Source organism: Malurus melanocephalus, unplaced genomic scaffold (genome assembly GCF_030028575.1).
Source record: "Malurus melanocephalus ecotype Western Australia unplaced genomic scaffold, MMel_1.1 scaffold_851, whole genome shotgun sequence".
NCBI lineage: Eukaryota > Metazoa > Chordata > Aves > Passeriformes > Maluridae > Malurus > Malurus melanocephalus.
The window spans coordinates 70,092-142,180 of NW_026624083.1; the positions used below are offsets into that span (position 1 = coordinate 70,092).

Below are 72,089 nucleotides of genomic sequence, written 5' to 3' on the forward strand. Positions count from 1 at the left end.
TGGCAGTGTTTAGAGGAAACTTCACTTTGTTTCAGATGAGTTAGCTCTGTAAACAAAATCAAAAGATGCTTTCCATTTTCTTGCCCTCACTGCTCTCCTAAAGCCATCCCCAAAAGCTAAACCACTCTCCTTATACCTTTGACTGCTGCATCAGTTTCCCCCACAGCTTGCCCAGTTATCTCTGTACCCCTTCTGTGGAGAYTGGGCTCAGACAATATTTACTTACCTTTCACTGAGCAAGAACTGTACATTTCATATATATTTACATGTATTTCATATATACATAAGTACATTTAATATATACATATACTCTGTATGTATCAGCTGTATTCTGAGGTGCTGTAGAGTGAGGTCCTTTGGAGACTTCTTAGCTAAAGCAGCAACTCTTTGGATTTGTAAATTACAGCATTTTAACTGTCTAAGAAAAGGGCAGAAGGAGACTGACCTGACAGGAAAAGTGCTGAGAGAGGGCTGTGGTGAAACAACTCCAGTTARTTCAGTCTGGACTTGGCTGATTTCTAAACCTATGAAGATACAGAGACTTGTAACTGTGCTCAATGGCTTAAAATAACAGCAAGGGTAAAACAAAGCCTAAATGAGGCTACAGGCTTGTCAGACTTTAAAACTTGAATGAATTTCACAGAGGTTTTTTCTCATAAAATATTATCTTGTCAAGTGGAAATATTTTGAGAAAACAGCTTGGTAGATGGCTTTTTCCTTGACTGTAAATAATAAGTACAAGGGATCTCTGTGTGTCCCTTGTTTTCCAAAAATGGAGCCAAATACTTAACAACAGCTCTACTTTCAAAGCCCCCGGTGAAATTCCAGGCATTGCCCTCTACCARTGCAGAGCATCTGTGTATATCCTGCCTTTTAACATGAAATTTTATTGGGAAGGACTCTTGGCCAAAACAGAAACTGTGTGCAGAGTTTGTTTCAGCCTTTTACTCCCTTTATTTAATTAAAATAAGATAAATTAAAAAGACAAAAAGCCATTCACTATGCCCTTCTCTCAATGACACTAGGAGCAAAGAGCTTCAGGGGACAAAACCCCTGGTGATCCAAGCCCTGTCAGGGCTCCTCTAGCAGCATCAGTGTTCCCCAGCACTGTGCACCTAGAGGGCAGCTTCTTCCTCATTTATGTCCAAGAAACCTCACTAGACTCAACAATTTATCAACTCACTAGAGATGATAAATGTGCTAAGTTGCAAGGAAGAAAAAGCTCCTGATTGCATAATCTTTACTACTATGATGAGTCACCTTGAAAATTTCTTTCAAGAGAGTAAATGAAACAGAACATAATACAGCAGAGAAATTACTGTAGCATAAAACAAACTCTCCCTGGTGGCTCTTTGAGAGGAGCAACATTTCTGAATAAAACTGTTTCTCTCCCTGATTATAAAACATATTTTCAAGTATTACTCATATTCAGAGAGGAAAACTTGCTCTCAAAATCTAGTGAATTATGATCTGCAGCTAATATTCCCTCAAGGATTACGTTTGATATTAATGCCAAAAGGTACCTCTGTGCCCCATCTCTGCTAATGTTGCTCAGTCTGAAGGAAAGCTCCTTCAGACTGGCTTGTCCCAGGGTGCTGCTTTTTCAGTTTCTATRGTGCCATTTGGACCCAGCACTGAAAAGGCAGCAACAACCCATCTCCAGTTCAGAACATTTTGGAAAACCTAGAATGGCAAAGAGTGGCTAGAAAGACCACTCACAGCTCTTGCTACTCAGACTCATCTTGCTCCAAGACATGGATATGCTTTCCCAATGAGACCAGCTCTTCCAGGATAAGCCATCATAGATGCACCTAATACACACAATTTAGGATGCAAAGAACCGTTGAATTACTTTGTCATTGAAAACTATTTGAAAATACAGACTTTAGAGCAAACCTATTATAATGAAATTCTTAATACACAATATATGAATATATGAAATTCTTAATACACAATAGCACTTCAGACACCATATAAATTAGTTCAGAAGGGACCATTAGTTATGCAATTTGACCAACAGCAATAAACAGTATTTTCACTAGCATCCCTCATCCTTTAGTTTAAGGCAACAACATATGTTTAGTCAGCTCCAGCAAAACTAGGGCAAGACAAACGCTGAGAGCAATCAGCAGCCCAGCACATAAGCTGGCACTTCTTCAGGGCCACCATTAGTGTTCCTCCTTGCATGTACCAGAGAGCTGCACTACCACATGCTTTTATCTACGCATTCCCTGTTTAAACATTTAAAGTCATTAAAATGTGTGAGAGCCAGTATCTCTAATCAAATTCTTCTGGCCTAACAAAGTTCGTGAAACCTCAGCTTATACTTTCATATTTTGGCATCTAGAAATKACTACCTGCTTCCTCTGCTGGAAAYCCCAMASGTCTGCAGAGAGCCTGAATCCCATCTTTAGCCTTAAGTCARCAAAACACTGCATTCAATACAATCATTTATACAATTATTAAAATAATGCATAATATAAATGATGGAAATGCATATGCTATGCTTTGAGTTTGGAAAATGCTCTGTAGYTCTGTAGGGCAGCAGAGGGAGAATAAATAATGGGAAAGAAATAGCTTTATAACCCTCTTAAGTTTGGTTTGGTTGCAATCAGGAAAACATAATCATTATTAAAGTTTAGGAAGGCTTAGGAAGAAGATCAATTCAGACACAACAGCTGTTTGCACTGCTGAAAAGTTTCAATTMTTTTAAATGATGTGTAACAGCAGTCATTGTGTTTCTCTGAGTGAGCTAAGAGGCAAATGGTGCATTAATCAATAACGATGTGGCTTGTACACCATTTATCTGTTTGCATGATCCACAGGAAATCCGGTTGCATAATGATATTACTCAATCCAACTGCAATTATGCCTGTGAGGGCAAAGAATAACCRGGTCTCATTAGTAGGTGCCTTTACCCCATCTTCAAAAGTCAGACACCCACCAAGGACAATCTGGTGGRCCATCAGCCTAAGCTTCCACTAATAATGGGATCACACTCCCCGAAATTACCAGGGTTGCACAACACGACTTAATTTTTTCTATCAGAGAACCAATTGCTATAAATATCTTCAATACATCTTTAGAAATCTTCAAAGATTTTCAGCTGCTACAGAGCTGCCRCAGTGAGTGCTACCAATATGTTTGCTGACTCCAGAAATGAGACATTGATTTAGGACACTCAGAAACAGGCACTTTAAACAATGATAAATCCCTTGTTTAGATGCCTGAGGAAGCTGCAGGTATAAAAGAAAGCTTGCAAACCAATTGCTAAAACAGCATTAACCAGTGCTCACAGGAATAACCTCCAGTGGATGAAGTGTCGTGCTGCAGCTCAATAAGCCTGTGGTTTCAGTGATTCCCTCCCCTCATCGCTGAAGCACACATGTGCTGTGTTGAGCAATTTCTGATGCAAAATTTCAGAATTTCCATTTAGGCCACTGGGAATGGGACAGCAGTGCCAACTCCAGTGACAAGCCCAGGTTGGCAATGCATGTATTTAAAAATGCACATATTTAAAAGTGCTTTTTCAACCCACAGCTATCTCCCAGACAGATGGGAGCCCAGGAAAGGCTGCTGGGTCCTGACCAAGCATGCAGCCCCTTCCTCTGCTGGCTGGCCAGATAACCTCCCCCCTCCAATCTAGTGCTGTCAAATATYCATCTCTTTCCAGTGTAATCTGTCTTGCTCTGTAAAATTTCTGTATGAAACCACAAGAACTAATCCTCCTGACCCGCTTAATTTAATCAACTGCAAATTTCTATATATCTTTTACTGATTAGAACATCAAACACTGGCAGACCTGTGGCTAACGCAAGAGAAGTCTGCATCTGCAATACAAATGTTGAGCTTCTTAAGTTCAAAAAATGGCTGTACTTCAGCTGTTTGCATTCCAAATATATAAAAGAGAGAGAAAAAAATGACACACCTAAATATAAATTATTCAGGAATAAAAATTATTTGGTGGCACAGTTTTACAGTTTGTTTTCTTAACAAATTGTCTGCTTCTTCACAATGTAATCCAAATGGAGCAGTTACTGACAGCAGTATCTGAAACTCAAGAGTTTTAGCCAGGGGGAACACAGAGAATTCTACCAGGCTGCCCTTCCACTCCCACAAAGAACTCTTCTCATCCTGCAGCAAGATTCTCAGAGGGCATCTGCAGTTCAAGCCTTTTTGCTGTGGTGCTGTGCTGCGTGCTCTTTCCTCCCTATGTCAGAATTAAATTAAAAGTAAGCATGAAACATKCATTGCTAATTATTTTTTGTAGATATGAGATGCTCCCAAAGAGACACACCCTTCGGGGAGGGGGTTGGCATTCCCGACCTCACTGGGAAGGTGCCAGATCAACCACAGGAAACCCCTCAGCCAGGGGAGACAGCAAAAGGTGTCTGGTTGCTGAGCAGGTAACTCAAAAATTGTTCTCCTTGGATGAACTTGGTTTATTAACACCTAATTATAATATTAATGCACATCTCCATTCCAAAGTTACCTGCCTCCAAGGTATGAACAAACCTCACTGGGCATACATTCTATATTTTATTGGTGATATCATTAAGAACAAAGYGAGAAAATTTTACACTAATCAGTAACAAAGCTATGTATGACTAKRGCCAYTCAMGCTCCACCTAAACATAAAGAAATAGGCTAAAATGTAAGTTAAGAAAGGGCAGAAATCAGAGAAGACTCCATCATAAATCTTAGGATCAGCCGAGGGGTTGAACCTGCCTTTTCCCTCATAGAAGCCCATTGGGTAAGAACTGCACTCTGTGTGCACTGAATGATTATCTCAAGTCACTTTTACTAGCGATTAGAACTCATATGTATATTACTTTTGTCAGGAGAATTAATCCACAAACACCAGAGGTTCATGTCCAAAAAGGAGACAGAGAAGTTCTGTAACTTCATTCATGAAYAAAGGGAGAGGTCATAGACATTCCCTATGGGGTCTCTCCAATTGCTAGAGGGCGCAGCCTCTTTTATCCCAGTTYCCCRGGATTTTTATCCCAATTTATTAACACAGTCTTGGGTAAGTCAATCAGTGGAATTCCTATGGAAATCCTTCCCATTGTTTCTTCTGTCTCGCAGTATCCATCTTATCTTACCCCCAGAGTCACTGTTTGTTTGTAAAGACACTGCTCCAGACTCAAGGCTTACCTTTTAGAACTCCAGCAAAAGTTTCTCACACCAGGTCTACTTTAAAAGCAGGATCCTAAATTTATGAGATGATCAGGTGTCTGTAAGGCCTACGATATATTATCCTACAAATGAAAACTCTCAGTCTTAATACATCAACATGACATAGATATTTAGTCTTCAGTGCTAGATTATACATGCAGAAGTGAGATAAAAAAACTAATTGTTCCTGTTCCTCCACAACATATTTGGCTCTTGGATCCTTTTCTGTTTTCTAAACTCATCAAATGAATTYATGAGTTTGGTTGAATTTATGAGTTTGGTTAAGCAAAAGCTAGCCATCAGTGAAATCAAGTGTGACTAGGTGTAGACATTACATTGCAAAGAAGTCTAGCAAAAGACAGATTGCTCAAAGTTTACAAAAATCTGCTGTGATAACATGGCTAAATGAAATGCACAAGGACGCATGAAGTACAGGGGTACAGGCTATTTTAAGAAATGAGTGAGATTTGGATGAGCCAAGTGACACACAGAAAAAATATGTTGGTTTTGTCAGGCAGTTTAGGGCCTTTCATTAAAGGCTCATCCATAGTGTCGTCTTGTTGGGGGTTAGGATTCTTCCTAATTTTTTATTCTATTTCTTAGGGAATTTTTCTCCCATTTGTTGCCTAAGAGATGATACAAAAATACTTAAGAGGCAAAAGTATGGCTGGGAGGGGGAAGAGAGGGAAAGGTGCAGTTTTCTACCATCTTTTAGCTGGGGTTTTCTGTTGGGAAGTACAGGGATACTGGGAGAATTGGCTGGGATGAGGGGCTGGGCTCAGCACTCTTGCTCACGCTCCCTCTTTCTCTCAGGATGGGAGTGAAGACTATCATGGTTTTGGTGCCAGACTGCTGCTGCCAGGGGGACTCACTGCCACTGCAGTTTTTGTCCTGCTTCTCCTTACCATGGATGAGCCTCTGCWCATGAGAGCAGCCTCTGCTGAACTGGCACCTTCCCAGTGAGGTCGGGGATGCCAACCCCCTCACCAGAGGGAGTGTCTCCCGGCTGCTTGCYCATCTGCCGCTCAGGCCCGCTGTTTCCTCGGGCTTTTTGCTGCACTTTAACTCGACACCCGATGTCCACCCAGATTCCCATGGCTCCCGTCACGGCCGCGGAGTTTCTGCTACACTGCATCTTTCAAGCAATTTCATCACCATAATGTGATATATTTTTCTGGTTTTGTTCCTGAAGTGTGATAAAGAACATTTCATTAAAGCACCTGGCTGACAGTAGTCTAGTGATGTTTAATAAAGGCAAGCACTTAACCAGAGCTTTTAGACTAGGGTACCTTTTTACAAATAAAAAATTCTTCGGTAGTGTTTGAATCACTTCTGAAACATTCACATTTGCATTTTAATGAGCAATTGTGACAAGGGTAGTATTTGCCTAGTTAAAATCCTAGATGAAACTTTTATACAGTAAGAACTAAATAGCCTATGCATGACCTAGGGAAATGTCAGAAAACATGTTCTTTTTGAAAGTTGGTGACTAAGGTAGTTATTCACCAAGGATAGCAAAGTAGGAGAAAGTACAGTTTTGAAGGACAGTGTATTTGYATGTGTTTATTCTTGAAAATATAGAACAAGGAAAGGGCATCATGTGCCAAGACAGCAGCAAATAAAACCTGTAAGGGCWGACAGAGACACTGGTAAAGCATTACTGACATCTAGTGCTACACCACAGCTCATCAGCGTTAAACATGCGCTGCAGAAGCACCTATTTCTTTCTAATCCAAAAAGAGAACTCAAAGTCAGTTTTGATGCAACACTAAAATAAAATTTTAATAGTTAAGATTTTTAAGAACAACAGGTCAGGACTTTTCCTACTTTGGCAAAGACCTGAAGCACCATTTCATAGTCATGCACTACAAAGGACCCACCAGGAYCCACCAGGACCCACCAGTATATGGAAATCTTTGCTTCTGCAAGGTGTTGAATCACCTGTTGACATTGTCTCAGCATAAAAGCTCATGAGGACAGCAGGCAGCAGCTTGCTTATAGCCTTGAACCAATTTTACCTGTGTTTGACTTTCCTCTGTCTACAAGAACACGATAGCCAGGAAGGAGGTAACAAAGCACAGGCAAGCCCTGCCAGGTCAGTGACAGGAACTGAGCTCTCAAGTTACCTAATTGAATTGCATCATTCCCGCTGGCAGCAGGGGGACAGGATTTCACTGTGGGACTTCAAAGCAGATCTGAGCTTAGATGAAGGCAGTGTCCAGCAGGATAAACTTCAACCCATGGTAATATCTGTAATCTAATGAGTTATTCTGGACTTCKTTTACATACTAAGGAGTGTCATGTGGTGCAGGAAGAGGGCTTTGATAACCAAAGCTGCTTGCCATCCAGAAATCACATGGCACTTCACAGGTGAAAAATGTGGCTTTGGAGTCATTTTCCCAGATGGGTTTTAAAAGGGGAAAAAAACCCAACTACGATGAAATAGTAAAGAACTTGGAATAAAACATGGAAAGAGGATAGGGAGTACCTGAGCTCAGTGTTTCATGGCATAGGAAGAAATGGAAGGAGGGAAATGCTCCACCTGGATGACCCAAGCAGTGTCCAGGGAAATGCAYCATCTGCAGGTGAGACCACAGTGAAGACAGGCAAGACCTATTGCAAGGTTGTATGATCCTGCATGAGGCCCCAGCCAGCTCCGCTTTCCTTAAGTATTTTGAAACTATACTTGAGTATTCAAGCTGGAATTTGACTATATTCAATGGAAGACCACTGCTTTAGCATATTTAAATTGCAGCACAATGGTTTTCTGCTTGAACAGAGACCCAAAACAAATTCCCAAGGGTTTTTGATTGGTACTAAACATGATGTATTTTGTGAATTAATCCCTCCTACCTATAAACTTACATGAAGAGGTATTGGGGAAGGTCAAGGATGTATCCTAAATGAGACACCACTATCTGAGTATCAGAGCATTTGAATACAAAAGGTTCATGTTGCCCAAGCCCAAATTGCCAGCATTTTCTTTGTAGCCRTTCCTTTTTCGTTTCTCACTTTTCTTCTGACAAGTAATTTTGCAAAATTAGTACTTGGGCATGGTACYTATTTGACAGCTTCCCATCTGCTAGCCCAATTTATATCCACAGAAACKGCTAAAAAATTCAAGTTTTTATTGCCAGCCACATTGCAGTCTATATAGCTGTGGGAAAATGGGCTGAAGTCAGTTTCTCCTTAYGCTTCATCAACCAAAAAGCGTACACTGACACTGATCCTTCATTGCCAGCAGCAGGGACACCAAGGGCAACACACAGGTGGATTAATTTGCTCTGTTCAAGGTCAAAGTAAGTGTAAAGATGGCCAGAGCAAATGTGCATGTGGCAGGTATTTTACAGTTCTTATTCTAGATTATCCTCAGATCTTATGCTGGCCTAAAACACAAACTACAGTTATGTTTAGAGGAAGTCTACATTTGGAGATGGCAAGAAGGTTGAAAAGTGCAAATAAAAACAGCAGAGCAGCACCAGGACATAAAGGAAATGTCTGACATTAAAGGTGAGCCTCTTCAACGGCTCTCTAGAAACCCCATTGTTAAGGATACTTCCTGTCCAAGCATCCAGGACCATTCTGACACTGTCACACCACCCAAGCTGGACCAAGGCCCCCTCACAGCTGCACTCCACACACACACACTCATGCTGTGATACATTATAGGCTTGGACTCAGGTTTCCTATGGCAGAATCTCAGATGTCTAAATCCTTAAAATAATTTAATCTTGGTGCAATAACTAAATAACTACTTGGTGCAATAACTAAATACAACTCCCACAGGTTCCTTCAAGGAGGGATCCTGAACAAAGGAACCCCTTGGTTTTTAATCCTCTCACAGTCTGAGCACTAAAATCTAGGCTCCTCCACTCCTGCCATGTCCCCGAGTGTCCAGTCCCCTAGCCAGGTCACAGGTGCCCAGGGACCTCATTATACAGAGGGTCAGCAGGTCACAGCCYCTGGCCCCGGGCTCCCCCAGAGCTCAACCTTGAAGCTCCACTGCAACTGCCCTTGGCCCATCTGCACTGAAAAGATTCATTAACACCCATTCCCATCCCATAGCCTTGGTATTTCTTCCACTTCACCCTGAAGAGGCACTTATCTCACTCAAAATGAGCCAAAYTGAGGAAGCCAGGACAGCAGAAAATTAGTAATTTATGTGTCASATAGGTTTACAATGAAACAGAAGGAAGAAAAGATTAATCAGTGTAGTTAATAGTCAAGTAAACTTTTTCTCAACAATCATCTTGTATTAAAAAGAAACYAATTATACTTGCAAGTCACTTGCAGAAAATTTTAATAATTTGCCAAATATACAACTATTAGAATGACCCTAAATATCACTAATAATTAAGTTACAAAAGTTGGTAGATAGCATAGTACAATGTTCTATAAAATAAACATGGGTAATATTAACAATAACCCCTGCGGTCCAAAAATGTCAGAAAATAGCAAATGAAATTACTAACACATACAGATCAGAGGAGACTGAGGGACAGCTTTAGACACTTGGATCAAAGAAACTGAGACCAGACTAGACACATTCATCCATCAAGCATAATGAATGTAGAACTTTAAACTTCAAAAACAATTAACACAGCATCAGGTATAATTTCACATGCTTTCATCTACTGTCCAGTACAGTTCCCAGAGGATTAAAGTGCCTTTGTGCACTRTAGTTTCATTTAGTCAGGTGCAACACACATCATATTTGGAAGTTATTTTCCTTTTTAAAAAGTGACCTATGAATCAAAATAACTACTCGCACCAATGTACACAATCCAAACGAAGGTGTTTTGAAGTACTTTTGTTCTGACTTTGCTACTGAATGTCACGTAACAAATTAAATTCCAAATCCACAGGGCCCATCTCCACAAAACATCAGAGTAAGATATATTTATTGAAACRTGTTTTCTGCTGTACAACACTTAGTTTGCTTATTTTCCCCTTTCAAACACATTTGCCCTTTGGATGACAATTTCCTACTACAGCTTCCACTAACAGATTACTGTGAACATGAGGAACAGGCATGATTTGGCCCATGGCTATGGAGATGAATGCACTCCCCAGAAAACATCCCATTTTAACCCAATGAATACAYATGGCACTTTCTCCCTGAGACACYGGAAGATATGCAGCCTTTGGATCTYACCTGTAGCCATTCTCTGCGCTACAGCATAGACCCAGTATGCTGCTCAGGGCTCCATAGGAACTCTCACTGCTCCCTGCTGCACTACCTCCTTCAACCCAAACCTCCACATGAAATGTAGTGAGGGAAGAAAATCTCTACACAGTTTGACTGCCACTCACCTTGCCCCAGAACATCCACTTCAACTCACAAGTAAAGAACTCTCAGAAAGCCTACAATCCAGTCTCCCATCGAAGTGTGCTCTCCACCAGCGTCCACTCCTGCTCTTTCAGGGAAGAGTGCATTTACATACCATTTGGTATTTTTTATGGTGGTTTTCAGTAGTGGCACTTCAAGAGGAGTTACAGGGCATAAACTTTTTARGAAATACAAATTCCCATCATGATGCCACCTGTGACAAGAGCCAAAATGCAGCACTGGGGAGGGAAGTGCATGTGGAAAAAAAAAAAAAAGTTAAAGTAATTAGGAGGATGAACAACTAATCCTAACTTTAAACAGCAGATGTGGATGAGAGTCTCCACCCTTCCAGTCAGTATGCTTCATATAATGAAGGAAGTAAGTMATTCCAATGATTTTAGGTTCATGATGTGAACACCCCTGTATACCTCACATGGTCAGCACAGGTGACACYATCCCTTCTCTGCTGCCGTTACACCCGAGAAGGCCCATTTTAAACTCTGCACAATCCAGGCTCGGATCAGGAGCTCTCTGGAGGTGAGGTTTTACTGGGGTTCTAGATTTGTAACATGTTAGCATTACTTACAATAYCACATGCACTGAAATATTTAAAGAACATATGCTCTCTGTTAATCAAATCAACGGAAATTAGTGATTTCCTTATTCACTGAGTACMTTTAAAAATTCTCCATGAAACTGTGAGATTATGGAAAAGAACACTCTGTTTAYGCATTACAGTAGAAGGAAACAAAACAGTGTAAGTTTCATCAGAATCACCAACCACAACTAAAGTCTCCAGTTCAGTTCATAAAACAAATTGATTAAAACATTTTAAATATTTCATAGAGGTATAGTAATTTTCAGTGTAATTTATGCAACAAATTTCACCCATATCCAAAAACACATTTGTAAATGCTTTTCTTAAAACGCTGCACAACTCAAGTTCTCCTTAGGTAAGCCTGTGCACAGTTYTCACATCCCCTAGGCACAAAGGTGCCTAGATTCTCAGAGTCCGCAAGTGACTTCCCTTTTGAGAGCCAGCTCTGCTAAACCAAACTCTTATTGCTTAAAATCATCAGTTTCCTCAGCAGCCCTAGCATCCAGCTACACACTAGTCTGGGGCGGACACCCAYGGTATTATGGGACATAAACACCTACAAGCCTTGTAAGCATTCCTGTAAAGATTTCCATGTAATGGTTATCTGTCCCTTAGACTTTGTCCAGAGAACAAAAGGGAYGTTCCTGGAAGGGAGAGAGGGAGATCAGTCACTGAGAGCACATCAGCTCAGTGACCCATTGCCTGCCTCTTAATCTTATAATTAATTTTACATTCTGTTTAATGATTTCTGTGAATACATCTCCAATTGTAACTGAAAACAATCAGCTCAGATACAAGACACTAGACACACCAAGTCTAAGATGTGCAAGAACAATGTAAATATAAGGCCTCCACAGGCTCAAACTCACAATTGGTACTATGCCCAAACACCCCCAAAGCAAGCTTTATTTATACAACTTCCAATGAAAAATACTGTTATTTTTCAAGCTACATTTTAATTTAACAGAAATACATTCATAATAACTACTGGTACAAAAACCATGATAAAATTACTTTTTTTATTCAAAAATATTCTGACAGGTTGACAATATTCCWGGCACATTACAAACACTGCCATAGCCAACAAAACAATCAACACTTAAAGAGCATTAAAGAGCACTGAGACATGTATCTTAAAGCAGAGACAGGAGAGTGTGTGGTACTAAGTGTATACTGTTCATTTTCCAATAACTGACTTGAGGCAAATGCCTGATTTCTCTGGCACAAAATGGATTAAAATCTCCAGAAAAGATGAATTAAAGAGGACAAAAATGATGATGTTAACATGTTTTTGCCCATATTTTCTAAATTCCTTGTAACTTTTATCATACGAGGCCACTAGCAATCTGGACTAGTCTAGTGTTGACTATTCATGGGATAGAACAACAAAATCATAATAGAGAAACCAGTGACAAAGCAAACAACCCCACAAACTCTTTTCACAATATGGCTTAAATTAATTCACAGAGAGTTGGGAATATATTAACTATATGGTGCAAGAGCAATACCAGGGGGAAAAAAAATCCCTCTCTTACTGGTACTTTTTCCCTCAGCCCTCGCTGTAATTCACACATTTTTAACACACTGGTATTACCTCTCCTGCAAGCCACTTTTCCCATACTTCTACAACAYCATGTTACTAAAAGTTTGGTTTCAGTCTTGAATGTGCTGGCCAATATGAGCTCTAAAGTTTAAAGCAAGTAATTCTACACATAGTAATACCCTGTTTCTCCCAATTAACCCCAGTTTTCAAACAGAGCTAAAAATTCAGCTTTATTTAAAACAGCRTATTTGCTTGAAAAAGTATTAATCTCTTTGTTAGGCAGAAAACAGATGTCCAATGAAGAACTTGTCAAGATGTGTACATAGCTGAGGTGCATAGTGCAAAACATTGTACAGAGAGAGCAGCAAGGCCACAGGGTCACAAAGTCCACATGAAAAAGACATATGTTTCCAATGACCAAATCCATTCTAAAACCAAATCCAAATCCATTCCTCCTSGAAATGCTTTAAGCATTAAAATCTTGTTCTAGAGATGGCAAGACTCCTCTGTTCCACTTTTCATACAGCTCACTGTAATATGCATGGCAGCACAGCCACRTACACAGCATACAGAAGAGACACACCAAAAACGCTTTGGATACATCATCCTGATCTCCAGTATTCCATACAAAAGTTGATTTTTTTATTGTGAAAAGGAAGGAAATGGGACAGCTTTCAAATTACACAACTTGCTTGTGTGTCATTAAAGAAACGTGTGGTGGTTGCAGCCCAGGGTGGGAGAGCCTAGCTCCACTGGCACAAGCGGTGGCACAGCTTGATGGCTCCAAGGCTGAATTTCACAGGAGGCTCCTCTGTCTGTATTGCTTGTGGCTCCAGTCAGTACTCCCAAGTAGTAGAAGCATCGAATGCTCGCTGCAAAAATGCAAGTGGCTGACTGTCARCAGAGATCTCAGTACGCTCACTGAAAACACTTGTTTTCCCATTCCATTAGTTTGCTTTTTAAAGCAATGTTGTTGGAGAAGGGCCATAAGAACAATGGAGTGAGGCATTTCCCTCAATCATAGCATCAGGCACTCCATTTACAGATTGACATGATCTCCCAAACTAAATTAGTTCCTGAAACATCTTGCATTTCCATTCTTTCACTCGTTCTTAGGAACGAACAGTTTCTCTAGAAGTTGTGCAGTTTAAGCCTGTTAAGGTATTGCACTCCAGCATTTTCCTAGCACCTCAACACAAATTACGTGGTAGCTCATCTGTGGTGAACATCAGCTACAGACATCCTCCAGGRGGGAAGGGCTGAAAGAACAGCAGTACTGTCCCATGACATGGAAAAGCACTTCRGGATGCACTGGCTTCAGGTGAGACTGCCGAATCAGCATGGGATTTCTCTCCAAGCAGGGTTACTCCAGTTATTCAAATRCAAGTAAACACAAGGGCAGTACTGAGGACATCAATCCTGCACCTTTCAACTTTCAGTCAATTTCCTAAACACCTGTTAATGGAAATRCGACTCAGTGTCAAGGCTAAGTGGGTGAAAAGGTCATCTATGCTAAAGTCATTAGAGGAACTAACATAACCTTTGCTTCTGGTAGTCCTTGGACTTAAGCCAAACACATACACTTCATTCTATTAATTTACCTATCCTGCTTTATCTCAAGTATCTTCATCCTTTCACACTTCCTAATYAACTATCAATATTTTTCCTGAGTGAAATTATAAAAAGTTAAACCCTTCTACCAAAAATACAAAGACAAATAAAATATAGAACAATACAAACCCAGTTATACAGCAATACAAGTGCAGAAATTCTTCATGTTGTTGCTCTTTATCAYTGGCCCCCAATAAAAAACATAGCAAAGAATTTAGTTATCCAAAATATTTTGAAGTACTGTGATTAGATTCTTCAGACCATAAATGTAGCCCTCATCCTTTGTCTTGCTAGGAAACACATGAGCAAAATCAATCATTCGAACTTCGACATTTGCACTTTCCTTGGTCTCTGCTGGCATGTGATAGAAAACTTTTTCCAGTTGGGGTAGAACATTTCCATTCAGGTGCTCCTGCGTAATGCACGAGCTGCTTTTCCATACATTGTCTTGCTCAGAGTTCTTGACTTCTAGCGAGAGCTGASTGTGGTGCCTCTTCGARCAYGCCTTTTTGTGAAGTGCATAAAATTTAGAGAAGCCTTTACTTATAGAGGCTTCAATTTTTCCATTCTCTGTAGAATTTATTACATTAATATTATTATTATACTCCAATACATCTCCACCTGATAACACGCCTTTGGGCACTCTTCTCTTCTCTGCCAAGGTGACGTCACTCAACCGCATAGTTGTCGCTTGACACAAACCTTCATAGACAAACARCAATGAGCTTGCATAGAAGTTGAGTTGTGTCTGGCTCTCAAACCACTCCAAAATCTTTTCAACCTTCTGAATGCTGGCAGCTACCACATCTTTTCTCAAGCAGTACCCACTGTGGAAAAACTTTGAGATGCCTGCATGAAATACACATATTTTGAGATTATTTTCACTTCTGCAAGGAAAACAAACAATTTCCATTTCATTTGGGATGAGAATAGTTCTTATTTGAAGGAACAGACAGCATTCAGGTAGTTTCTGTTCTGGCAATTATTAACTAAAGTTCACCCAAAGTGAACCAAAGAACTCTGAGACCTTCGGTCATGTCACCTGCTGTGTAATACTACAGGCTTGGACTTGGGTTATAAGTAAAAACAAATGTATCAAGCACACAGTAAATGACACCTTTACTCCTGCTCCCAGGTCAGTTTAGTAGGTGTCTGGACAGTTTTGGGCAGGGACCCATTAAACTCTCCACGCACAAACAGGCTCAAGCAGCTTGTTAGGATAAGTGTGTTCATGGGTCTACCTTCTGTCCCTTGCTGGGGGACAGATGAACAGGTATCAACTAATAACTAGCTTACACCAATCATCACCAAACAGCCCCAYGATGGTAGCATTTTTATTCATTGTTAATGTAGAGCAACATGTGCATTGACATCAACCGAGAAAGTCCTTTGAATTGAAAGATGCACTTGTAGCTTTCTAACAGAACAGACACTTAGATATTCACAGAAGACAACTAGAGATTAAAAAAAGTATTTATAATGAAAACATGCAATGCTTTTAAAAGATTACTATTTCATTATAGTTTCAAAACTACAAAGAAGTTGAATTCTAGAATTCTCTCCCCCTTACTAGTAGTAAAGGAGACGTGAGGCAGAAATTCCTATAGTCTGTACTACTGTTACAGCCAGCTGCACACTTAATTTCAGATTGACAGGCAGCTCAAATACTACCAGGAACAGTCACAGACCCATCTGCCATGGGGAACAAAAAAGAAGTTTTAAAATGGGAACACCCACACTACTTTTTCCATACAGTTCCATAAATAAGCACATAAATTAAAAAATCCAAGAGCACCGAGTTCTGACACCCCAATTCCCTTACCGTCCTTTACTGTTTCCTTGGTCAAGCTCCTTCCATAGTGCTGGTTTTGCGTCTCGTAGCTGTCCGAAGACAYGTGGTACACCTGCAAGAGGAAAGGATGGGGGTCCCTATTTATTTTGAAATACATCAGCATTTCTGCAGAGCAAGAGACACTTCGCACACAGGCCACGAAACCCTGGATACCATTTAGCCCTCCCAGTTTTTTAAGTTTCTTGCAGTGGCCTGTAGTGCTCCCCAAAACCTTCCCTTCAGCTCTCCAGCTCCAAGCTTCAGCTTTCCTGTGCTAGAGACATCCTGACAGTGGAAATAAGCAATGCACCCATTACAGGGAACTGTTTTATATGACCTTGCAAATCACAGCTGAGACCTGAAATTATCACACTCCTACCTGTGTTACTGCAGATRTTAAATCAGTAAGAAAACAAAGCAAAAATTTCAATGCAATTATTTTGAATTGTTAAAACTATAAAACTATTTAGCACAAGAGCAAAATAGTAAGAACTACTGTGTGTGACCACCAAGGCCCAGCTCTGTAAGACCCATCTGCAGTTGTCAGCACAAATGAGGCTGCACTAAATGAGTGGCAGCAGTCAAGCAAAAGCTGGTTCCAGCATCAACAGCAGTACATCAGCTCTTGACTGAAAGGAGGCAACTCACGTGGGTACAGTTTTGTCCATATCGGGAATTGTATAAGCTTAAGAACTTAATTCAAAACTGCTTCACATATAGACATATTTTCTCTCTCACTGAAATTATTTCCATAGCAGAAATGTGCAAGGCAGCAAGGCCCAAATACAATTTGTTTATGAGAGTATAGACAATTTTTATTTGCAGAAATAATGGTGTTACCAAGAACAAGAGGAGAAGAGGCTGTCTGGAAGGAACTCAGTGCTTGGCACTTGTTCAGACCACCCAGCCCTGTGGCATCCACCCCAGCTACAGCCCTGCCCTCCTTCAACCACTGTAAACAGAGATAATCCTGCTGAAAGAGACTCAGAGTGCACTGTTGAGGGGCCTACTCCTCAGACATCCTCTGGGATCTTATTCTTGCTGAAGCCACTAAATAAGTTGTTTCACGACAGTTAAACAGCAGCACATAAAAAGGAACGGTACAGAAGCAATAAATAAAGAAAAGAGTGTTCCCTGTTTTCATTACAGCCCATCACCCTGAAACATCTCTCCCCCATCCAAACCACAATAAATACAGTATGATTACACAGATTCCCACCTCCTGTTTTGCAAAGCAGCTGGGAAGAACAGTCTCAGATAGCTCTCATTTTGACAAAAAGATAGAAGTAATTAAATTCAGTCCTCAAGGAACTTAAATCATAGCATGTGGAAACAGATTTTAAGTCACCAACCATGACCTGAAGGGGCAGTAAATAGTTCTCTTTATTCTAGAAAAATAAGAGCTGTAAGTCTAAATGTTTAAACTCATTCAGTAGCAGAGACACTTCACACTGTTATGATAGTTGGAGAAAYTGAGGCCTCCATGTCTGTGAAATGCAGAAGGCCATAGCAGAGATGAATTATTCTAAAACTGCATCTGACAAGTGTGATTTTGGTTCCTCAGAATTTTTCTCCACTTAGTTTTTGCCATTTTTTTTCCAAAGCACATTAAAGAAGTTCAGCATATAACACAGAAACATAAAGATTACTCAGTAAATGGATTTCAGGTAGCAAAGTAATCTTCAAAAACATAGCAAAAGTTTCAAAACTTCTTTAAGAGCTGCAAGTCAAAAGCAGTTMAATAAAGAATAATATTGCTTAGAAAGAGAATCAAGAGTCTGAGACCATGTCTAAGTTTTCACTAGCTGTGCCTTCATTTTAATGATATGAAGTGTTCTCATGTGATCGGTCTGGGAGCAGCTTTCTGCAGACATCAGCACTGCAGCATGTTTACCACAACCTTATCTCTTCTTGTAGGAGCTACAGTTTTTGTGATATGGGCACTAGCTCATGATTAGGATCTGCAAGCTCATTTTGTTTTCCAAAGAAATGCTGGAGCAGCATATCTGCCCCTGTGCTTCTGAAGTAGGTTTCCCATGAAGCCACTCCACCTCTTCTCATTTATTGAACAAAACCATTCCCCAAATGTCTTTCTATAGAGCTTACAAACACCAWGACAAATGTGMGTGCTGCATTAACAGCACATGTTTAATTGTACAAAACAGTCGGTGACCAAGCACCAAGTCCCAGACYCACAGCATGAGTGCAATGTATGTGTTCAATTGCCTTGTGCACTCAGAAAGCACTCAGTCATCAAGAGACTTYGCTGCAGCCAGTGGCATTAAAGGACAACAGATCTGAATAATCACAAAAGCCATCTCTTAACCACCTCGARGCTCTGCACAACTACAGGAAGAGACTAATTGAAACATTCCTGGGAAAGCTCATTTTAATACAGATACATTACACTCCATTCTGAAAGCAAGGATGCTGAAAGCCAAGCCTCAAACAAAAAAAATCTCTCACCAGCCCTTGCTCCACCCTCATGCACCTGAACACAGCGATGGATGTGCTGGAGGAGCAGGAGGTTAAATCCATTTCCTATCTGACAAACCTCTTGCTCCATGTGCTTTTGTTCACATGGTCACCACCCTAACCTGCTACTAWCCCTTCCCAAAATGACATTTTGCCTTTGAACCAAGCTTTTCCTGTATCCCTGTTGTTGCAGCTGTCTGTACTAGCCCATCTGTCAGATCAGTGACAGGTCAAGTAAGTCAGATCTGTAACCTTAACAGCAGGCAAGAAATTATTACACAGGAAAATCTCATTTCTTGTCCACCTGCCACAAATTATGCGTTTGCTCTGTATTCACTGGGAGGTTTCCTGCAGAGTGCAAGACAAAGAAAACTCTATAAGCTGCAAAACACCACCTTCAAGAAATCTCCTCCTTCATCAGTGATTTTTGTATATTTTTACTACGCAAGACCAGAGCTGTTCTGGCTGACAATGCAAAGGCTTCTCCTTGTGCCTACAAGCAGCTCCCACTTAGCTTCCTGCACAAATGGCTCTGGGGTGCAGTGTTCAATTAGCAGTAGTAGTGACTCCGTGTGGACAGTACCTCAAAAAATCCAGACTATTAACTGTTGAGGGAAATTATCTTTGGATGTTCTCAATTAGCACTTGCCTTTTATTTGCCTGTGAGGTGTTCAGTCATCAGTATGTTCATACCAAAACACCTTGTTGTACATGTTTTCTGTTACAGTTCCTTCTTTTTTGGACCTTTTTTTCAGTTACAATTCCTTCATCTGATGTTCCCGGACTGATGGAAACCTTGAGCTAAAATAAGAAGTTAAGCACAACCCTTTCAAGGTCTCAATAGAGATATACCTAGTTTGGCAACCTCRCATCTTCAGCTTTAGGACATTAAACTGAAGGCAAACAGGTATAAAATGTTATGTTAATTATGGTAATGCAGTACCAACAACCATGGTAAGGCAGAAGAATGTAGACACTGTTCAAATACTTCCTGTGTCAACTCCCTGGCTTCCGGAACGTACAATGTAAATACATATTAAGAACTGCCTGGGGGAGATATTGCTGGCACAAATAAAAATCTCTGCTCAGTAACTTGCAGAGCTGTTTCACATCTACAAAAAAAATTTACTAATCCACATCACTGAAGCTGGGAAAAACAACCGCAACCTATTTTGAGAAGGCTTGTAGAGCACTACCGAGCACCTGGAGAGTAAGGGTCGGCTCAGCAACATGCACAATATGGAGCTGCGTTGCACTGACATTCCCATGGTGATTGGGAAGCAGCTTCCTGTGAAGCTTCCAATGCCCATCCCTGCTCCCTTGCATAGCCCGCAAGGGCAGTTTGGGATCTGCTGTCCTAAGCAAGGACATGGAGATTTAGAGATACATGCTCTGATGCTGAGGCATCCAGATTTCACTGTGCCAAGGGCTGAGCTTCCCACCCCTCAGATTTTTTCTGTAAATGCACCTAACAGTTACATACAGGTAGGGCTGAGTGAGTGTTTAGACATTACACAGAGCTTTCTGATTACGGCATTACACAGAGCTTTCTGATTACGGCAAGGCACCTCTGCACTCCTGGCAGCCTCTGAGGATCAATACCCAACTACCACCAAAGCTGGAGCCAAACCGACAATGGGGGTAGGCAGGTGGCACCCCAACTCACCTAGGCACATCCAACACCAGTATTCATCCCCCAGCTCTGCAGGGACCCTCCCAGTACCAGGCCAGGACCCACACCCATGCCTGGGCACCTTCTGCCAGTGACCCACAATTGTCCCAATAAAAATACGTTTCCTTCATGCCCAAGCAACCCAGGTTTCTCTGCAGGCCCTTCATCCTGCCACAGTGCAAGACTTAAACAGAGTTTCAATAAGACATTTTTTTTCTTTTTCAAAAAGAAAGTAAAGCAAGGATTTGAAGAAAAATTAACAAAGGGAAACTTTTTGTWAAAAAAACATTTTCTCTTATTTGACATCTCTGCTATATAGCAATTCTGTCACATTACCACTGCTGTGGAGAGCACGCCCAGTTATCCAAATCCATGTACCTAAATAACTTTACTTAATTTTGACTCTTTTAAAACTTATTTTATTGTTGCTAGACCATAGGTGATGAAAGTACACACATCCCTGCTTGCTGCTGCCTTGAAAACTCAGCACAGGAAGGATGCATCCCTGCTCCCTCATTTCTAAGACTATACTTAGATATTATTCTGCCYATTTTGCTTCTTTGTTCCTCTGGACTGCTTTGACTGAGTGCTTCATATCACTAAGTGTATCCCYAAATACTCTGACACTCAATATGCAGTCAAGTCATCACATAAATAAGTTGTAGAATGAAATTATCCAGGGAAATTGAAATTTATCCAGTGAAAAAGCAGACTATTAATCTCCTACATAAAAAAAACCCACTACAATTATATAATGAACCATCTTAAAAATAGCTTAATACATTAATTTGGGACTCCCAGAATTTCCACGAAGCATCTCATTAGAATAAGTTCCTTTTATAGTTCCTTTTTATGCAATAAAAAACCACCTGCTCCAGCTTTGAAGATTCTTTTTTTCAGGGTTTTCAGTTGGTTTCTTTAGGTTTGGGTTTTATTTATTAATTTCTTTATTTTTAATCTCATGGAATTTGTTTGTTTTCTTTTAGGCTTTCTTTTGCTTTGTCTTTCTGTTTTTTTAAACATCAAAGCTTGAATTCGACTTAAAAATGTAAAAACCGCAATTCTGGTAAATTTTTACTGTGGATGAATCTGAACACTAGATGCAGGATTTAATAAGTTTATGACTTCCTTCCTAAATCTTGTTATTAACAGAGCAGAGCTTGTGAAAATTACCACAATACTAGAAAGACTTCATAAAAAAACTCATAGTCAGCTACAGTCAATTTGAAAATATCAAACAGAATCATGTAGATCAGAAAATTCACTTGTAAAACCAATTTTGATTATTAAACATTACTGCCTGTATATTCATAGGCACAAACAACAGAAGTAGATGCATTATACTGGTRAAATTACATAATCACCAGTTCGTGCTCTAAAAAAGCATTTCAGAAATATTTTGAAGCAAGTGAGATTGCAACTGATGTTCTGGGGAAAAAAATGAAACGTGCAGAATCTGGGAACYGTGGATTCCAAAATGTGAATCTGAAATGAGAGCACAGCCCATACATTCTGCTTGTATTCAACAGCATGCAGAATGGTCTGTATTTAACAATGCCTGTGCTGCAAAGAGATTTCTTATCTGTATGTTTGCTACTGAAACCATATTACAATTTGTATTTTCACTATTGCAACAATACCTGAGACTTTCAGCTTCTGTATAAACTCTAGCTACTTTCATAATAAATCATGTCCAGTCTCATAGAATCCCAGAATGGTCTGGTTTCAAAGGGACCTTAAAGACATCCCAATCCCAATCGCCTACCATGGGCAGGGACATGTTTCACTAAACTAGACTGCTCCATGTCCAACCTGGCCTTGAACACTTCCAGGGATGGGCATCTGTTAAAGAAAGGAACTTCTCCACTAAACACAGAATTGTGTTTCTAAACAATGTTATTTTAATAACTGTGTTTTCTAAATATATTTCCAGGCATTTTTTTCTGTTTATTCAGTGTGTCAAGCTAAATACAGGTCAAATGCCGTGTACACAAGTTAATACTGTGCCAGACAGGAGACTCCCATTTTTAAGGATGTACCACACACATTTTATATATGAACAGATGACTGTTTTATATCTGAACAGATGACTGCTTGTTTGCCAATACATAAGAAAAACCTATTTCAATAGCCTTTTGGGTAAAAATACAGGGTAAACAGATTTTAGGGTAAACCCCTCACCTTATAACACTTCTTTGCTTGTACCTCTTCATGACAACTTACATGATGGGTACTTAAAAAAAAGCATAGCTACATTCTTTGTTTTTCCCTGCCCTCTCCTTCTTGCTCATGTAAAAATTTACCATGCAAGCCCACCTCCCTTGTAAAAATAACACTGAATGGAGAAATTAAAACTAAACCCCTGTACTTCCTTGTTACATCATGTTTTGACCAGCAAACAGGAACCACTTTCATCCAGCACATGAGCTGTTCTGGGCAGTACATATCCATGTAGGAGTGTTTTATAGTATAGCCAGAATGCTGCAAAAATAAAGCAAGAAGACAGGCCAAGAACACCCYGTAATCAAGAGGCAGAGAACATGCCTTGTGAATTCCAACTTTGCCTAGTGCTGTGTGAGGGCAGGAGGAATCTTTTTCAGTTCTCTTCGGAAAATAACTTCAACGCGCAATTTGGTGCCAAAGGCAAAAACCCAAATCCGAACTAGTTAAAACACTGGAAATAAAACTGCACTACTTGAGAGAATCATCATTATACATCCAGTCTGAAGCAGGAGACTGAAAAAAATTCTGCAACAGGACAAAGACACAAATAACTGACTTTATAAACAATAGTCACAAGTATACCATGGAAGCAATCAATAATTCCTTTTKCACTGTCATGAAACAAAGGATGTGAAGTACATTGTTTAACACATGAGATAAGAAAGGTTATGTAATTACATCAACCAAATCCAAAGCTATAATCTCTAACCTTCCTTTTCCATCCAAACTGTTTGGCTGTTTTTTGACCTAACTCCCACATTCCTGCTGATAGGCTTACACAGTTACTTCTTACGACCACTATAATTTATATAGCAGGTTATTTCAAGGTAGAGTTAAGGGCTGGGACCCAGACAGTTCTGCACAAAATATTACAGAGACATTAGAATTATCTTGAATAATGGTGCAATCCAGCTGCTGTTGCTATTGAACAGCAAACAAAAGTCTTTTTTGTTGCTATTGGACAGCAAACAAAAGTCTTTTTTGTTGCTATTGAGCTGCTCACCAAAGTCTTCAGCCATTTATGCATGTTGATGCAAAGCTCAAGGACCCCTGGCTTTGTGTGTGAGAAGAAAAACGAAAATCTCCCATCAAAAAGAAAACTATTCCTCTACCTATCATTGCAGAAAAAAAGTACTTTGGATTTGCATCAGAAACTCAGTGGCATCAACGTATTTCTCTTACTGAGCCACAAATGTTCTGTACAGCTTTTCTCTACACTGAAGTTTTAAAGTAGCCAATACACACATACTGAATCTTAGTATTTCTAAGAGTAATAAGAGTTRATCGGGACATCTGCAGGGCCTCATCCATGCCCATCTAACCTTCCTCTGACAGCTGCTCCTTGAGTTATGCAAACACCAAAGGAAGTTTCCTTCTAATGGAAAGCTGTCTAAAATGTAGAACATAAGCAGCAGATATATGGCTMTATGCATCCCCTCTGAGAGCTGATTTTCTCTTCCCTAAATAGAAAAATTATGTAAAATTTTTTTCTTTTTAAAAACAGAGTATCAAGATGAAAAATACCGAGGATACAGCTCATTATTAAATTATTTGAAAGACTGGTTCAGTATGCAAATCTCTAATATCTCTAATATAAGCCTAAAGAAAAAAAAACCACAAAAACTCGATTACTAATACTAAATATCTGCTGTGGTGGTGAAGAATTAATAGCAACTATATTCAGTTTTAAATACCCAGGCCGTCTCTTGTATACATATAGAGTGCCCAGGCTGCAAATAGCTTGCCCTAAGGGAGACAGCCAAATTTGTCATAAAGGAGAGCAGTGTTTTGGAACAGATTTCACACGACAGTTGATACCACCACTACCAAGAYATTCAGGTAACACTTTATTGATGTAAAACTCAAGAGGATAGCTTGCTACGAAAACCAGCTGCTATGTACCTGGTGGTACAAGGGGCCTCAGCATAAACTGTAAGCAAAGACAAAACAAGTTCTTACCCGCATTCCAAGAACCAAAAAGCCAATCTCTTCCATAAGCGGGTACTTGCTGACCTGCTGCTGTATCTTCTCTGCTGAAGCATACGGATCGTAACTTTTCTGACCTATTTTTACATCCATTATGCAAGGCTTGTTAAACTTACGGGTCACATCTTCCAGTTTTAGATATGCATCTGTCAAAAAAMCAAAACTTTTTATTAACAATGGGTCAAAGCAAAATAATTACATAGCTTCTGCTGAGCACCTGTGAAGGAATGTGAATAGTTTAAGGCTTAACATCAACATGATTTCTTATAATAGTCAAATTTGGTCCRAATGCAGACTAAATGATGGTCACTGACACCCACAAATTCTATTGGTATGGAAATCTAAATGCTTTCCTGTCTAGAAAATTGTAYACAATTAGTATGTGTTAACCTAGCATTCAAATTCAAATTATTGCCCAAATGAAATCRCTGTGAAATCACTGAGCAGCTTTTTATTAAGTCCTTAACATATCACAAAGAGCATTACTAAGAACATACAAATGCAGGTTTTTCAACTGTGTGGCTGGTTTTGCAACACAGGTGATCTCTTGTGTCATTTTAAAATTTAACATAGCCTTCAGGGGCTGAAGTGCACCTCATTTTGCTTCTTTTATCTCGCTCCCATCTGCACTTATTTCTCATGGCACTCCTTTTGGAGAAAATGCTCTTCAAATCCTAGGCTACCTTTCATCCATTTCCAACACTCCCTTTGAGAGGGTGGCTGGACCAAGAAACCCYGAAAGCACTTGGAGTGCCTGAAGATTTAACGGAGTATCTAAAACCTGAKGAAAATTGTTTATGCATTTCTCCAGGACAACATGATCATTACCAGCATAACCCTCGCACTGACTATCAGAACACCAACAAGAAATGAACTTCAGTACCTGCCYGGCTCTCAGACAACTCTGCTCAGGAGACACCTGCATCCACCTCCAGCCCTTGCCAGGACACAGCATAACCAAGGGAACACACATCCTCAACACTGGGCTCATTTTTCCCATGTGCTTTGCAAATTCACCTGTCACCAGGCACAAACTTTAAGTCTGGTTTTCTTTACAGTACAGCCGATTCCATAAATGCATTTCTTTTACTTTAATATAAAAGAACATTGTRTTATGCCTCATTCCCGCAGTGTGATCTAAAATGGGATTGTGAGAGAAAGCAAMATCAGTTCAAGTTTAAAAAGAGGCACAAAGTGCCTTATTTGAAAGCTGTACAGACAGGTAACAAAACCAGTCCAAGTGAAGATAAAGTGAAAAAGCAGTATTTMATTTACACTTATTATGTAGAAACACTTAAAGAAATTAAATGGACTTTTTAARTCTTACTGAGAACTTCTATTTTACACTGTCATGACCAAATGTCCTAATTTCTAACAAAGCATGGATGTGTCAATCTAAACAGGTGTGATTTAATCCTTAGATGCCTGCTTTCTGTATGACTGAAACTAGGCATCTTGTTAATGTAAAATCATTTTCAGGAAAACAAATACACTAATTAAAAAAGAACAACCAACTCTTCTACTAACTCACTTCATCAGCTTTCAATGTCTTTTGGGCTACAGGAGAGATCTAGCTACAGCAAAAATAGTTTTCTTATAGGTACCTCATCAACTAACTACCACTGCTGGAATACAACCAAGCACAGATAACTTGTAATTAACTTTGAGGAGTCCTAGGTAGCAAACATACTTGTTATTTGCTCACTGAATAGCTCCAAAGGAGAAGCAGGACAAATATGCTCCCTACCAGGCAGTGTAATCTGTATCACCGGAACTGCAGGTGCTACTTTTACACTCGAAGGCCTAATTCAGTCAGACACTAGAACAGCTTTTGCAGGACATTGGGAAACCTCTGCCAATACCTGGGGAGTCCATAAAATCTGTTAGCTATCTCTTATTAAAACAAAAAYTGTAAAAACCTTAGAGTCATCCTTCTAATTATTTTTGAATCTTACAGAAATCACTGCAATCAAAACGTTTGTGTCATCACTCTAAAACAATGCAGAAAATAACTAAATAAAGTTCAATGTTTTCAGTAAATGTTTTCAGCTCTCAGAAGAAAAGAGTCACAGGTTTGCATGGGAGGTGAGGAAAGACAGTAAATGCAAAAACATCTCAGAAAAAGGAAGCAGTCYTTCTCCACCAACCCCAAAATGCTTTGGAGCACTCCAGAACCAAATTGTGGGAAATACAAAATTATATTAATTGTTTAGATGCAATGCTTTCATCAACCCTAAAATAAAGCATAAARGTACATAYAAATATATATATATTTATATATATATATAAAGTAGCATAAAATATCTATTTCCATAGGTACCCATGSGTATCTGCTGTCTTCTACAGTCCTGGCCTAATTCCTGCTTTTTAACCATACCGCACCAACATTCAGCATCTCACAAATATTTGAAAGTCCTAAATATGTGTCACTTCTTTGTTCCATGTCCTTTTCAGATTTGTTAAACTAGACTATCTTACTGACCTCCTAAAAATGTAACAATTTTTTTTTTAATTAAGCATTAAATTACCTTTATAGATAATACCAACCCTGGGAAATACTAATTATTTGGCAAAGCCTGTGAATTATCCAGAAATTTCTCATCTCTCTCACACTTTTTGRAATTAAATCTTTCCTGCTGGGTAACTGCTAGCTCAGAATGAGGACTGTTACATCTGTTCAGTGCATTTCCCTGCTCTCACAAAGCTGTCTGGCCTTGTAGGCAGAGCAATGTCATCCAGATAAAGCACCATACCCAGTTACTTTTTCTCATTATTGCTTCAAACAAACAGATCAAATTTTTACACTCCATATTTCCTGGCACTGTTTGGTGCTTATTTGCACTGTATTCAATAGTCTAATGGAATGCTCCCAAACACACAATACGGTGCATACGTAACTTTTGCTTCCAGCATGACAAGCACTATGACATTTCCAAGCACTAAGACTATGGCAAACGAAGTTAAGCCTCAGATAGGTACCAACTGCTCTCCATTGTCAAGCCAGGTCTCTGATGCTCTGACCACGTGTCCTTCTCAAGGGCATCAGTGAGTCTGCACTTCAGTCCAGCTAACCAGGGCACTCTTCTCCCTTCTCCTTGCTTGGTTAAACAAAAAACTGAAGATTTTTCAAGTCTTTCTAAATTATTATGTAGTGCCCTGCTAATCCAGTGTGCTTCAGGAAATGATGCATTTGCCATCTAAAACTAGATTAAATTAAAAACCTCCACAGAGAGAGGAATTCATAATGATTTTTACATTATAACTTGCTTTGCTAGACAGCCTTGACCATCCATTTCAAGGATTTAAATAAATCATTCATCAGAGACTTGTCCTGCCCTTTTCTATTTACCGTGGCACGAAGATTTGGCTTGATTATTTACATACTTTTTACAGTCCCAAAGGAGATAAACCAAAAGACCACCAAAATTCAGCAGTTATCCATGGCATGAACTACTGCAGACTTCAGCACAGACATACCAGTGCATTCAATCCTCACTGGAGACAGAAGTGACAAAATCAATGGAGGCACCTGATTTGTTTTCATAACTTAGGAGACATCTCTCAAAACAGGAATAAGCAGGGAAGAGTCTCGATTGCCCACAGCAACAAAGGAAGAAGAGAAAGGTTTGAAGCTGGGTTGTATGTATCTCCTGTTTCCAGGTTAGGCAACAAAATTAGAGAACAGCATGAAATGAGCAGCAGTAAAGTTACTTTAAAAAAAAAAGTATGGGCAACAGCTAGGCAGCCAAACCCAGAAAACTCAGCAGCAGATGGTTTCTGCATCTTTGTAACAACTTTTCCACTGCTCTGTAAATAAACCCCWAATGCCCACTATACCAGTGAAGCTAAAGTTCAAATCCAACTCGTTTAGATGAGCTTAGAGAGATAGCATCTCACCCACCTCTACCTCCATTTCCTTTGCAGTAGAGCACTGGGTATATGATTTCAGCCCAACAGGAGTTATTCTGCAAATTAAATTTATCGTGGAAGTCCATCTTTTCTGTCACACTTCCTACATTCTCATTTAAACTTCATACATTTCACCCCTTGTAGCTAGCAATTTCATCCACTTACCTACTTTTTCAGTATAGAAGACTGATGCTTCTCCCTAAATATTTCCRTAAGGAAATAAGTTATGCTCTTCATATTACCAACTACAGTTCCTGCTTACYTGTCACAGAAACTCTGAGACAGTCACAAACCAAGTTAAGAGCGGTCTMAACTAACTTTTGCTTTTTTAGAAGTCACCTATGACCAATTTAGTAACAACAGGAAATGACTGAGTTCACTATTCACAGCAGTTGTACGGGGCTGTGATCCCAGAGCCTGCAGAGCAGGGATTGTCAAGGGAAAGGTCAAGTTTCAAAAGTCAAGACTGGAATAAACCTACAAATATATCTTCAATCTATGTTTAAGAGCAAGACACACATCCATTCTGCTAAGCAACTCTAATTTTTAGCAAGACTACACAAAGCTCATTAATACTACAGACAACAGAGATGGCAGTGCAATGTTTTGGTTGAACAGCCACCACAGCTTTCTATGAAGAGGACTCATGATAGTGCACAGCCTTTTCAGGAAGAAAAACAAACAAAATCAAAAGTTTCTCTTCCTTCAAACAGTTATTCCTGCTGCCTATGCCTGAATGACTGGTGGAGACCTTTCAAAATCCAGCCTCGTGGTGCACAGTGCWATTGAATTCCCAAAGCAAAAAAGGAATTTGTTGAATTACTTCTCTTGGTTAGATCACATATTTTCACATCTTACATCATACTGGAATTAGAAAAAAATATTTGCAATTGAGAAGGAATATTAAGTGAATTCCACRACATTTGTGAGGGAAGGAAAAAGATAGCTCTTGTAGAGCTATCTAAGCTAGTGCCAAGCAGGAAAGCATGAAGTCAAATCTGAGCCAAGAAGCTGCCAGTACTACCACAACCTTCCTTCCATTTTTTCCTGTAGACATTACACCATGTCTTTGGATACTATCTTACTACTCTCTTTGGAAAACAAGTCTATCAAGTGACAGCATAAGCAAAAGAGGACAGTTATTTTAAATGTGCATGGCATCTAGTTTTGGTGCCCACACATTTAAATAGACTCCACAGCATCCTTTGTGTGTGTTCCAGAAGCTCCATTTCCCAGCATGAATTAGAAAAGTCCCCCGAAGAAAATCTGCTTTCTGTTTTAAATACAACAATAATATCTATTTTCTCTTGAAGAGACAATCTTCCAATTGTTCTACCAAAACACTATTTTCTTCCTGACTCCTAATGTTATATTAGCACAAATTTTAAGACACTAGATCTTTGTTTCATTCAAACTAGAAACAAGAGATTGACAAGTGGAGCTCACCAGTGTGGTACCTGCTGAAATAAGTGCTTTGTGTGGTAAGGCACAGTGATGGGATCCAGGCTCTGGACATCCAGCAGCAGATTCCAGTTTGAAAGCTTCCCCTTAACMCCAGACTATCCATGTTTCCTTTCTTCCACAGCCACAAGGTGCTTCTTGCTTTAATGGCCTGACTGGACATAACCATGCAACCAGCCCACTCCTCCACCAGAACTCCACCCAGAGCAGCAGTTTTGGAGTGATGTGCATCAGGCCCAGCTACACAGGAAACCTTTGCTGGACAGTCACATCCCATCTTCCCTAGRCGGAAGATCCCAAAGACCTTATACAGCCACAGGACGACAACTGTAGTCAGATCCAGCTCCTGACAGAACATCAGTGGGTTCCAAAACAAGTAAAAAAAAAATCCACAGAGTTCACAACTGCCAGAAATCAGTCTCCAGAAAGAATTTTGCTTTAAGTAAGTTTTGATCTAAGAGATAAAACTAGAACAGTACCATTTGGTGCAGTAGGTGGTGACCAGACACCGAAGTATTTTGGCAGATATTCCCGCAGCTCCAGAAGAATGCTGTCACAACAGTCGGAGTCATAAACCTGAAATAAATTAGGGAGGGTTGGAGAGATCAYAATTTTAATACATTCATTTCTGCTGATGGGGGAGTGAGCAAGTAGCTGCATGGGACCTGGTAGCTGGCTGGGTTAAACCATGACCATTTCCAATTGTCCCATAATTATACTTTCTTACAGTCTTTGTTTCCACAAGTCCATGGTATTTGTTTTACATTTAAAAAGCATAYAAGATGAGGATGATAATTATCACAGTCCAACAAAAATGAGTGGCATCCTTTCTTTCAAATTTTAAAGTGGCAAAAATGCATCAACTCAAAGCATAATTTATGGCTTATTTTGAGTAAAATTCTGAACTGTATTTGTTAACTTCAAAGCCTAGTTATTGAAAAGGGTGTTCTCACATTTGCACTCAAGACTCTATAGGATTACTGTATCATATGTATCCAAATATTTTTAATTTATATCAGATCAAGTATTGAAGCTCAGACTGGACAGTATTTTGTCTTCTCCAAGACAACTCATGCTGAGCTACATGACACAATGAACAACTCAAATATATTTCTTTTAATTTGCTTTAATGCTTTAAACATTTTTTCAACTTCTGTAGGAAAAACAGTAGCAGTTTGGAAACAGCAGCTGGCTTGTATCCCTAAAGGAACAACTCTTTGCAGTTAAAATGAAGCCTTGGATACTATCTGCTATGGATTTGTATAACTGTTACCCATGTGAGGCATTGCTGAGAGGGTTTCAAAACCATTYCCTTATCCAGATTCCCCCATCCCAGCCAGTGATGKAGCTCCAAACATAARGGATTGCCTATAGCACAGTTCCACATGCTTTGTGGACTGGAATATCTTTATCCACTGCAGCRTAAGTTACAATGATTGTTATTGCGTTTAGGAGCCATCTCATCCCACCCCCTTTACAGCTCTCCCAGTTGTGCTGCCGTCAGAGTGGTGTCCTGTCTCTGAGCCCTACCGTGGATGAACACAAATACTCATGCATGCTGCAGAGTGACCAGGTTATGCTCAGGGTTCCGCTAGCACTGCGGTGCAGCCAGAGCCTGCGGCAAAGTTGGCAGCAAGGCAAAAAAAGTCAGGTTTTAACAGCTCAGCAGACTCAACTCAGACCATTACGTCAGGACACATTTAACCACAGTGGGGGATACCTGGACACAGCAGCTATAAAGGAGAGGTATCGCAAAATACATGCCTGTAGTGTTGCAATATTAACATAACTAGGGAGAAAAAAAAAATGGACCTGAAGTGCAGATGCTATTTCAGAGCATCAAGGCAAGCCTTGGCTATCCTCACTAGTGCCAGTAACTCAAGAGAGTGCCTCATGCAGCAGCAGTGTTAAAATTAGTTAATGTGAGTTTGTGCTAAATTCACTGCAAAAACCTCCAACTAAAACTAAACAAACTAAAACACCAGTGTGCTTCTAACACACAGGGACTGCTCCACAGCTAATGCAGGGCTCTCCTGGGCTTCCACCAGCTCCAGTTCTGACACCCTCACTGTTAGTGGGCAATGATCAAGAGCATGATATACCCATGCTGACTGGATACTAAGGTATTGAATTTGACCCATTCCTTTAACCACCTCATGCTATAGGCCCCATTTCAAAGATCCTAAGGGAAGGGGCTGAATCCTCAAAGCTCAAACTACACAAATATGTGCAGAATGACACTGAAGCACACCCAACACCACACCCTCTATCACTACTGTTGCTATCGTAAGCATAGAGAAATTGCTGGGTGTGTATCTTACAAGTCACAGTGTCACACCACAGGGCATTGAGCTCTCCACACRTCATGATTTGACAAGCTGGCATGACCACGAAGGATAACACATAATTGTATGTCTAAGTCCTGTTTCCCTCCATGTTAACATGAGGTATACTGATATATTGTGCTCCAAGACAAAAAGCCTCACTTGCCCCTGGGATCAGTGTATGCATAAAACATTGCTTCACTGAGCCTCAAGGGCTGCCAGTAGAAGACACWGCTTTTTCCAGCAGACTGCAAGGTAGCTTGATCTTACTCATTTAAGCAAGAAAAAAAAAAAAGCTAAGGGTGGGAGAGAAGAGAGGGAAAGATTAACAGCAGGCAGATGACGACTTGACTGCTCTCTTTGATAACAGTTCAGTACTCCCCACTGCACAGACAGCAGTTTCTGGGCCAGCACTCCAAGCACTGACTGCTGCCTTTACTTCAWGGTGTGTACAAGTAGTACAAACCCAATTTTTTTTCACTTTAGCACCTTACATCCAAGGCAAGGCACTGCACTGGCCCCAGCACAAATGCTCTTTTCCCAAGTAAGTTTGAGCAGATCTGAGAGGCAGAAACCATTCTGCCTTTACTGGGAACAAATGCATATATTTAGGTTAGCACCAAGAGGAGGAGCGAAGGAGACTGAAAGTGCAGCAGAAAAGGAGAAACCCTTAATCCAACTGAAAGAACAGGCAAACGTATTAACTCATTTACCTAATTTATTAGCACTTTTGCTTCTGAGAAAGTGAAATGTCAGGAGACTGCTTCTGGTTTTTTTTTTAAGAGAGACAGGACCCTTGACTTACTTTTTATCACCAACATTAGGTAACTAAACTTTGCAACTTAGCAAATAATTACAAATATGCTCCTGTGTATTTCAAATAGCAGGATACAACAAAGATACTCAGATAATTTATAATGGGGTGYAATAGCTCAAAGTCAAGACCAAATGGGGAAAAGAGCTCCAGAAGTAGTATCTTCCCAATAGTCTATTCCTCARTATCCTGATAAAAGGCATTTTAAATGGAGACAGAACTCCCAATAATGCATTTTTCAGTATCATTACTTTGACATAACAGAACTAACTGCATTACTTCTGTCTCTCAAGAAGTTATCTTGCTCCCAGAACCAGTAAGAAACTCCCCTCATAAGTCTGACACAACATATACAAAGCACTTATTTGGCCTTAATATAGACCACAATGTTAGCCTGCAACGTATTTGAACGTCAAACTAGAATAAGCACTCAATTAATAAAGATCAGAGGAAGTCAGTTGGTGTAGGCAAAGCAACAAAACCAGACATTTCAAGAATTATGCTCGTTCCTATGCARGACAGAACCACTTCTGCTCATCAGAATGGGACCTCATAAGCAGCACACATCACAAGTATTTCTTCTCACTTCATACAATCTAGTAGCAAGCCACAGAATACCAAATATAAATGTAAAMATGACAAAACCATCCCTAAAACTACACAGGGCATATACCCATGCACCTCATGCCCCAAAAGGTATAGCTACCAATATTGCTGGAARACTAATGAAAAATGCCAAGTTATCACCTCAGAAAACCTTAATAAAGAAACCATTAGATTTTTACTTACATCAGCAATATTCCAATTTTATTTCACGAAAGAGTGTTTTTTTTAATGTAAGAATGGAGGTCCATTTCTCCAGCAAACACTGACAAACAGAAGCAAATTTTGCATTAGCATATATAACATCTTTATCCAATAAATCAAGAAATGCAAAACAATTCCGTGTCAGCTCAGCCTGAGGAGTTACCCCTTCTACATATCACAGGCTAAATACTTCCAATATCACAGACATAAAATGTCTCCAGGAAAGCAAGTAAACAGGATGTTGGTATTTGGAGGGCTCACCACATGACCATTATAAATTACAGCCACTAATTCATAGCAGGAATATGCTCCARATTCTCTATYTTCCGTGGYTGCTCCRATAGTCTAATAGACATAATGAAGTCATAATTTCCAGTCATGTAGGACTTTTTAATTCTGAGGCAAATTTGCCATCCCTRATTTTTTAATCCAAAGTACACTCTGGGGTTTCTTGTACTAGATTCATCTGCTTTTAATGCAAACAGGAGTTGCTTGGGGCAATGGGAATGTTCTTTTCCTTATTTAAAACATGACATTTAGACTTTTTTCTAAAGGCTAGTTAAGACATAGATGACAGAGTGAGGGTAAAACAAATGTTGAAATTTCAACAGGAAACTAGTTCTGGTAATACAGACCTGTCCTCAAATGTCCTGATGAAAAAATACAACTTTGACAGAAWAGTAATCTTCTAAAGTACATTCAAGAGTTAGTTTAAAAGAACTTGTATTTTAAAACTACTTGAGTAGGAAACTTTAAATGTCAGAGTAGGCATATCAGTCCAAAACAACACCTTTCTTTGCTCCCAGAAGGCAGCAGCACTACAGCCTTCAGAGTTTCRGGATATCCTCCAGCTGCCAACGTTAGGCAGAGAATTCTGTGTCCAGTGTGGGATTTGAGATTTTTTTTTAGCAGCTAATGCAGCTAAATCATGYGCTTAAATTAGCAAACGTGATTTACAGGTGATAGTGCAACTTTAATTGCCTCTTCCATTGGGTATGTATTATATCATAAACCAATTACCTGAGCACAGACTGCGTTTCCCTTTGGACTCTTACATCAGCCACCTGCATCACGCAGGTGCAAGGGGCAAAAAATTGAGGTTGAAACAGCAGCTGTGATTTCAGAAATTCCTATCTGCTCGGCTATGCAACTCAGACAGCCCTGGCTTCTTTTCAAAGTGGTACTATCATGGCTTGACTTGTGTGTCTACAGAACTTGTTTCTACAAACATGGACTGGCATTGAGCCAGCTCTGCTTGTATTCAAAATCTCATACCAGAATAATCTCAGAAGTTAAATACTTGYTAATGTTGTTACACTAAATGCTTTCATACCAAATTGCTTAATTTACTATCTAATATGCAACCATATTAAGGACATAGCAATCATTTTCACTGAAAATACCTACAAAGAATGTTTAAAACAAATGAGGATTTATTCCCACAATCTGATCACATAAATGGATTTTGAAGTAAAGATGGCACACATTTTTGACAAAGTCATAAGTCTTTCAGTAGTCAGGAAAAAAACCCCACATTATAGTAAGGGGTTGGCCATCTCACCTTCCAAAAAATGAAGGCTGTTAAAATAAGCCTCAAAAATATCCCAAAGAGACACTTATTTGGTCATGTTTATCAACAAGTCATTCTATAACAACACCAGAAAAAAGTAGGTCTCATTTCATCCACTTTCACATTTTACATATACCAATATAGCCTTGACCCTAGCAAGATTTACAGCCCCAGGCACAGAAACATTTTTAAAAGAGACAAAGGAAACCCTGACCCATTATGAGGGTGTGGCAGCGCTTCAAAACTTCAGCAGCCAAGAGAACCACCCGAAAGGCTGCAGGTACAKCCACCAGAAGCAACACTGAAAAAATACCAGAGTAGTTGTAAGAGCCGCAGGCACCACCCACAGCAAGTTCCAGTCCCTCTTTCTTTCCAATAACCACTTACTACAGAGGCAAGGCAGTAAAGGATTTTGAAAGACATAAGCRAGCATTTGGCCATACCCCACCATAAGTAAACCAGCGTTCATAAAATAGCAAACTCCCATCTAATCTTTCAGCCCACAAGATTTGTGGGCAACTAAAGATTAACAACAAACCAAGTTTAAGTTGCTTACTTTACCCACACTTCCTACAATTTCTGCAGGTCACCCTGCTGAGCACAGAGCAAGGTAGTTACGGGCATAAGAGCCTTTTTGCCAAAACTGCAAAATTAGAGATCATGTTTCATTGCCAATCTCTTTACATAGAACTCAGTTTTCTCTTKCCCTTCAGCCTCTCCTGTGCTCACAACTCACTAGCACAGTCAGATATTATGTTCAGCTTCAACTGCATAGGAGCTGGAGTCTTCAATGAACTTCAGGGCACTCTAAAGCCAAAGACAATTCCTTTGGATACTCAGGAAAATACAGGGGTTGGTTTTTACCATCACAAACACCTGTTACGCAGTCTTTTAAACAGCTTACGAGACTCTTAGGTAAGTAGTCAAAAAATACATGGCAAATCGCAGATCAAGATCTCTAYTCCATAATCTAACCAGAATTTAGTTCGGTTACGTCAACGTGCTTGTACAACAACTGAGAGCAGAATACACATTCCACTCTCCACAAGAGGCCAAAATAAGAGAACACAGACTAAAAAAATGGCTAAGACATACTACCATTGGTCATCTGATAAGGAACTTGTTAATTTCAACATACTAAATATTTCTTCCATTATTATTCTTTCTTTCTTCTTTGATAACACTTACCCAACAGAGGTGGAGAGACACTGACCTGAAGTCACCCACCGCACAACTCAAGCTACCAGCAGGCAGGGAGATCCAGCAAATTTTAAGGCAGAAAGTCAAGCACTAGACCCTTGAAGAAGTACAGTACAACCAGTTTTCTCACCTATCTTCATAACTGCTGTGCCAAAAAACAGCTCTGTTATTGCAAYGCACTATGTGGTGCAACATAAATTATGCTTGGGATTTTAAAGGAAGTCAGAGACCTGTCAGAAACCACCACCATATCCAAGCTCATAGACCCAAAAGCGAGTTGTGCAAAGCCCGTAGCCAGGATGTTTTAATACAAACTCTGCCCTGAGAATAATTTTTTTTTAAGCAGCACCAACTAGTCAAGCTTAAATTATCACTGAAATTACCACAAGTGGAATGGTAGAACAATATAACAAAAGGGAAATGAGGCTAGTATGGCTGTCCCACTTTCTGAGAACATTCTGCCTTTTTTTTTTTCCCAGAAAGCAATCTGATCCCAGCTGAATATTCCCAGATAGGAGTGCGAGAGAACAAGAGTTGACAGGAATCCTTTAGCAGTTACACTTAAATAAGCAAAATTTCATTTTACATTTCAAAGAGACAGAAATGAGAACCAAGTCCTCACAGACATATGTTGGCTTGTTTACCTAGTACTGCAAGAGGCAGCCAACAGAAGGAATGTACTGCAGCAATACTGGTGCAGACTGATGGTAGGTTCATTCACCCAGAGACAGCCCTACCACAGTCCCATGCACATTTCCATGCTCTTCCTCCGCAGCAGTGACAGCATACAGCTGGTCCCACAGCCTCCTGAGTACCTTAAGCTGGCTCAGTGGCCAAGTGCCCRGCCAAGACATTCCATTTTAACTGCCATTTACAGAATTGCAGAATCACAGGATGTYAAGGGTTCAAAGGAACCTTAAAGATCATCTAGTCCTAAACCCCTGGCCATAGGCAGGGACACCTTCCACTAGATCAGGTTGCTCAAGGCCTTATCCAACATGTCCTTGAACACTATCAGGTTTGGGAAAAYGACAGTTTCCCTGGGCAACCTATTCCAGTATCTCACCACCTGACAGTAAAGAAATTTTTCCTAATAAACAGCCTAAATTTCCCCTCTTTCAATTTGTACGCATTACTCCTTGTTCTGTCACTCTGGTTCCTGATGCAAGGTCCCTCTCCGGTCCCTTGAGATACTGGATGGTGCTGTGAGGTCTTCACACAACCTTGTCTTCTCCAGAYTGAACTGCCCAACTCTCTCAACCTGTCTTCATTGGGAGATGYTCCAGCCCCCTCAGCAAATTCATGGCCTTCTCTGGAACTGCTCCAACAGTTCCAAATTCTTCTTAYGTTGGGGACACCAGAACTATATGCAATAYTCCAGGTGGGGTCTCAGGAGAGCAGAGTAGAAAGGGACAATGTCCTCCCCCTCAACCTGCTAGCCATCCTTTGGATGCAGCCCAGAATTCCATTGGCTTTCTGGGCTGGGAACACTCACTGCCAGTTCATGGTGAGCTTTCCAACAAACATCAACCTAAAGTCCTTCTCCCAAGGCTGCTCTCAATCCCTTCTCCGYACAAACTGTCTGTATGTCTGGGATTGCTCTGACCCAAGTGCAGAACCCTGCACTTCTCTTTGTTGAGCTCYGTGAAGTTTCCATTGGCCCACTTCTCACGCCCATCAAGGTTCTCCACGATGGCATCCCTTCCCTCCAGTGCATCCWCAGTTGACAATGTTCTCATAATACTAGCCTGTTTGGTTTTTCTTTACTCTTGAAGATAGAAYTTTTTTTCGAGATTGAATTTATTTTGTTTTTCTTTCATGTAGGCAACCTATACTTTCCTCAATCTCATTCTGGCAGCTCACCAACCACATCCTACTTTTAAATGAACTTAWAATTAACAAAGTATTTGCTGTATAACACCAACATGTATTAGCAAGTTGATCCATATTCTGAAGCATCCTGAAGTCTAAACAGTATTTTATCCACTCTGAAAAAGCACTTTGATCACCTTCCAGCAGAGCAGGAGCACTGTGCTGTGTCTTAATGCAATTTAACATACTGTGCACTTTACAACCATGCATTTTCACTTCATTTTCAACCAGATCTGCTCTTGGTAAGGAATATTCCTCAAAATCAGGTTGCTAAGAGAACAGGATTTTTTTTTCCTGCTTATTCGCATGTCACAGACTGTAGACTACTCAGTCTGTTACCAACTCCACCCAGTAGTTCCACAACAGCATCAAATTGCAATAATGGCCTTTTACAGTCTCCCTTTTTAAACCGTTTCTTAGATTTATTAAAGCAGGTTGTAGTCTATTCTGTGACATACAATCCTCAAAGAGCATGGGAAACAGAATAAGTTAACTTCCTTCTCTGTAGTGTGTTTATCCCAAACCTGTTTTTGCTGTAGAGTGCAAGAACCACAAAAATCTTTTGTATTTTCTAARTCTTACTGTCCAGTCATTTAATAGTGAAGAATAAAAAACCATATTTATGGAACAGTATTAGGAACTCATCAGATTCTTACAGCTATACCTCATCCTTCATCTCTCTTAGACAACTCCCCATGTGAAAAAGATCTGAATACCAGCTACCAATACTTCACAACTTTTGCCAAAAAGCCATTGAGTTCTCATTAGTTAAGAATACTGTGTGTCCTTCCCTTTATTACATCTGCCCAGGCCCATGGTTTAGAGGCAATTTCACATGCCAGTTTGCCCACTTCCCCAGCAAAACAGGATCCTTTCTACAGTTTCTCAGCAGAAGGAATTATGCTGAGGGCAGGAATGAACTGCAACAGAACATGCTTGCTATGTTTGCCAACAGGTAATTTGTACAYTTCAGTACCAGTATCTTTGCCATCAATGCGGCAGATCCAGATGTACCAGAATGAGACACGGCCAAAGATCCTTTTGAGTTCCAGCTCCAAATGAAAGGAATGGGCAAGGCATTGCATCTCCAAAATAAGATGTTAAAAAAACATGTATCCTATATTTTTACCCATACAAGACTGAAAATCAAAACCTTAGCTGGAGATGTGATCACAGGATAAAGGGTATTTTAGTACACAATACCCGCACAATGGCCATTATCCACTCYGTTTTCAGCCAAGGATAATCATGTAAATCAAGAGTATAAAAGCACTTAACTGAGCTTACAAACTAAGATAATTCATTCTGAAACAAGACATAATKTGCTTCCCCAATCTCTTTCCTTTCCTGTCACTAGCAGAGAACAGTTTATGGAACAGAGGCTGCAAGATCATGATTTGTGCTATATAGGCTGAAAGGGGGATRAGCCTTATGAGGCAGTTCTTGCAATTCTGTGCAAAAGCTTTCAGGCCGAAACCCATCTTTCAGACCTTTGGCTTGATTTATGCCATGGAGAGCGGGGGAAGTCACCACAAGTCTTCTGCACTGCCTGAAGCTRCTGAAATATTAATTAAAATTAGACACTGCAGAAAAGAAAGCATCAAGCAGAAATTAAAAGACACAGCCTAGGAGATGCAGAAGGTTATTGACAATGAAATAAATAAAACAGTAAGGAGAATATTACTGGTAATGGTCCAAATGGGCACAGTTCCTGACCACTGCTTCTCTGTAACCACAGAAGCACAAGGAACTGGGCTTTAGAAATATTAACATAACTGGGTTGCACTAGTACATGGTTASAAACTCAAAGACTGTAACAGAAGAGACAGCAAAAGTTGTACAAACCATTTATTCTGCCTTGTATCAGGCTGTAAAATGAGTTAGTGAGYTCTTTAGGGAAAGTAAAACAACAACACGTCATTGCCCTATGGAAAGCAGCATTTCGATGCATTCAARCAATTTCAGAACAATTGTGTAGGCAACCACAAAACCATTCCTTCCTAGCTTTCAAGTGCCTAACTCTCACCTAACCATTGTAAATCACTTTTATATGCCGGAGCTATTTGCATCTCTTATACCCTGGCTTTACTTTTAGGATGCACAGCAAGAGTGAAAAACATTTTCTGCTGTCTCCAGTGGTAACAGTTTCCTTGCATTCGGACTACTGCTAGAGCAGTTAACAGAGCCATCACTAACTAGGCACAGGTGGAAGACCTGTTCACCAGAACAGACAGGTGATTAGCTGAATTATCTTTTCACAATGTTGTATGCAGTCAATCAGTTCCCTTGATTCACAAGCATTCGCCAGAGATAGTTTACCAGAGCTGAGCTGGGACTGGGAGAGCCCTGTCCACCTTTCCATTCCAACTGTGCGAAATAACCCTTGCACCTGGGACAGGACTATCTGAAAATTTGGGTAAGAGTTGCATTACAATAGCCTTGGAAACCTTATACCATTGCAGTTATGTTACTTGGAGCCATAATATGGCAACACCACTAGAACCAGCTAAGACAATTCTGATGTACAGCAAACAGGGAGGAGGGAAAAAAATCAACTGGAAGCTGTCCATGCTGCAGGACCTTTCTCAGGACAGTTTTCRGCAGGCAGCATGAGGAGGGAAGGTGTGCTACCTATCCCCCAAGTGTCACCACACAGTGACCGCAGGATAATTGAAATTAAAATGAAACAGAAACATTTCTTGATCTGTTAAGCATAAAAGTCCAGTTTATTAGCTGCTCCATTAGCAAACTTTCAACTTCAGTAGGCCATGCTCAGAACAGTTACACACAGTAACGGGTTTACAACTGCACTAAATGAATGCCAGGATCAGAAGTGAAAGAGTAGCCATTTCAAARCAGTTCAGCAACCTTCTCTTGTTCTACTGAACATTATGAAAAACTCCATCTCTTCATGCTTAACACACAGCCTGTAGGAAACCACAGTCACAAAGATAACGACAACTGTAAATTCTCTCTTCCTCAGTTTTCATAGAATCACACAATGGGTTGGGTTGGAAGGGACCTTAAAGACTATCTTGTTCTATTCCCCTGCCATAAGCAGGGACCCTTTCCACTAGACCAGGTTACTCCAAGCCCYGTCCAACCTGGCCTTGAACACTTACAGGGATGGGGCAGCCACAGCTTCCCTGGGCAACCTGTGCCAGGGCCTCACCATCCTCATAGGGAGGAACTTCTTCCTGATATCCCATCTAACCTTGCCCTCTGGCAGTGGGAAGCCATTCCTCTTTGTCCTGTCCCTTGAGGCCCTTGTTCAAAGTCCCTTTCCATGCTCACTTGGAGCCTCTGTAGAAACTGGAAGGGGCTCCAAGCTCTCCCCAAAGCCCTTCTCCAGACTAAACAACCCCAATTCTCCCAGCCTTTCCTCATAGCAGAGGTGTTTCAGACCTCTCACCACCTTGGAGGTCTCCTCTGGACTCACTTCAAAGAGGCTGATTTCCTTCCTCTGCTGGGAACCCCAGAGCTGGATGTAGCTCTGCAGATGAGGTCTCACCTGAGCAGAGTCCCCTYCTTGCAGGCCAATCTCTCTCCTCTAGTGCCCACAAAAGAAGCTGTCCTATTTAAGGCCTGACATGCCAGCTTCCTCCCTCTCTGAAGGCCAACAGTTTCTGCAATGTTACATTCTTGACATGACAAACTAAGGAAAGCCCTGTGAAGAGAGAGCTATGCTAGCAGAGAGCACCGTGAGGTACAGCCCAGCGTGGCTGAGACAGGAGCTCCACATCCAGCTAAGCAGGGRGTTACCTAATGTAATGCCTGCACTAACCTTTTCAAAGGACACTGYTCTCACATTTTTCAACTTACCTGGCACCACAGGAGGGCTGATAGGTCTCCTCCTCCCAACACTGCTGAACTAAATTAGACCATTTCAGCAGAGAAACGAGCCTTGGCATAAAGCATGCTGAAGCCAAATCAAAAATACACTGAGGAACAGGCCACTTCTGGATTTCTTAGCATGCTTGCATAGGCAGCCTACCATAAGCTCACACTGCCTTTTACCACTTTAGTCTCTTTAACTGAAAAGACTGCTTTTTCAAACCACATTATTTCCCTGTTCCCACATCACTGTATATTGCTCTCTCCTGAAACTCCTTTAAAAGTAATCCTTTGGAGTACCTCCACCTACACATTCTCACAGCACATTACCTACACATTCTCACAGCGCATTGCTCTTATACAGAAACAACGGATCAGCAGTCTAGATAGTTCTTAAATAAACACCACCTTTATACTTCAATTAGTTTMATTCTCTTGCTGTTCATACCTGTTGAAAACAAAGTATTTTGTAGCCTTTCACGGTTAAAAAACTTGTGTTTTTTCACAGAGATAAGGGTACCCAGAATATCTAGTAAAACACTCCATATGCAGGCAATGCTTACAAGGAGTTTATACCATCAGGTACAGAAAGGGAATTTGTAGGAACAAAATTAAAATGTTATTATTTTCATTTGATAATTACTCAGATTTACAGAACTCAATAGCAAGTGGCTATCAATAGCTAAAAAGTCGCACTCCAGTGAGAAGCAGCGCACAGTAGGCTCTAAACGAGTCCAAACAGCCCACTGTTCTCCTGTTTTATCACAGAAAGTATTCATGATAATCTTGTCATGCTCTGGGTCTCCCCTCCCTCATAATACATGGCAAGCCCTTTCCCTATCAGTACAGAATGAGACATAGTGCTGCAGTAGATAAAAGTTTGCTTTACTGGGTGAAATAATCTTTTAAGAAAAAAACCTGCTTAACAGAAAATATAGTATGAGGAAAACAGAAAAGTAATCTGACAGCAGTCCAAGTAGGAATTATTTCAATAATTTTCCAGATTTGACAGAGACCTGTGCAATTCTTCCAAATTTCAGATGCCACCCACTTCTGAGCAGGTTTTGGACCATTTATTAGTAATTTGCAGTAGATGTCTTGCTCAAGTCTCCATTCCAAAATGGAAGCCCATTTCATTTGGGTTCTACTGCCAAGTATTCAGCTTCATGCTCAACAGAAAATATGCCGTCAATAACAAGGGAAAAATCTTTTGGTGATTCACTGACACAGACTTTTACTTCTGTCATATTCACAAAGAAAGCTGCAAGCWAATCCAGCAGTTTCAGAAGAGAAGGCATTCTTGGTCCAAACAGAAGATAATACCTGGTATCACATTAAATATATACCAGAGTTCTRGTCAAACTTGTCTCTTAATGTCTCAGTATCTTCTATCATGACACATTCCCTGCAGCCTTCAGCTCACAAGCGCTAGGACCGCACACTGAAATACCACTTCCTGGTTACTGGAAGACACTTCTGCTTCAGATCTGTGATAGCTGCTCTCCAGCTGACTCATTCAGCTGAAACTGAGACATGTTCATGATCTTGCTAACACAGAGCTTCTCAGTTACTKCACATGAGAGGTGTGCTGTTGCAGAAAGAAAGACACCCCCTTATACCTAATTTTCATTCATGCTAGTATGAGGTGGGATGCAAAGGGAACAATATCTCACCTATCTACAGACAAAACGGCTATAAAAACATACGAAAAAAGCCGGCAAAATTTAAAAAAGAAAGGTTGCAATTAATCTACATATACTAATGAACAACCTGTTTTGATCTTACCAACCGACCTGCTGTTTTGCCCTGACAAAGTGAGAGCTTGGGACTCATCAGTCTTACTTCACTTGTTTCATTTCTGCACTGTTTCTTACCATCTCCTGTACCTGGCCACTTTTTAAACTCCCTGTCTCAAGGAGTGGTTAAAACTCTCCTTCCCTCGATCTCTGGAGGCCTATCTGCCTTTTCTAAGGTGATAATGTCTCTTTGATTACAGCTCTTCGATGGGCTGAACTCAAGTCACCAAACCTTCACCAAAGCCAGGCAGCCTTCCTGTCAGATTCCACTGTTGTCAGCTTAGTCACCTAAACTGCCAGAAAACTACCAAGACAAGAAAGTTTTGCCATCTTTTAAATAGGTCAAATCAGTTCAATAATGTCCAAAAAGCACTATCATGGTACAAGGTAAATGGCAGGAATAGGAAGAAAGGCATTTCAGCAATGAGCTATTGGATCAACTCAACCTGCATGTGAAACTGTACCTTACTCTGAACCTCCCAACCCACAACAACCCTCATCCTATAACAATATGTAGTGCTTACATGTCTATAGCACACATTACACAATTCTTGCCTAAGAGCAAACATAATAGCAGTTAATCACTGAAAAGCAACAAATCCCCAAGACCTTTCTCCTGTACTTTCACTACACAACACTTATGTATTTGCACTCTTTCCCTTCTCCCAGAAAAAGGCCTTCTAGTCCACACACAACTAATCATGTCGACACCTTTCCCTTCCTCTGTTATTTTTCAAGAATTGCCTAATTCCTTTCCAAGACAGCTTATAACCAAAATAATTCAGTGTTGAAAGTAACCCAGCAAGGCCTTTAGAAGACAGAATTGAAGCCTTACTTTGCAAGTCATAACATTGAGATCTGACTTCTTCACAGAACAGTAACAAGGGCAGTAACACAGAGCCCCTTCTCAACCTCATCTCAAAGAGAGTCATGTCCAAGCAATACTTGAACTTACCACTACCTGCTAGCTTTAGGCAGGGACAGCATGCTCCTGTTTCTGCCTCAGGATTTCCCAAAACAGTAAGTAGCCTGTTGCCCAAAGGAGTTTGTTCAAGCTTTCTCCTTCTASTGAAGCTAGCACTCAGGTTGGACAGTGTATTTCTTAACCTCATCTCAATGAGAGTCGCAGAGAAACTCAGAAAAATATTTACATTTAACCGGCTCCTAGTAACTCAAGAGCTGCTGTTTTGTCCCATCATGAGAATTACCAAATAATGCTAGTATGCAAACACACTGTTCACTTAAAGCACCTTGCTTAGTTTGTTTATGAGACATTTCCATAAAACCTGCMAGATCTTTTGATAACTTAAATACCCTTTTAGGGAAAAAGATACCAACCAAAATCCGAGCCAAATACCACAACAAATAGAGGGTTTCAAGACTCCTCTTACACTGAGTGYGAAGATATCTAGAGTTTTTCATATCTAATATGCCATTGAAATGCATGGAATATCAATGCGACACAAGAAAAACACATAAAAGACTATCACAGGCAGGTAGGAGAGTACAGGCTCTAGAAACGGTTTATAGGAAAGCAAAGCTTTTCTGGTCTGGATTGTTAAAGTTACTGATAAAACCAAACCGAAGATGAGCAATAGGAAAAATACAACAATTGCAGTTAAAACAACTAGAGATTTTGATTTTGATTGACTTTTTAAAGGAGCTGAACACTCAACAGTTTTAATACAGTGAACAGAGCAATACTTCTAGCAGTAAACCAGACTAGGCTAAATGCTAAATTTAGATGCAAGCAATTCTAAAGAGACATAAAATTGGGATCAAACACACAACCCTTTAAACACAGATGCGAGACAGGGCTTYTCAATAAAATCTTAGATGCTGTGAAAATTCTGCCATCCCATGAACAAATAAGCAAGTTCAAATCCTGTGAGTGAAGTAGGTCAGGCATGGAGATTAACATGCAAAGAGCAGAAAGTTCTAGAGAGCACAGAACTACCACGGCATGGTATTTAGGTTGCACTTTCCCAACTGCAATGATAAGGATGTACTTCTCTAGGAAGCACATCCCTCATTWCACCTGGAGCAAGCCCACCTCCTACACACTGTGGGACCCTCACCTTGTTGTAGAATTCTTGCTCCCTGGGACCACGAGGTGGTGGCTGCAACTGCTTCAGGACAGTCCCATCTGGATGCTGCAATATGCCTAGAAGAGAAGCATTTCCTTCAGGACTTAGTTTTAAGAGGTACAGCTTTTTTTTGCCTTTTTTTCACAGAAATAGTGGCTTTTCCATCAAGGACAGCCTATTGAAAAGCTATAGTGCTTCCACTACACAAACAGTAGAGACAAAATTGTTAGCTCCTACACATAACCCTTAGAAGAGGTTTGCATAATATTCTCTTATTTCTAGCCACTGAATGATTTTCTAGGTGTAGCTCTGCCCAAGGCCAACACAGTACTGGGATTTGACATTAAAAGTCCTACTCCCAAAAACCCCACCATTAACTAAAGAAGATTACATAGACACTCCCTTTTAAAAGAATTCATAAATTGTTTTCCAACAATGCCAAGAAGTTAAAGGTGTACCACATTAAATGCATTTCTCACTATTAGAACAGAAATAAATGTCCTGTGAATGTACATCTATACTAGTAGCTCAGAAAGAGTATGTCTTTACTACAAGAAGTATCATCCCTACAGCACTCCAAGCTATTTGTATCACCCATAATTACAGTACAGAAATTCATCTCAGCCACCCAACACCTTCATCAAGCTGCATAAAAAAACCCTCCAAAATACCCCCGTGAAACAGCCTTAATGACTCTCCAGTCACCAATATTTCTGAATACCTGCACAAGAAATGCAACCAAGTATCTGTGGATACTCAAGAGATGAATGTAGGCAAGAATGGAGGAAAGTAACTGCATCCCTCTGAAATGTGTACTCAGYTGCATCACCAGGTGCAAGGGACAACCAAAAACCCACCTCAGGAAAAGAAATTTCCTCCTAGGATAAATTTCTAGCTTTTCAGACAGTGATTTGTTTYGCTTAGAAGGGTATCAAAAGTATCAACTGTATCCAAAATTAGTTCCATTTTCAATTACCACATGAGAAAACAGAAAAATGAGACAGGAGCTTTGCAACCCAAAGAGMGTTTGCACTTGTAACAGCAATTGGGTTTTTCACCTCTTAAGAACCATTATCTATGAATGGGCTCTGTTGTGCAGTCTTGGAAACKAAACAAAATCTTTAGAGACCAAGATATTTACTTTAAAACAACTATCAGACTTAGAAGAGTTGTTTCAATAGTTGGCTATGCCAAATATTTGCTTTTAAAATTTGCCTAAAACAGCTCTCAAGTCATGTTTCTTGCTTTAAGTTAGATTATATACTTTCCAAAACTAGAAAAATATTGCCACAAAACATGTGCAGACTACCATGACATCTTCAAGACACAGAAGCTTGTGTTCCCCCTCCCTGTACCCTTTTGCTTGTGCTGGAAACCACTCTGCAAAGAGCATCAAGTACTTGAATGGCACATGTCCTATATGTGAATTGCTAACAATCACAACATTAAAATAAGTTTTATAACACACACTCCTCAAAAATCTGCATTTTGGCTTTGATAAAACAAGCAGACAACCTATCAAGTAGAAAGACCAGGCATAGATTCCTGGAAGCAGAATCCATACACTATTGGACTGATACATATTACTTGAAGAGTTTAATGTAAACTGACATCTAAAGTTCCCTCATTCTCTGCATTATTGASAGACCATATCACCTACTTTGTCACTGTGACTGAGGCAGGCCTGAAAACAGAGATATGTTTCAACATAAAACATAAAGATGTAAACTCCATAGCCTTCCCTCTGATTCACAACGAAAGGCAGATACCATCACCTGCAGTTCATACTAACATATGGATGTTGGTCATGGGTTTGTTGTAGGCTTCCTGGGGTTTTTCAGCACAGATAGGGAATAGTACTGTTTTAATATACAAAAAAGACACTTACCATTTTTGAAGAAGCACCAGAACTACGCTGAAAATAAAATCCTGAAATATCTCACAAACGCTTCTCTCTGGCTGTGGATGCAAAACTTGCTACCATTCTGAAAAGAGCAAGCAAGTTACTCTAAAGGAGAATGGCCCTTTTAGCTACAGAATCCTGCTAATGGCTTGGGGATCTCCAGCACTTTGCTGGGGTAAAGGCACCAAACCACAGCCAGGTGCAGGAGACTGTCTAAGGTGGTATATCCCAGCCTTTGTCTCTCTCTACCCGCCTACGGAAGTCGTTACTTTAGTTACTACAAAGTTTATCTGGGGGAAGAACTACTGCACACAGCACTCAACAAAAGGGCAGTCATAATGCACAGAGGCCTAATGTCTACAWGTGCACGCAGAGAGGCTGTGAGAGGCCTCTCTTTGCAAGGCAGTAGCAGTCACAGGGAGCAAAGGGAAAAAGGAAGGTTATGTAGGAGGAGGGAACCCTATGGCAAAGAAATTTTACAGTGTACTTTTACTAACAAAAAAAAAAAGCTAAAAATATTTTGGATACCTTCAAATCCTCACTCTGTTTGTATGTGGGAATAGAAGGGAAAGTTGAGTTACAAAAATGAGAGCTATGAGTACCAGAGCAGCTTCGGTCCTCACTTCAACATAAAACAGTTTCCAAGATGAGACCATCAACCTTGGTGGTACCTTTGCAGAAAACTCTTGGTCTTGGCCGTGAGATATAGTGGAGCTAGCTTTACTTAACCCATTAGAGTGGCACCCAAAATACAGATGATCATCTGTGCTGCTTGACCTAACTGCAGTAAGACTAATCAGCCAAAGGTGAAGCTCTCCCTCAATTGAGATTTTTTTTTGCCTGATCCCACCTCATGCTATGATATATGCACAAGGAACACATACAGCTTCAAGGATCCAATACACCTCCATCTACATTTTATTGCACCATCTGCAGCTGGGGCAAGGGACAAGAATTACTTTTCTGTGGAGATTATCAGCAGCGAGACATGCCATAGACACAGGCTGTAGATAAGACAAATTCACGGCGCCCTTAGTGCTGTAATTCCACTCACTGATGATTGACAAGGTTCTGAAGTTCAGCCCTTGGCAGGGGCAGAGAAAAGAATGACTTTTCTTTTGAGATTATCTGCAGCAAGACACACCATGGATGTAGGCTGTAGATAAGACAAACTCACAATGCCATTAGTACTGTAATTTCATTCACTGGATGGCTGACAGGGTTCTATAATTCAGCCCCTTGGCCTATTCAGCAGGGGCAGTTCCTACCGACAGAATTCAAAGGCAATGTGCCAGAAGGTACTCATTACAGCTACTCTCAAAGGGCACACTGCAAGTTGAATGGATGCATGCCTTCCATCTGGCTGAGAGGCAGGAGTTACCCCAAATGCGAGAAATATCATTCAGCAACATTAACTTGGCTGCTTGCTTTGGCACTGACTACTGCCTATGTTAAAAGGCCCCTTCAACCGAAGTGCCAACACATGACTCCTCAACATGGAGTTAAAATAAATTTAAAGCTAGTGGAGACATACTTAAAAATGCTGTGTCCTCATGTATTTGTATTATTAGCTCACTTAGTAGCCTTTGGTTCAGATTTATAATCAAACCCTATGGCAAACAGGCAAATAACAACAGCTTAATAATAAYTTGCTGAAGTTTCTGGCGGCCACAGGTTCAGGTGGTCTCGTAAGATAAATCATGGTTTTGACATATGCTCTGACAGAACCAGCGTGCTGTCACCTGAATTCCCTCTTTTAAAAGGTGCCTGACAAAATGCAGCTGAACGGCAGAAGCCCTTCGATTTAAAGGTGCCTGGTAACTACTACATCCTGACAGGCCAATGCCATTTAGAAAAAGGACCAGAAGAACGAAATTTGGCAGCGGCAACACCGCTCCATCCACAGCCTGTCGCAGCGAGGAAGCTCGACCAGCCCCCTCTCTAGCCTTCCTAGGGAGGCCCCGGTCCCTCGGCACTGCCCCAGGCCCCAACACCGACCGTCCGCGTTGCTGKGGCACCTCCGGCGGACAGGTGCGGACAGAGCCCGTCGCCGGGAGCTCGGAAACGGCGGCGGCGAGTCCTGCCCTCGCCCCCCGGCGCCGCTCCCGTCCGCATCGAACCTCGCCCCGACAGCCACGAGCTGCTTCTTCGCCTTCGGGCCATGAGGGAAGCCAGACCCGCCCGTCACAGCCGGTCTGCGAAAATTCATATGACCCCCTTCCCGGGTGACGCGGCCCGGCCCGCCGCTCCCTCCCCGCCCCCGCCGCCGCTCACCGCCTTTATCCTTGCCGTACATGTGCCCGGCCACCTGGTGCGACAGCGGCACACACCCGTTCAGCGCCCGCCGCCGGCCGCCCCCCGCCGCTGCGGGGCCCGGGGAAGCACCGAGCACCGGCTGGGCCGCGGCCTCGGCCTCCTCCGTCTCGCCGCGCCCGCCGCCCGCGTAGCACCCGCGCCCGCCGTCGGGGCGCCCCGCCGGCTGCGGGGGCTCCGTGGCCATGTCCCTGCAGTGGAGGCTGGCAGCGGCGGGCGAGCGGCGGCTGCGCTCTGGCGGCGGCGGCTGCGGGCGGGCCTCAGTGGGCCCTGTGAACCCGGGCGCGGGTGGTGAGGGCCGACGCCTCCATCACCCCGCACCGCACCGCGCTGCCCGCCCACCCCACGCTGGGGCAGCGACAGCCACCACCCCGCCCCGCCCCAGGCTCGGCTCCGCCTCCGCCGCCCGGCCTGGCTCGGCTCGGCCGCCGCTGCTGTGACGGTGACGGTGACGGTGACGGTGACGGTGACGGTGACGGTGACGGTGACGGTGACGGCGCCGAGTGGGGCGCGGCCGCGAGCGGAGGCCGGGACGGGCAGCGCCGGTTCGGCGGCCGCTGGAGGAGGCAGCAGGGCCGGGCGCAACAGCCGAGCCGGCTCCGAGCCGCAGAGCGGCCGGGGACTTAATCCCCGCGGGCGCCCCCGGCCGTGCCACCAGCCCTCGCTCCCGCGCGAGAGCCTGGCAGAGCCGTGCGGTGGCGGGCAGGGATCGTTCCCCTTCGCTGGTTCTCGGAAACCCGAAATATCGCTGAATCCCCTTGATTTTTAAATAAATAAACGCCGAGGTTTGTTTAAGTCTCTCCAGTAGATCGGAGTGACTGCAAGCGAGATCCAACCAAARTATGTGAACCGTATAAATCTTTACAATGGACAGAACCTTTGCACACTCTCTGCGTGCTGGTCTTGCATTAGAGATGAGTACATTTGGCCCAACATTAGATCAAAATTAGATAATGGATTAACCTCTAAGTTTAATTTTATCTCCCCATGGACAGAGGAAGGTATGCATGATGYTGCATTCACTCTCAGGACCCCAAAGCTTGGCTAGGAGACTTCATTAATACTTGGCTAGGGCACATACCAACTCTATTTACCAGCCTGTAATTACTGGCTTTTCTTTTTGCTGKTTTTTTCCTTCATAAAATGAGCAAATCTCTGTGAATATTAGATCTGCACTTTTGCTGTGGTATCTGCATCGAGTTATGTTTAGCATCAGTAGGACACAGGAACAGGAAAAAAAGGCCTGAGGAAAGAAAATTAATTTTAGTAGATATAGGTTGTTTTCCCAGGTTTTATAGAACAGCCTAATGCATATTCAGGAATTGGCACTGACATCAGAGGAACTAAGATATTGCGAGCTTGGCTATTTACCACCTCTTCCCCATCCCATAGCTGGGAAATATGGCAGGTAGTTGGGAGACATGCAGGAAGTTTGAGGGATTTACTGGGAAATTAAAGTATGAAAGGTGAAGGATGGTCACAAGGGAAAATTAAGATTTGAAGAGTGAGAGAAAGGAGYAAAACATACAATTCTATTGAAACTGRGTTTCTTTGTTCATTGTTCACAAAACAGTCTGTTTTACACTCTTAATTGAGTAAGATTGGGGTAGACAGGTTATAATGCAGCAAGATCCTTTCTGAAGTAACAAGGCTGGGCAGAAAATGTTTYTCCCTCCTCAATACCCCCTTCTCATCAGTCACTACTGTTGAGCCCTAAAGATTAGGAGCCAGACGGGTGCAAAAGTAAGCTCCTATCTTCAGATTCCCAATGACGAATTTTCCCAGGGGAGTGCTGCCACAGGAGAGAAATATCACAGATTGGCCAACCCTTGCACAAGAATTCGTGAGGAGTACAGTGAAAAAAAAAMCACAAGTGTATGTCTGGTAGAAAGAAGGCTCCCAGTCTTGACAGCAGCAGCTGCTGCAAGGTTTGAATACCAAACTGAGCCTAGCAGAAAGATACTTTCCTCTGCAGAAATGTGAGACACTTCAGCTAATCTGGGCCTAAACACAGAGCAAAAAAGAGATGGCATTTCAAATTTGTCTAAGCGCCCATCTAACACTACAATCTGCCTGAACCTGAAGTCTCAATGGATRAAAGAATGGAATTAAAATGGAAAAAAAATTGGAATTTGAAGACTATTCAAGCACCTAGTCCTCAACAGATAGCTGCTAGATATTCTTGCAGCTAACAAAAGTGGGCCTGTAGGGCATTAAAAGAAATAAAAAAGCATGAGTAATTGGAATAAACAAACACTGACTCTTTCCTTTCCCCTGATATTTGCTTTAGTCAGATTCATGCATATAAAGTGATGCGAGACTATCCTCCACCCACTCATTCCACCCTCATATTTCAGCACATGGATTTCACTAATCTTATCTAGGAACATGTCCTAAAATGAAACAACTGAAACAGAGAATAGCAGAAATGGTAAATAATTCCTTTCTACACAGCGTGATACTGTAAGAGATTGCACTGAGAGCTGAAGCTACCAGCAAGATTCCCAAGGAAACTTCTCATCTCCAGGCTGTGCGACTGTACTCCAAGTGAAAGCAGACAAGGCTGCAAACAGTTCGTAAAGGAAGGGCATTTGTTTGAGAATTTCCTCCATGCATTTGGCAAAATTATATTTAATTCTGGATTACTCTTTCTTACTTTTGCTGAAAATCAATCTTACCTCAGTCTGATGACAATGTACAGACTAACAATGCTTAGAAAATACCAGGCCTGCATTTGCGATGCCAGAGGMTGTGTCATGGGCAGATTCCACAGCTGCCCTGAACTGAGTGAGGATTACAAAGGAATCACTTTCTGCTGAAATAAAGGCCTTTTTCAAACAATAGCTATTAATAACTAACTGCAAGACGCACGGTAGTTTAGTTCAGGAAATAAGCTCATACTTATGTGGAAGAACAGGAGGACATTAGGTAAAGAGATTAGTGGGGCTGGGGCTTTGCCAAAATATTGGTACTCTAGAGGTATGCTCACAGAAAACACCGCTGGATTTTTCACTGTCCCTTCACATGGTTCACACCCACCTCTTCCATACCTCAACAAAAATACTGCTCTTTTGCTGGAGCACTGTTTTCTGCGCAAGGTCTGTATGAGCAACATGGATTGTGCTGCCCACAGAGCCACTTTCTGCATCAGGTGGCTGCACTTGTGTAGCTCCTGCCAGCCCAACAGATTGCAACAGAGRTGGTTGGGACTGTCCATGTAGGCCTGAGAACAAAAGCCCATCACCCAAACCAGTAATTTGCTGGACAAGCAAAAGTATCTGCAGCGGGGCTCCTGCAGGCAGGGAGGCTTGTCCCACTCACACAGCACAAGGCAGACACCATCACAGCAGCATGGAAGCTGTAGCTGCATTGCAGGKTTTTTTTTGCCATTTCAAAGCAGAAGCATTGCTGTATTGTGACCTCTTAAAATCACTCAGGGCTTTTAGTAATTTGTTAAATTCACCGAAGTTCTGTCCTGTTTTATTCTTGTCAAGTGAAGGAARATATAAACTTACTCTTGTCTTCTGCAACTGTTAAGACTCGATGCTGTCCTGCTTTCTTTCCCAGCTATGGCATCATGTTTGACAGTGATTAATATTTTACCTGGCAAACTGACGCAAACTCTTTGACACTACTCTCCTCTGTGGCAAGTGGTCCATCTAGGGTTTTCCAGAATGAAAACAAAGGGATGCTGTCAAAAGCCAGCCTATGTTCTTTGTGATAATGTGGTACATTAAAAAAATTACTGTGAGGTTAATTCATGGCAGTTGTGTATATTCTAGATCACCTTTTCTACAATGAGAACTGCAGCTGTAAATTTGAGGAGGTCTGTTCTGTTAGATAGAAAGTACAAGGACTATAAAAAGTGAGAAGCTCATTTCAACAGTYCTTCAGAATCCTTGGATTTCATTTTCTTCTTGGTGATCAGTAAAGAAACTAAACCAAGCATATGAAGGAAAAGTTCATTTTTGAACTGGGAGGAGGTTAAGGGGTGGGAAGCAAATGAAAGGGCTTTGATGATGGAGAGGAGACAGCAGTGGGTGTTTGCTGAAACTGGTTTTACTCAACATCTTAATTCACAACCTGCAGAAGGGAGAGTGCACAARATCTCCAGATCTGTGGATATTCCTGACCTCCTTAGGGCAGTCAAATGCCTTGCCAATGACAAAGTCCTGCAGGATATCACAAAATTGAACAAAAGGCACACTGCTGGCAYAGGATTTTCAGTGTAGATAAATGTAGGTTAATGCATGTAGAAGAGAATAATCCAAACCAAAGCTCTTTGATGCTGATGATGGAACTGGCTGTCATGGCCCAGGAAACAGATCCTGAAGTTGTTGTTAACAATCTGCCTGAGATCACCAGCCCAAGATGCAACTGCAGCCAAAAAAAAGCCAACAAAATTTTGGGAAGCAGCAGGAAGGGTGTTGAGGGAAAGACAAAACGTGTCTTTTTGTTGCCGTGTACCCTCAGTATGCCACATACTGAGTCCAGCTTCCATGCTTGGTCTCTCACAGAGAATAGGAACATACCATTACTATCAGTGTAGAAGATTTGTGGAGAGTCTAAATAGCTGAAACACTGCCTCCCGTCCTAAAAAATGGCAATGACAGATATGGCTGCTTTGACATCTTAGAGAGAGAAGTTGTACTTTCTGAAACTCCAGATCAAAGTCTTTTGTATTACCTCTTGATCTCATGGCTTACATGTAGATACAGATCCTCCCTTTGTTCTTCTAAACAGGGATTTTTTTCAAGTACAGTGTTACATCACTATCAGGGGTTGCTCAGGGTTTACAAATCCATGATGGCATTTTACCAGTCACATCTTAATGCTTTAGCATAAGCCCAGAACTTGATTTGAGGTGATTAACATTCCAAGAGGTTTATTTAAAATGCCTCCTTCCCTAGAGGTGCCTTAGATTGCCTCCACCTGCAGTAAAATTAAACATTTATTGATTAAACCCAGTGGCATTAAAAGAAGTCTCTTCTATTAAATGGGACTCTGCTGCCACAATTTATTTGCAAAACAACAAAGTCACAACCCTTAAAAAGTAATTTAACCTGCACAGCTGTTAGAGCAAAGAATGAGATTGAGAGAACAAGATCACACTGTTTGGAAACAGCAACAAATTTAATAACTTACTGCACTGGAAGTCTATGCTGGTCKATTGCTTTGGTACCCCAGTCTTGAGCAAGAGCCCTGCAGTGAACAGACACTGCATCTTGAACACATCCATGTATGGTGATATTTGCCAGCTGTAGAAAAGTATTTGAGAAAATTTCATTCATTTTGCTGCCTGTTGCCTGCTGAATTGACCGAACAGAACAAACATTGCAGTTACTGAGCAGACCTTTGCAGTACACTGAATTTTTAATGCTTTATACATTAAAGCTGYAATTTCAGGGATGATCAGGAAGTTTTTTTGCACAGGCTGCTCCAGGAAAGCAGAAGGCACTGTTTTTTTTTTCGTATAAATCCACCACACATACAAAAACAGCAAAAGAAAACCAGTCTGCGTGACAAAAGGATGCAGAGCAGAGGGGATTAAGGGCAATGCAACATCAAATAGGAAAAGTGGGATGGTTAAGTCTTCAGCTGGGAAAAACATTCTAAGAGGCATGATCTATCTGTGCTTATGTGAAGCCTCTGCAGCTTCCATATATTGAAGGAAACAGGAGTTGCTTGAGAAGCCAGGTAAATCCTTTCTTACCAGTCCAAACTGCGTGTGGGAAAGGTGGACTGGATCCCACTTTGCTAGTTCTGTAAACCTACTGTGATTTTACTGACTTCTGGGGGCATACCAGTAAATGCACCTATTTATTACAATTGCACATCTAATTAAACAGCTTACAAAGTTGGGTGTGGAGGAACAGGAGACTGTTGCTTTCTGCAGTACTGCAGGATTTCACAAATTGAGGAAGAAAMACCCCAGTAACAGATGCTCAAGCACCTTCAATGGAGAAGCATGGATTTGGCTAATAGAACTGCCTCTTTACACTTTTTATGCTTGGYTCTATTAAGGTGTATAATGAAATGCAAACACACCATTGTGTTGTTTGATTTATCCCCTKTTGCTACCATGTAGTACTGCTACATTATGGTAAATCTTCTTTAGCTTATGCTCTCCTCCCATCTGCCGCTTTTTGTTCCTCCCTTTTGCTCTCCTTTCTCTTCACAATTTTGTTTGTTTCTTCTTATGTTATTTAGTTTTCATTCAGCTGTTCTCTGCATTAGCCTCAACATTAGGCAGCTTGGTAATCATCCTTCCAAGAAATGCACTACACACCCTGGCAGCACAGCTATAGAAAACAAACAGCAGAGAGCTTCAAGCAGCAGCCTCAGGTACCCATCCTAAATTAATCATGGTGCTGGGAAAATTATTTTGACAGTGCAAAAAAGCCACTCACCAATGCAGGAAAACTATGGCAGAACAAGCCTGGAATCAGAAAGCAATTGGGGAAACAGGTATCGAACACTGCTGAAGATGTGTCAGCACAGATCTGCATGAAATGTTCTGCCCAGGCTGAAATAGCAAACTCAGCCTCTTGGCAGTGATGTTGGGCATCCCATCTCTGCCCACAGGCAAGTGGAGATTGAGTWGTCAAGCATAATCTAGTCAGGGCTCAGCATGGGTTTTGTCAGCGTTGAAACAAAAGCCAAATTTAACATGAGACTTCCATGTCCAGGGTGGCTAAAGAGAAGCCAGCTGACAGGGTTCCTTTGCAAAACCAACGTTTAGTTTCCTGCCTACATTCTTGTCCTTCCTGCTATTATAAAATGTTCTTCCGTTTCTTGGGAGTGAGCAACTGTGATACAGCAGTGAATCATGTTTCCATGTCTTAAGCTGSATTACACTGAAAGGAAAATCCAAGTCTAACTGCTGCACAATTGCACAAAGTAAGTTTTATAGATCCCAACAGCCAGAACATGGCCCAAACTGCAATAATATAGTAATTTTAGCAGGGCCTGTAGTGAATACTGCAGCTCACTGTCAGGGAACTGACAATACAACTCCTGGATTCAAAGTGCATGAGGCTCTGGGCATGAAAAGCTGCTTAGTCCCTAATATATTCATGCAGCACTTCCAGCTGCTTCTGCTCAGTCAGCCAGCACTGCTGCTGAAACTCCTTAAAGCCATGGCTGCAGAGAAAGCCCCTAGACCAGCAGTGCTCTCGTGTAGGCCCTGTTGCACAGCCTTTTTCCGTAGACTAACAGTGCTCCAAGAAAACCTGCAGGAAATACTTATAATTGAGAGCCTCTCCCTTTCAAGGTGCTGATTGTAGAAGCACTCAAATACCTGATATTCACACTATTTTAATGAGTCACACTCAATCACTCAAGAATCAGTACTTTAATTTCTTGACCTTCCCAATAAACACGTTGAAAATAACAAGGAGGAGCAGAAAGTTTTACTCTGCAGCAGGGATTCTTCTCTGCTTTAATGTGAAGGACTTGTACCACATTTCTTTTAGGAGTTTCAACATTGCAAAATTGCAATTGTCAAAAYTGCACGTTCGCATCGTTTCTTTATGGTTAAAACTTGTTAGAAATGTAACCAACGCACTTCACACTCTACAGATTATGTGAGGAAAGCACTAAAGAAAGAGACTGGAACAGTCAAGCATTCCGCCCATTAGGACATGGTGAGCTATTTTGGTACTAAGAGAAAAAAWGAAGTGCTCCTTTGTGATGCTCATTGAGACTCCTTGGTAAGCTCATTTTCTCAAATCCAAGTCTCTTCTCATTGTCACTTTWAAACAGCTTGCATAAATAATGAAAAATTTTAGGTACAGAAAAGGAATTGTACATGCCTCAAATTAAAATCTGACCACTCAAATCAATATTCAGAAATGCCACACTTCTCCAAAACAAAAGTCACCAGGATGTACACCAAAACAGACTCTGCTTCTGCAACTTTGCTTCCCAGGAATAAAAACTTCCCATGGGGCCCACTTCCCTGATGCCCAAACCCCTGGAAATATTTTATTGGGAAACTTCACAAAATAGTTTTATAGCTCTGGAGACTCATCTGAAATTGAAACTCTCAGGACTTAATTTCTCAGACCATTAACACTGAATTTCTATTCCTTCAGGAGCAGCTAAGCTTTGATATTGACAGGAAAAYGAGTCTCAGAAGGAAAATCCATCCCAGACAGGTTCATGGCTACAGTAGCAGTGCTATACAGCACTACTTAAAGAGACAGCATACCCATGAGAACACGCATTTTACAGCCTTGAGATTAAGATGAGCTCAAATGTGTTTTTGACAAAAATACAGAAATATCCAGGGTCATATTGTAATATTACAGAAGTTACTTTGTTTTGGATAAAAGCAATGTATTTGATAATCTAAGGTTAAAGCAATTTCACATATACTTTAGTACTTARCAAAGTAAAAAACATCAAGTGTCTTTACAGTCAGAAGACAAGACAGGCAGAAAAGACAACTGCAACTATCTGACTGCAACTTCTTTCAAGTAGAGGTCTCTTGGACAGTAGTGCCATTACTACGACACTCCACCTGCAAACCCTTTCTCTACCTGTGCCTCCTTCTTTACTTTTTGTGCYGTCTGTCCAAATTCAGGCCAGTTGGCCAAGACCTCAGCCTCTGAAAGCCTCACATAAGAGACTATGCAAAACATCTTCAATTTTATACAGTTGCACCAACCACCCTTAAAAAAAGTAAAATAGAACCTCTCCTGCCCTGATTATCTGAAGAATCCTTTAGGGTCCAGGCTAAAATGTCAGTTTCTTAACAAGGCCTTTCATCTAGCCCTGAGGTAGTTTCTGTCCCAGGACATTCAGAGTTCACTCTTATTCAGGCCACAGTTATAATCATGGAYTGGTTTAATACAAAATTGCCCCCTGCTGCCCCATTCTTTGGGTTTTGCTTTGTAGTTATATTCATGTTAATAAATCAAAGCTATTTAAGGAAATCAACATGACAGCCATTAATGCAACCACACCAGACAAGTACCACAGGTAAGGAAGGTAAGAGCTCTCTCTGTCTCATCCTTCCCTCCCTCATTTCTRTATGTTTCCAAAGCTTTTCCTTGTCCATGCCTGGTTTTTTGGTAAAATCAGCTAATTCACATTGGCAGTCCAGGGAGACAGGAGTTAAGACACATAGAGCCGAAGGCCACATAGTAAGATGTGTCTCCTGCCTCCTCAGCAGCAAGAGCTTTCCAGACCCAGCCAGGGCAATGGTGAAGCAGATGGTGATGATGGGTGGGTTTTTAATTTCTATTTTAGCTTCTGGAATTAATCAGCATAGCTGCCCCAAAGAAGCATCCTGTAGTCTGGGGAAGCTGGCTTCACTGCAAGACTGCAAGTGAAACTAAGGCTTTCTAATGGCAACAAAAACCCTGCCACCCCCTGCCCACTGCTCTTGAAGCACTTTGTGTCATTCCACTCATCTATTAAGAAAGCTCTCAGAGACCATTTTCCTAATGCTAGTCTAAACACAGGTCTACAGTTTGGACAGCATTTTCTTGATACCATATGGAAGTAGCATCAGGTTTCAACACTACTGTAAAATCAAAGGTAAAGTTGCCCTCTGGCCCATCTTACTTTGAGCCTTTTCTGCAGTCTATTCATAGCTAGCAATTTCGAATTTGTTCTTTTACAGAAGCCACACAGCACAGTAGTGTAATTTAAGAGGCCAAATGTGAAACCTGCAGAAAATGCAGCATAATTAGAGGTTAAGATGCATTTTGGCACTGTGATTTCTTCCCTGACACTGCCTTTCACACAGACATCCATCCAGCTCTGTGACTTTAGAACATCTCCAGGATTTTAGCATCTACTTTTCGATACATATGTATTTGAAAAAAAATTAATACCTATTTCCCAATAAAGTACATTCTGTGCATTGTTTTAGTTTCACACTCAGTGCGAGGGTAGACACACTTTACAGGACAAAAAATTTAAACCATGACCACTTAGTAAATTATGCATTGTAGTGATTGAAAGACAACAAGCACCAGAGAATATATACATGCTGAAGCCTGATGTATATTCTACATTGGGAAGTCTTCAGTGAAATGATAAAGAATTTGTGGTTTTTCCCCCAATTACGAGAGCAGAGGATTTGTCAAACATTGATTCTGTAGCTTCTACTGTCCACTCTATGCCTCCTTCCTCTTGATGATCAGAGGTCCAACGTTGTCGCCAGTTTCCTCATTGTGCTTTGTGTGAGAGCCATCACACAGTGGGAACTGAAAAAAGAAAGAATAAACACATTTAAAGTACATCCAGAGTCAGAACTAAGAATCTAGGCTGAAAGTTCATTAAGCATCTTCTCATTATATCCACTGAAACCACAGACCRCAATTTTTATGTCAGCAGCTCAGGTCTCCCTGAGTTTTGGGTGAACACTAGCTTCATCCTTCTTAGTGTAGAGCAGACAAGAGGCTTGTTCTAAAAAAGCAGCCACCAACCTTCATTCTATTTGGTGCTCCTGCCTCAGGTTAGCAGGAGGAAACTACAGCCCAAGTAGACCTTCAGTTGTAACTTACCTGGAGCACCTTATTCTTAACTTTGCCCCATGCTTCCTCAGTGCTGCCATTAAGAGCCACATCAGTTGGAAGTAATTTGAAGAAATGTTTATTCCACTAAAAAACTCTAAACAAACCCCACCCTAGAACAGGCTGGTCAGAACAAGAATTATACGGACTCCTTTAGCCAGCTTTAACCACCCAGGTCCTAGAGCAGCAACAAGTACTGTTCCTGGGTAGCTCTTTTCACATGCAAGAGCTAAAAGACATTCTGTGAGGCAGTAAAAGTGATGTTGGAATCCATCACTCCTCAAGAATTCATTTTCRGGGCCATACCTCTTATATATAGGAAATCCTGGAGACGATCACAGAAATCACACAGTTTTGCATTCAGTTATAATTCTGTTTGCTTAGAAGTAATGGGACTCAAAGTCGGTATTATTCAGTTTTTGCCTTTGCAACATCACTGTTCTCTTGCAGTACCATCACAGTTAGTATTCAATGTTCCAATGATCTCAGGGTACTTCAGTCACAGCCTTTGAAATACTCTATCACCCATGCTTAGTTAAAATAAAAGATTTCAAAGTACTGCACAAAACTAATACAATGTAACAATATGCAGAGCTTTAAATAACCTCACCTAATCTGTAGGGTAGTGTCGGGAGAGAAGCAGAGAGGTAAGATGTGGGGGTTTCTTCTGGCTTTTCACAATAAYAAAATGTCAAAATCTACACTAAAACATGACAGATGATATTTCTGAATAAAGAAACATTGAATTCAGAGAATGCTGATGTAAGCTCATTCATGCAGAAACTTTCTTATCCCACCAATCACTTGTGACTCAATGAGTAAGTAGTGACAGATACTTGGACAAAATCTGAGCAAACAGGAATRTATGTTTGTGGGACCCTGATCAGCTTTCAACAGCAGATATTCCCAGGCCAGTTGTTTTTCCATGCAACATCACAGTCCACTGGTCTTCACAGAAGCAACAACACAGGTTCCATCAGTCATTAGCATYGCACAAGCCCCAGGAAGCCCAAAATAAAGTCCAACTACAGCAACACCATCACTTCAAGTTTTCAAGCAACAAAAAACATGGGATTCCTAGGTTTCAGACACATCTAGACATCTTTMACAGCTACCAATGCTGACTGCTCTGAATTCATCCTACTGGTCAGCTGGGCTCAGAACACTGACTCCCAGGGGCTAGACTTGAGCTTCTCAGGAAAAAACAGCAAACTAAACATCACTTTTCCAGAGCACCTACTTGGTCACCTTGAAGACCAGACACTGCATAGATGGATATTGGGCCTGACACAATGTGCTCAGCCCTGATTAAGAATAAAGCAGGTTAGCAATAGCATTTCAAAACCCCAGGGGAACTGTACAGTGATCTGGACAGCCCAGATGATTTCTCTTGACAGYGAACACATTTGGATCTTCTGTCACTATTTCTGCTCACAGCCTGTAGCAATACTCCTCAATCCGCAACCTGGGGACTAATACTTCTCTGGAAGACACAGAGGCTGCAGGTCATTGGAAAAGACAGCAAATTAATTCCCCCCTCCCCCAACTCACAGCTAAAAATGAAGACAAGAAAAAAAAAAAAAACAAATGTTGTAACTTTAATTACAGCTTAAAGACATTAACTCTTGCCTCTACACTGGTAAGTTTGAACACTGGTTTGTTTCATTAAACTGGACAACTATGAAGTGCCGGCAGAGCAAAACACTGAATAGAAAAGGTTATTTAAAGAACCACCCATTTATTATTAACAGATAATTACATCCCAAGACAAACTTATTTCAAGATACCACACATGGTTTTCTAAAACACACAGACTGCCACAAAGACTTTTGGCCACCGCAAAAGCCTTTTAAGTACTCTATTACAGAAAAAAAAAAACCAAAGAAAACCAACTGCACATAATCCTGCTCTTTTTTCAAGAGTATTTTACTCCGAAATACTCTGGTATAGTCCAACTGTTTTGCCATTCCCTGAAGAAGACGAACACCATGTGGGGTCAGCTGTGAGTTGCATGTACACTATCTGCACAAACAGAAACAGCCTGTGGTTCTTAATGCTACTGGTTCCAACTACAGCATCATGCCTCAGGTGAGCCTGAATCTCATGAGAAGTGCAYAGTGATATAAAAGGACATTTCTTCTAGCCTTTATATGCAACGATTTAACAAAAACACAACAAGTACTTAATGCATTGAAGTCATTTAAATTTCCTGCACTGAACGCATACACATTCCACAGTCTGACACCATATAATTACAAATTTTAATGGTGTGAAAATTGTGAGAGTCAGACAACTTCCAAAGATGGCAAGCATATGAGAATGATGTATTTTATTGCTGCTTGGCAATAAACATGAAAAGCACAAACCATATCAAAGGTTAYGCTACCCAGGCTGCAAGGTCAGCCTAAGGTCAGCAAGAGGAAGGCAAAAAACTAGAAACTAGTCTTTGAAGCGGAACATACTGACTGAAATATTCATCATTAAACAGCAGTAAAAGAAAAAAATGCCTTCCAAAATTTCCATTGACCTCCCAAATGCCTTTACAAGACCTTTCAGATCACAGTTCTAAGAATGTACTCATAATAGCCTCATCTACTTCCTTTCTAGCTCAGTAGGGCAGTATGTTCCTAAACTGACCAAACCCCTTAAACATATGCCAAAATGTACTTCGTAAGGTTTTCACTTCACACCAAAGAAAGGTAATATTAAACAATTGGCAGGAGCTGCAATGCAGCCACTAGAACCAGACACCATCTTCCATTTCTGTTTAGAAAACTGAATAGGAAGCAGAAAGCACAAGCACTAGGGTTGAAGCAGGTTTTTTCAGACTCCAGATAGAATAAGCAAGACAAAGCCACCTCCACAKAACTATTTCAGAATCAAATCATAATGCTGTTTAATCCTTAGCAGTGTTACACTGTAAAACTGAATTCAGGTACAAATGTGTAAACTCCTGAGTTACCTGCAAGGTAATGAAGTCACAGCTGACAACAGCAAGAACCAGAAGTTAAAGCATCTTAAAATTGCTGAATGTGGCCCAATATGACCACTGTCTAAGACTTGAGAAGTTGCATATTCAGCTCCCTGGAGGAGAGAGAGCTAGATTTCAAGACAGTTATCTGGCTTTGGAGGTCTGTATTATTTCARTCTCCACATACTGGCATCTTCTAAGAAAGCTTTTAAAAGTGCACCAGTCATAATTGGATAGGATTAATCCTGCAACCTGCTTTCTCTCTTTACAGATGCCAGAACTACTATTATGGATAAAGTATATACATTGCAGCTACATCAGGTATCACACATTTCTAAGATCAGATTTAAATCTGAGGTACTGTTACTGAAAGGCTAGGTTACCACTAAGTGAAGGCAACTGAGGCAATCCAACTTCAAATACAAGCAAGCTGGATATTTAGACCAGACCTCTAATTGCTCAAAAATAGGGGTTTAAACTATGCCACTGTGATTGCACTGGCATACACCATGAACTAGTAGCACAGTACTTTCTGACTATGCTTCCAACTTTCTYCAAAATGAGGTGTTGAAGGTCCTCATAGACTGTGTTTCTGAGTTCCTACTGTCAACGGGCCAGTCATTTTGGATAAACCTCAGTATTTGCACAGGCAGCGCACAAAATGGTATCTGTCATTCATGACCATGCTCCAGACAATTGCTCTCCTTTCAAGAGATCTTCTTCAGAGCTACAGAAACATTTTGTCCACCATTAGCACTGATCTGCAGTCTTTACTCTGAGCATCAGCATAACTCTGCATAGCTCTACAGGTTAGAATACGCTACATCTCAATGCAGCAGAGTTTAGGTAAAAAGAGATTAGTTTCCTCTAAACAAAATAGTTTAAAATAGTTTTGTTGAAAGATGTGTGCACATGAACAACTCCGCACCATTCATTCTGCTCTTACCTTCTTAGACCTCCAACAACGACAGTACACAGCCTTGTCTCCCAGATCTTCCACATCAAAGGCATGGACTACCTTGGGGTTATCCTTCTGGATATGGGGATTCACCATTGCTTTGCAACACTTGTCTTTAGAGAGAATTTTTTTGTAAGTTAGATATCCAACAGCAGCTGCTCCAGCAGCTAAGGAGACTGCAGCAATCCATTCAACTAGAATAAAAGAAGAATAAACAAGAGTCAGGTTTTGATTACAACACTCTATTAAAACTRCTCAGCTGTAAATGTTTTCATGGCTGCAGCAAAACCTTTTCACTTTACAACAGATTTTCTTGTTCTGTAATAGTAACTCTCTACTTTAGCAGAGTATTTTCCTTTGACACATACATAGTTAGTCTGCTCTTTTCTATTGGTCAGAGATCTACTTCTAGTAGAACTTCTAGTTCTTTCTACACAAGGGTGAGAACTAACCTGGCGGAGTTTTCATGGGGTTTTTTTTTTTTTTCACTCCTCTATCTAGCAAACTCTGATATCAACATCAGTATACATTGTTTCTAAGTTCAGCATATTAAATCAGCTAAAAGTATATCATGTAGCAGCAAAAAACCTGTGCTTGTTTCAATTGCAAGAAAGTCACTAAAGAAAAGTCAGCACCAACAACCCAAACAGGTTTCCCCTGCCAAGGCACAGGCATTGAGAAGCTTTTAATAAAATGTCACTTGTAACTAAAAAAAACTAAAAGCAGTTGTTTGGCAATAGGGAAATTATTAAATAAACTACTGGCAGTACAAAAGCCATCTTAGATTAAATCTCTAGTGTGGTAAGGGAAAGAACAAGGATTCAAAAACATTATATTTAAGAATCATAGCACACGTTTATTTTAACTAGATTAAGTCCTGAATCTATGCAAGACAACATTCATTAAAAAATCCTCTTTCCACAAATTCTCAACCTCTCTTTTCCTTTCTTTATTTACCAATAAAATTTTTGTAGTCTTTCTTAGTACAATTTCCATTCCTGCAAGAAGTTTTCCTACTTCTTTGTGGCTCTACTGTTTTCTGTCTGCTTCATGAAAATATGCTGGACTTTGGCCCAATGGTTTGGGGGTTGCAGCACCAGCTCCGGTCATTTCCTCTCAGACAAACAAGTGGCTGCTCTTTGCTTTTTATCCACCACTTCTACATACACATGTACTGCGAGTTCTGTTACAGACAAACAGGAATTTAAGTTTTAGCTCATTTACAGAACTGAATAAAATTAGAACAGTCTCCAGTTGGGAATTTCTATCCTGCCCTTCTTATGTTTCAATTGGATTTGTGAGATCCCAAGCCTGATGGCGTCTTTGGAGCAAGAGACATCACTACATTCAAGCCTAGGAAGAAACAAAAGCCTTTGTTAGTTCATGCTACTTTCCACAACCAAGTGACTTGCAGTATTTCCACTGTGAGCTTGGACTAAAAGTATCAAGGTTTTCTGCCCCTGTCCCACAGACTTTTCTAAAATCTATACCAAGCCCTTTCCTCAGATAAAACACTGTTAGCTCAGGCACTAGACACATCCACAAGCAACTAGCTGTAGCAGCATGTGGAATTAGATGACTATCTGTACTTTGTCTACACCCTTGTACRCTCAGGGAAAGCAGGCACTCCTTTAGAGTCTTACTAAAGGAGAAAAACAGAGTTCATTTTCTTAGCAAATGACACAGAAGAGACCAACACACACTGAGACCTCCCCTGCAAGTGAGTGACAAACCCTTCCTGTAACAGTAAAGTGATATTAAGGTACAGAAAAACATCTTTAACATGGAAGAATTTACAGCATCCTCCTCCACTTCTCAGAACAATAAAATCCCCAGAGACCATGTTAATGCTGTGTTTTATATCCATCCTGTGAGTTCTCACCCTTTATTCCCCAGAGTAGCAGGAGTAATATACTAATTTTGATAAAGAAGTGGAGATGAAATTTAAAAAAAGGATTCTATGAAAATCTGGCTTAATTTAGCACAACAACCTAAACTAATAAAAAAAACCCGCAGTTTAAATCCAAGACAGCAGCTCTCCAAGAAAAGCCACTGCAGCACTCTTGCCCAGTCTCACATGAGCAGGGCTGTGGCAGGCAGGAGGTACTTGGCAAGCTCAGGGACATGCTGGGTCTTACAATTTTGAAGTGACCTTGCATGAAATGTCAAGTGCAGCTACAGGAGCAAAAGCAAACCTGAGGGACTGGCAAATTGCATGGCTTTTTGAGAAAGCAGCAATTGCAAGGATTGCCCAAGCTGTTACCGCTGCACTGCCAATGGAACAAATCTTCACCTACATTTTAAATAGATGAGGGGACAGGGGGACCATATCCATTCCCTTAAGGAATCTAAGGAGAAGGAGTGACTAATGAAGATCACAGATCTTCCTGTAACTGAAGCACCCTTTAAGGTGCTGCACCTCAAGGAAGCTGATCTTGCACTTATCCAAAAGTCCAGGTCAACTTACCAAATGAGAGGAGGGGAAAAAAATTGACGGTAATGTTTCTGTTACTGACTAGAAACRAGATGTGTGTACTAAAACTCAGCAGCGCATTCAGAGGAGTTATTCTGCACAGCTGCAGCCAACCAAGATCCCTCTGACATCCCTCAGGCCATCCCCCGTAACTGTGCACAGCAGATCCGKTTCAGCAAGTAGAGATCATGAATCAGTCATCTCAACTTGCAGTGATCCTCTAYATCYTCTCCCAAGGACCAGAGTAATCTTTTACCCACATGGGCAAGTTGTACACATACCAACAGCTTCAAATATTTTTTTTTTATAATACAGCAATGTCTTTTCTATTCTATTACCTTTTCTATTGCATTACCTCTCTCTCTACCTTTTCTTATGACTTCCCTGGAGTCACTTATCTTTTCCCCTTTCAGGATGGAAAATTATATCAACTAACAATGCATTAAATCCAAACACTTAAAGCAGTCTTATTCTTTAAATTCCAGAATTGCYGAAATAAACATAATGAAAAAAACTGAAGAAATATTGAACTTATTCAATAGATCCTCTTAAATCATCCTACAGGTTTCAGTGGCAGTAAGTTTTGTCACAGAGACAAAATATGATCTGGAAAASCTGGAACACCCATTTATCTTTCTAACTCAACCATAAAATGCACCTGGGACAACACTTTTCAGATAATTTTAAATACTCTGAACTGTTTCAAGAGACCTCTGGTGCCAATTCAACAGTTTGCTGCYAAACTCCTATTGTCATGCATGAGGCATCTGTTAACTGATGACACTGTGACACTGATGTGGAGCATCAAGGRTTTTTTACTTCTTCTTAAAATAAAAAGCAGCAGGAGCAACTTCTGAGTTGTTATTATTAAAGAACTTCCAATTCTGGTATAATACAAAACCACAGTGTTACAAGACAARACACAACAGGCCTATGTAACATGAAAGAGAAATTGGTTTTGTGTTGAAAGCACTAAAYAATGGAAAAAAGTTTGGCTAAAACTCCAGAAAAATTAACACAAAAAGGAGAAGAGACAGCATGAGAAATGGAAAGAAGGAAACAGAAATTCAAAGAATGAAGTCTCAGAAGAGCAGGTAGCGCAGAGAAGTAAACAAAAAAAAACCCAGAAGATAAGAATGACAATAAGACACAGATAGGAATTTATTCTCTTCTGTATTCTTTGGATATATACTAATGAAAGAGATTTGGATCAAAGTTTCTCCCCTCCTCTCTCTCTAAATATCTAGATCATTGCTCTAGGTATTTCCAGATCTCAGCTACAGAAGTAGTGTTTGGATCTGCCTGAGAGCTCTGAGAGATCTATCTGCAGGAAAACACATATTTACCATCTGCACKGAGAAGTGCACTAAGAAACTGAAGAAGTCTTGCTCCACCAGGATCCTTGTTAAAAACCCAGATCAATTTACATTCTAGCAACGGTCAACAATATGGGGGGAGAGTAACACCCTGACAAAGTTAGCCCAAGACAGTCGTAAGAGGCAATTTTCAAGTTACTTCTGCTGCATAGAAAGTATTTGTTACTCAAAATTCATGGAGTAATAACTTCAGGCATGAAAAACTGTATCTTATGTTTCCAAAAGTGCTTGTAACTTTCAACCATTTCTCTCCTCATTTTGYTGCCGATGAAGAGACTATTATTGTTCAGGAGTTGTTGGTGACAGTCCAGTAGTGTCACTGCCCACAACGAAAGGCAATGCTGGAGAAACACATAATACTTGCTTACCAAAGAGTTATCCAGGATAATTAAATGCACAAAAAGCCTAACAGTAAAAGYCAAGCAGTCAAGCCAACAGACTCACTTCTACCTCTCCACAGCATTCATAGGAATATGACTGACAGGTTTAATTCAACTGAAGCTGTATGGTAAAGGGTATACCTGAGAGAAGAAGATTGGTGGATTTCACAATAAGCAGCAAAAGACAAGTCATGAGACAAGTCAACAAGATCTGTGGTTGATGTGGGGTCACACCTGCAAACAACCACACCTCTCTAACAAAAAACATTAGCTTGCTACTCAGTGCCTTTCAAAGGGCACACATGCACAGAAGCAATTAACTCCCCCACGAATTAAATCTCACAAAAATACGGAACATTTCTGGTGTCTAGTTTTCAGTAGAGAATAAATGACTTTCAAAATTCTTTAGCCTATGACACATGCCAGCTGGAGAAGAACAGTGACCTGCCAGTCACAAGGCACTGATCAAGTTCAATCTTGTCAGAAATCACAATAACCTAATGCCGTCTCCTCATAAACAGACCACCCTCCAGACTGCTCCCAAGAGCTCTTCTCGTGCATTTCAGGTAACGAAGGTATTTTCAGTTTGTTTAGGAGCATATTCTTCTCCCATCCCCAGAGTTTTTCTGCTCAATGCCTAGTGTCTAGGAACTGTTCTAATTCTTGCAAGCTTATAAATGACAGCAAGCTGCCCTTGGGATCRCAACCTGGATGCAAGCTATTACCAAGTCATCCTCAGGGCTTTATTTTAACAAGCATAGCCTTCCATTACTMAAGCCCAATTCAGACTAATGTCTTTGCCACCATGCTCTGTACCAGCAGTCTCCCTCCTTCCTCTCCCCCAGAAAAAAACCGAAACGATCTGCCCGCTGAATTAAGGACATAAACAATGAGCGGCTTGGCAAGTAAAAAGCAGTCATTAAGGTAAAGYTCTTTTTGTTTAGAGAAAATTAAGTAATTCAGCTCTCTATTCTGTCCTCCATTAGCCCAACTCTTTCCTCCTGTCTGGTTGTGCAACACAATTTAAAACACACAACGCTACCTCAGGCACGGTTCAGGTCAATCATTACACAGCGCAAATATCATCGTTACGTCTCTTGTACATCATTGGGCATGGAGAGCCAGACTAAACGACTAAAATCTACAGGTTTTCATGACATTTTTCACTCAAACAGGTGGACAGGCAAAAGTAAAACAGCGGTGTSTGAAACGGGCTGTCCCCAGTACAGACAGAACCCGGGGGACGTCCGAGCCCGCTGCAAGGGCCGAAGCACCCGCAGGGGCGGTTCCCGGTCCTCACACGGCAACGGGACTGAACGGCGGGAGAGGTCCTTCATGGCCCGCGGGCCAAGCCACCACACTGCGTCCTCCCCTCGCCGACCGCAGTGGGGATATCACTGACGACCGGACCGCATCGGCCGCCTCCAGACGGCCGCGTCCCCACGGAGCGGTGGGAGGGAACCCGCCATTTTGTCCCGGGGGTTCGGGGGGCGCGAGCCGCGGGGCGGAACCATCCTCCCGAGGGGTGACCCCCGTCCTGCCCGCGCGCGGTCCCGCACGCCCGGCCCTGTCCCGCCTCCCCCCGAGCGGCCATACCCCGCACGGCGTTGTTCTGCCCCAGCCCCATCGCTCCCGCTCCCACGCCGCACCGCGCACACGCCACTCCCCAAAATGGCCGCGGGACCGCCCCTTAAAGGTCTCCCGGCAAGGCAGGGGGTAGTGGCTGCGACGTGCGCGGAATGATGCCGTGGAGAGCAAGAGCAGCAGGAGGAGGAGCAGCAGGAGGAGGAGCAGCAGCAGCGGCGGCAAAAGCAAAAGCAAACACAAACGAGCAGCAAACGAGCACTGCCACTGGCCTGACGCCTGGCACAGGGCTGTTAGGAAGACCTCTGCAGCTGTAAAATGGGACTTGGTCATTGCTGTGCATCCAGCATGGCCTCGCTAGTGGTGATGTGAGTGCCGAACACCTCTGCAAGAGGCTTAGGATAGATCGCTGTATGTGCCCTCCCCTGTGCAGTTGTGGAAAGATGAAGCTGAAAAGTGATATTCTCCGAGTGACAGGTGCCTCAAACCTCACACAGCTTGGATATTGATGTGATTATTACTATTCTTTACCTAAAACGAGTGTTATCACAATTCTGTATCGTATTAAGGACTTGCTACTCTGGGACCTAGTTAATTGCTGGACTTGATAGGAAAGATGTGTGCTAATATCTTTGCAAACAATTCCATGGGTGAGGTATAGGTGTTAATGTCTTTGAAATGTGTCTTAATGTCTCTACCGACTTCAAACCGCACATTGGTTACAGAACCCAGACAGTTTGACTCCTGAAAAAGACAAATGGGTCCACACAAGCCTGAGTTTTTGAACTTTGCAGGACAAGTACATATTCAAGGGGGAAATACGTGATAGGAGGTTTGGGAAATCTGTACMTTCCTAATACATCAGCCGATGGGGAAAGGAAGAACATACTGCCGGGAGTTTAGGGTAAAAAGAGGCTGCATCCTCCAAAACCTTGAGAGAAAAACTTAGCGGGGCTATGCCTCAGTGGACTCTCTCCCTTTATTCGACTGAAGTTGCAGGAGTGTTCTGTCTCCTTTATGGACACTGGCTTTTCATAGTGATACATATGGTCTATATCAAAGTGACAAGATGCTTATGAGGCCTATTAATTGAAAACTTCCTACAGCCTTTTTTTACGTTATCARTATAAGAATGTAATCACTTTTTACATATTATTAAAATACAATGTAATCACTTTCAATATATTATCAATGATAGCTTATATATATATTGCTATAAGTTTTTTAATAGTGTATTAGCAACATATAGTATACCAGCTGCACGTAATCTAACCAGCTGGATTAGTACATAGATATGTGAAATCACCAAGAGGCATAAATCAGAAGAGTTCTGAAGAACGTAGACAGGTAGATGCTATAAACAAGGGACAGTAGAAAGCACTAATGAGAACTTGGCAGAAGCACAGGACAGTCAGCAAAATAATTGGAAATGACAACTTGGAGGACTAGGAAAAAACCATGAACATCACAACTGCGCRTGCC

At 41.2% G+C, this 72,089-nt stretch overlaps 2 protein-coding genes across 3 annotated transcripts; both read right to left on the reverse strand.

Annotated features, from left to right (window-relative positions):
- Nucleotides 1-9,461: 9,461 nt before the first annotated feature.
- On the reverse strand, nucleotides 9,462-50,683 carry IPMK (inositol polyphosphate multikinase). Of its 2 annotated transcripts, XM_057385654.1 has the most exons (6): nucleotides 50,298-50,681; nucleotides 46,112-46,197; nucleotides 30,296-30,392; nucleotides 24,420-24,592; nucleotides 16,082-16,163; nucleotides 9,462-15,108 (listed from the first exon to the last, which is right to left on the reverse strand). In XM_057385654.1, the coding sequence occupies exons 1-6, from the start codon at nucleotides 50,521-50,523 to the stop codon at nucleotides 14,474-14,476; spliced, it is 1,299 nt and encodes a 432-aa protein (XP_057241637.1). In that variant the 5' UTR covers nucleotides 50,524-50,681; the 3' UTR covers nucleotides 9,462-14,473. The 2 variants fall into 2 exon arrangements, with proteins under 2 accessions (XP_057241637.1, XP_057241638.1); XM_057385655.1 differs by lacking the exon at nucleotides 30,296-30,392 and having other exon boundaries at nucleotides 50,318-50,683.
- Nucleotides 50,684-57,633: 6,950 nt separating this feature from the next.
- Nucleotides 57,634-70,703, reverse strand: CISD1 (CDGSH iron sulfur domain 1). The gene is made up of 3 exons (XM_057385656.1): nucleotides 70,620-70,703; nucleotides 64,783-64,988; nucleotides 57,634-60,556 (listed from the first exon to the last, which is right to left on the reverse strand). The coding sequence occupies exons 1-3, from the start codon at nucleotides 70,648-70,650 to the stop codon at nucleotides 60,467-60,469; spliced, it is 327 nt and encodes a 108-aa protein (XP_057241639.1). The 5' UTR covers nucleotides 70,651-70,703; the 3' UTR covers nucleotides 57,634-60,466.
- Between the last annotated feature and the right edge of the window lie 1,386 nt (nucleotides 70,704-72,089).

What these genes read in the sequence shown, in the direction of transcription:
- CISD1 (XM_057385656.1), bottom strand. Translation starts at nt 70,650, where the DNA reads ATGGGGCTGGGGCAGAACAACGCCGTGCGGG. An exon ending in GCAGAACAACGCCGTGCGGG is followed by an intron (nt 64,989 to 70,619) that starts GTATGGCCGCTC and finishes CTTTTATTCTAG; the next exon opens with TTGAATGGATTGCTGCAGTC. An exon ending in GTTGTTGGAGGTCTAAGAAG is followed by an intron (nt 60,557 to 64,782) that starts GTAAGAGCAGAA and finishes TTCTTTTTTCAG; the next exon opens with TTCCCACTGTGTGATGGCTC.